Source organism: Hemiscyllium ocellatum, chromosome 29, assembly GCF_020745735.1.
Source record: "Hemiscyllium ocellatum isolate sHemOce1 chromosome 29, sHemOce1.pat.X.cur, whole genome shotgun sequence".
Taxonomy (NCBI): Eukaryota; Metazoa; Chordata; class Chondrichthyes; order Orectolobiformes; family Hemiscylliidae; genus Hemiscyllium; species Hemiscyllium ocellatum.
In genome coordinates, this window is record NC_083429.1 from 11708621 (window position 1) to 11780709 (window position 72089).

A 72089-nucleotide genomic window follows, 5' to 3' on the forward strand; every position below is an offset into this window, starting at 1 on the left:
GCTGGGTAAGGACGGCAGTTTGCTTCCTTCAAGGCCATCAGCGAACCTGATGTTTTTTTCCAAAAATCGAAAATGGATTCGTCATCGCCATTTGGTTCTTAATTCCAGATTTGAAGTGACTGTCGACAAGGTTCTAAAGCCAGTAGGAGTATACATAAGAGGGAAATCCGGAGGCCATAAAGGGGACATGAGATGGTTCTGGCAAATAGGGTTAAGGAGTATCCAAAGGGACTCTACACATACATTAAGGACAAAAGAGTAACTCGAGAGTTTTGGGCCTCTTAAAGATCAGCAAGGTTTCCGATTTGCAAAACCACAAGAGATGAAGGCGATACTAAACACGTATCGTGCGTCAGTATTCACTGTGCGGAAGGATATGGAATCTAAAGAACTTTGGAAATAAACCGTAACATCTTGAAAAGTGCCTGCATTACAGAGAAGGAGATGCTGGAGTTCGTAAAGCCCATAAAGGTCGGAAAATCTCCAGGACCTGATCAGATGCACCCTAGAACTCTGTGGGAAGCGATTGAACTGATTGCTGGGCCCATTGCTGAGATATTTGCATCGTCAATTATCACAGATGAGATGCTGGAAAATAGGAGGCTTGTGAACTTGGTGCGCTTTTTTGAGGGCGGCACGGTGGCACAGTGGTTAGCACTGCTGCCTCACAGCGCCTGAAGACCCGGGTTCAATTCCCGACTCAGGCGACTGACTGTGTGGAGTTTGCACGTTCTCCCCGTGTCTGCGTGGGTTTCCTCCGGGTGCTCCGGTTTCCTCCCACAGTCCAAAGATGTGCGGGTCAGGTGAATTGGCCATGCTAAATTGCCCGTAGTGTTAGGTAAGGGGTAATGTAGGGGTATGGGTGGGTTTCGCTTCGGCGGGTCGGTGTGGACTTGTTGGGCCGAAGGGCCTGTTTCCACACTGTAAGTCTAATCTAAAAAAAAAATATTTTAGAAGGATGGTAAGGAAAAGCTCGTCAGCCTGACTTCAGTGGAGGGCAAGCTATTGGAAAGGATTATGAAGCGCAAGGTTTGCATGGATTTTGAAAAGCAAGGACTGATAAGTGATAGGCAACATGGCTCGAAGCATGGAAAATTGTGTCTCACTAAATTGACTGAGTATGTTTGAAGAAGTGACTAAGAGGATTCATTGAGGCAGAGGTATATATTGTTGATATGGACTTCAGTAAGACATTTTACAACTTTCTGCATGGTAGGTTGGTTAACAATTTTAGTTCATATGGAACACAGGGGGAACTAGCCATAGGTATACAGAATTAGCCCGAAGGCAGAAGACAGAAGGTGGTGGTGAAGGATTGTTTTTCGAATAGGAGGGTTGTGACCATTGGTGTGCTACAAGGGTTGGTGCTGGATGCGCTACTTTTCCCTATTCACATAAATCATTTGGATGTGAAAATTGCAGCAATAGTTGCTAAGTTTGCAGCTGAAACCAAAATTGATGCTGTAGCGGACAGCAAAGAAGGTTTACCTCAGAGTACAATGGAATCTTGATCAGATGGGCAGATAGGCTGAGAATTGGCAGATGGTTTTTTAATCTAGATAAATGGGACGTGCTGCATTTTGGAAATGCAAATCAGGGCAGGACGTATACATTTAATGATAAGTCCTGGGAGAGTTGCTGAACAAAGAGACCTTGGAATGCGGGTTCATAGCTTCTTGAAAGTAAAGTCGCAGGTAGATAGGATAGTGAAGAAGGCATTTGGTATGCTTGCCTTCATTGGCTAGTGCTTTGACTAATGGAATTGGGTGGTTATTTTGCTGCTGTACAGCACATTACTTTGGCCACTTTTGGAGTACTGCATTCAATTCTGGTCTCCCTCCTTTTGGAAATATATTATGTAAATTTAAGAGACTCAGTAAAGACTTACTGTTGCCAGGATCGGAAGTATAGGGAGCGTGCGAAGAGGTTGGGTTCTTGCATTTCTGTAGCGTGAAGAGCATGTATTGGGTGTATAGCCAAGGTCGTTTTTCCCCAAGACTCGACGGAGAAGATTTCAAAATGACCTAAGGAGCAACTTTTTTCCCACAGAAGGTGGTGCATGTGTGGAATGAGCTGCCAGAGGAGGTGGTGGAGGCTTTTACAATTACAACGTCTGCATGGCATTTGGATGGGTACATTAAGAGGAAGGGTTTACATCGATATTGGCCAAATGCTGGCAAATGTGAATAGTTTACTTTGGGATATCCCATCAGCATGGACGAGTTAGTCTGAAGCTTCTTATTCCGTGCTGTACACCTCTGAGACTCTGATTCTATCTGACCTTGCACCAATATCGTATTAATTCATCATTCCCGGAAATACTAACCTATGTTGCTAGGTATGATCGAAATGTCTTCATTTCAGCATTCTGAAGCCTGCAAACACATCCTTCCATACCACTGACTCAGAGTTTCTCTCCCTCTGTCTATTTCCCAAATCCCTCCCATTTGTTGGTGTTTAAACTGCTTCCCCACCATCCAGTTTTAATTGTCCACTTTTAATGTGAATAACTATCCTATACCTTTTCCTGCCCTTGAATGTTGCTCATCCAAGAGCATCAGCTTCCAACACTACGAAGCTTAGAAATAATGTTCAAAAATCATTGCTTGCATTTTCTTTGACTTCCTAGTGACCTGCCCTGTGCGCCATGTTGGATAGTGGGGTTTAGCCGATTTGAGTCACACCTTTGTAACTTGTTCTCTGCCTAACCATTGAACGCTGCTCTGCTGCTCATGTACTCAGTAACATGTTAGTGATTTAGGCCAGGCTTCTCACTTGCATTTGACTGGCACTTGAATTAACTCTATTTTTATGTACATTCGTGGAAATACTGGGATTGGTTTCCTGGAGGTTATGTTTTAAGCAGCTGTGGAAATTCATGAAGAGCAGATGCTTTGGTGACCCAATTCTGAATGAAACATGGTGACTGTAGTTACAGCATCTGGATCTGCAACATGACCAACAATTGGAGCAAAGGCTGCAGAGAGGGGAATCTCTGTAAAATGGGATGAGGGAATCACGATCAGATCAACCATGATTTTGAAGAATGTTGGAGTAGGATTGAATGGCTCGCTCATGCAACTTATTCAGATATTTCTGTTAGTAACATGTTAATTTCCCTTTTTTCCCAGTGTCCCAGACTGGTGGGTAGTGAGTCGCCTCCTCCTGTTCCTGGGGAATAGAAATCTGTGGCCTCACTAGCCTCCAGATTTCCCTGAATCACAGTCTCGAACAATTGAGTGACTGCCTCCTGTTCCTGTGTTCCGGCATCGAGCAGTTGAAAGACTGTCTCCTATCTCTGTGTCCCAGTCTCGAACAGTTGAAAGACTGCCTCCGGTTCTAGTGTCCCAGTCTTGAGCAGTTAAGTGACTACCTCCTGTATCTCCCTGTTCCTGAACAGCAGTTTCTATGCTCTGAATGATGTCACAAGGTTAAGGAAGGACTTGATAACAGGGAATTTCAAACTTGGAGCAGCATTACACAAACGTATCTAGAAACTTCTCCACTAAACATTTTATGCAGCTCGTCTGTTATTTTATTCCTGTCTCCTTTTATAAACAGGGTGAAACGTATACATAAACGCAGTGTTCCCACAATACTCCCACATGCAAGGAAGACAGATTATAAAGATTGAAAAGTTTATGGTCTATCCCTCAGCATCCCTCATCCATTCCATCCAAACCAAGTAAATGTTCCCTTTCATTGTGATATGTAAATTGATGTAAGGAACTGGTTAACTGAAACTGTTTGTTTGGTGACTGCGGCTAACGTCAGTCTCCATGGATTCTAATTATCCCAGTGGAAGGTTTCCATTTTTTCATGATAAAAGGGCTCCATTCAATATGTTATCCCAATGGTATGGGCTAGAGCATCACCGATAGCACTAACAGGGATCAGCTGCTCCAGAGAGAGGGAGAGATCAGAAATTGAGAATATTAGACTGGAAAGTTCCAACAGTGGATCAGAATCTGAGAACGTTATACTGGAATGTTACAACAATGGATCAGAATCTGAGAACATTCGACAGGACAATTTCAACAGTGGATCATAATCTGAGAACAATAGACTGGAATGTTCCAACAATGGTCAGGAGGCTATCCTATTATGTTTGGATTCTTTCCACATATTCTTGGTGGCCGTTAATATCGCGGATCAAATATGCACTTTACATTATTCAATATTCTAATATTCCTATCCTGGCTATTGTTGGTGTCCCTGGTAAGTTTCACTGTCCATTTATTATTTGAATTAACCATGTGCGACTGTATTACTGTTCTTTTCATTGACTCTACTCTGTAAGTATTCACGCTCCAAACCAGAACATACAACAGTGAACTTGTTCATTCTTTCTCTCCTTCGTTATTTCTGGCACTGTGCCTTGTCGGTTGACCTACTCACTTTCAGATATGAACCAGGATTCATTGCATCACTGCCCTTGACATTTAAATATTGAAAGCCTCGAGGTCACTGTCTGCTGTTCTGGATGAAATCTCCATTTCCTTCCTCTGACTCCATTTCATCCCTGGCTAATAACTGAGGCTGAAACAGAGGAGTCACAACTACGGTGATCCCTTTGGCCACAAGCTGATTACTGACACTATATCCTGGCCATTCCAAATTTCAATTATTGACAACTGCAGAATATACTTCACTGGTTCATCACATCTGCTGTTTGAACCTTCAGCTATGAAACACAGTTTAATAAAGCGAATAATCTGCTGCTGCTGAACCAATTTTGCGTCGGTATTCCATGACTTGTATCTAAACGCAGACTAAAATCCCATCATGCCTGTACGAATTGCCTTATATTGTTGTTGGGTCTGGCGAAGCCTTTACTTTAATATTCACAAGCACGTCGTCACCTCTGTCTATAACACGGTCCTCAGTCTCCCTCTGTTAACGACACAAAGCCCTGTCAGTTGTTCACATTTAAGCTGATTTTCTCTATGTCTATTCTCTCTCAAATAGCAATTTACAAATCTATTGCCACCAACACACACACACACACACACACACACACACACAAACAGTCTCTTGCCTTATATTTCGGCAGTGGAGATACAGAGTATACATTTGTGGGAGCCGATTTACTGTCACTCACTGTATGGGTTACAAATCTTCCCGTGCAATACATTTCTGTAGTGCAAGTACAGTAGCAATATACTGGCAAAGGTTTGCAATGGTCCCCATGCTGGGCAGGTAGAACAGTTTATAGAGTAGCCCACGAGCATGGTGTGCATAGCTTTCCATTCAGGCTGGTCCCTTGTCCCAGTTTATGGTGTCTGGGATGGTTCTGTGAGGCAGATTCACAATTTGATGTAACTAACCATTTCAACTGATCTGGCAATAATTGTATTGAATGCTCTCATTCTTGTGATTGGACCTACCATTGTCTCACTTCTCCAGTTACTCCCACTCCCCTGTCTCCTTATCCATATTTTCACAACACGTTATGAGTTAATTAATTGTTCGTTTTTCTGTACCTTTCCCTGGTATTGTTTTTTTTGGCTCCAGAGTGTATCGAGTGCTGGCATTAAGAAGCTCAGAAACAATGAAATAGCACATGGGCGGCTGTTTCTCCAAGTTGGAAAGAGGGTCCCAGCAACATTGAGACACGTCTTTGAAACTTGGTCTGTGCATGATCAGTGAAAGCCTGTATTTGTCCCTCTTACATGATTATCCGGTTCATCACATGAGGAAACGCCTCGAGTACTATTGTCAAGGAACAGGTCTCTTACTTGGAGCAGAGGGGATTCTGACTGACTCCTGTTATGGAAAGGTTATTGGAGGGGCTGGGGATGGTTTTCTGGAGGTTATCCTGTGAGCTGCCTCAGACATTCAGGGAAACCTGAGGATTTTGTGACCCAACTCTGGGTGGAGCATGGGGAGTGTAGTTACAGCATCTGCGTCTGCAACATGAACAACAAATGGAGCAGAGACTGCAGAGACAGGAAGCTCTGAAACCACAGAGTATGTATGGGGGAAGGGATCTGCTAAATCTGCCTGTGTTTTAACGAGGATACACACATCCTTTCCCTCTCCCCTTTAAATACCCATGCAAATTCACCCTCTCCTCCCCGCACACAGCCACACTCTCCCCTCTCTCACACGCACGCACACCCTCTCTCTCCCTCCCAAAGACTCACATGCTCACCCTCACTCTCTCACAAACACACACACTCTCTCTCCATCCCTCAGACACTCCAACTTGTTTTCAAACACACACATGCACGTGCACGCAAACTCACAGACACATCGACACACACACACACACAAAAACATCTAATATGTGAGATGAATTTTCATTTGCTGGCTTTTATTTACAGATGCATTATATTTTCTCAAAAAATATACAATTTGTAGACAGTCAGTCAATGTGATATTTTATGAACTCCTAATTCGGAAATAAACCCAGTCTGATTCCAGGTGAAGGCACATACAGACCGCAAACAAGATCGCATGCCTAAAATACGTTGTCTTACTGGAAGGGTCACCTCCTTTACATTGATAATACCTGAAGGCATCTCCAGGCAGGAGTTGAAAGGAACTCTGGAATTTGCATATTCATCAATCAAAAGCTGCATCTCCATTCTAACCGAATTAAGATTGAGCAGCCATCATGGATGTGTTCAATTCATGTGCATGTGTTGTATAAGCCTTTCATCTTTTCCTTATAAATTTTGTGTCTAAGGTCTTCTCTCTCTAACACCTGACGAAGGAGCAGGACAATGAAAGCTTGTGTTTTCAAATACAACCGTCAGACTATAACCTGGTGCCATGTGGTTATTGACCTTACTCAACCCAGTCCAAAGTCAGCACCTCCATATCATGGTTTTTATTGGTTAGCCAATTTTCTCTCCAATCAAATAAGTTGTTCCAACCCAATGTGCTCTTGTCTTGCATATTAATCTTTCGTCAAGCATGTTATGCATTGCCTTCTTGAAGTCCAGATATAATAGATCTTTCAGATCCCCGTCGTTCAACTTGTTTCTCACACTTATTAATTAAAAATGTTAGCAAAAGCATTCAAGCATGATTTATCCCTAATAAAATCATATCGACTTTGATGGATTGTGGTTTGACTTTCAAAGTCTCCTGTTGTTAATTCCTTAATAACAGATTAGAACAATTTGTCTTCAGTCCCAATCATTTGCTCATACCTTTCCATTCCCGAGTGAAGTTGGTTATTCTAAGTTCTTCCCTTTCCATAACCTCGACAGTCCATTTCAATTCCTGTGAAATAGGCACGAGGCTATGAAAGATCGGCTCCAATTGCTGTGTAAGAGTCATGGGTGGCTGATTGGACTCATTCTGTTCTTGCTTTACACACACGATGGACTGAATGTCCTCTTGATGTTCCTGCACTATAGTTTCGATGGCATACACGTCCTGCGCCGTTCCTGACCAAGCCACTCAAGATATCATTGTCCTCATCCTGTTGCACAATGATAAGCTTGGAGACTTATGGAATCTCCCTGCTGTTTTGCCATATTTCGAGTGTTGAATTGTGCAGACAGGTTGCGTTGTTCACAGTGGGTAACTCAGTGGTTAGCACTGCTGCCTCCCAGCACCAAAGATCTGGGTTCAATTTCAGTCTCGGTTCACTATTTGTGTGGATTATGCACATTCTCACTGTGTCTGCAAAGGATACCTGTCGGGTACTGCAGTTTCCTCCCAAAGTCCCAAGATGTGCCAGTTAGGTGCATTAGTCATGGAAAATGTTAGGTTGCAGGGAATGGGTTGGGAAGGGGGTTAGGGAGTGCGGTTTGTATGGTATGGCCTTCGGAGGATCAGCATGGAGTCGATGAGTCAAATGGTCTGCTTCCACACTATAGGAATTCTATGATTAACACCTTCATTGCAGAAATCAGTTGAGGAAATAATATCTGAGTTAATACCTAAAACCTTTCTTAGTGAGGAAATTAAATCTGTGCACATTACTCCCATTGTGATCCCACTAAATCCCTGTACAGCAGCAGCCACACTTTACCAGCCTGCTGTAAGCTTTCCACTCAGGTTAGAGCAGGCTCAGCTCTCTGGGGAATACGCAATATTGTTGAAAATGAATGGTGTGCTGACCTTCATTTCAGGATGATTTGAGTCCAGGAGTACGGGTGCTTTACTGCAGCTGTACAGGGTCTTGGTGAGACCCCATCTTGAACATTGTGCAGTATTGTGTGCAGTTTTGGTCTCCTTACATAATAAAGGACACACCTGACATTGAGGGAGAGCAGCGAAGGATGACCAGACTGATCTCTGGGTGGACAGGCTTGTTGTGTAAACAGTGTTTAGGGCGACTGTGCCTGTATTCCATAAGGTTTAGGAAAATAGGTGAACTATATAAAACTCTGACATGGTGAGACAGATCGGAAGCAGGGATGAAAATTCCCCAGGGTTGGATGTCCAAAACACGGGCTCACAGTGTTGGGTGCAGACAGGCCAAAGTGTGTTGAGATGAGACTAAATGGCTGCACTCAGAGACTGGTGAACTTCGGGAATTATTTCCCTAATCAGGCTGTGAAAGCTAAGGTACTGAACATAAATAAGGATTTCAAGACAAAGAAAGGATGGGGAGAGTGCAGGAGTTTGGTGTGGAGATATGGAATCAGCAATCATTGCAAACAGTTATCCAATAATGTGGCAGATGTATTCCTGAAGAACACCGTATTATAGAAAACGGTGCAATATAAATAATGCGGCCAAAGGGAAAAAGAGGCTTTGGAGTGAACCCCCAAAATTACCGGTAACAATCAAAACAAAAATAATAGTCAGTAGAACGCAAACAATAGCACATGCTACATAAATCTTTAAACTGTATATTCTAATGAGTTAGTGCAGTAAATGTCTCACTTTAACAATACAGTCACTGAGTCCAGCTCTGAACCTTTCACCAAGATCTTCACCAGAAAGAAAGCGCGCGAACTGACTGACCACGTGATGCCGATGCGGAATTCCAGTTCTCACCAAGATATCCCCCCCCCCGGTTGAAATAAAGCTTCTTCTAAATGTAGACTACAAATCCCACATTCAGGCTCAGTTTCAACGCTTGCAGAGCGGATTACATTCCTGCTTTAGCTGAACACTCTGAGGGTGCATTTGGCAGAATAAGGGATCCTGGGGCTGGGATCTGCTGTTCAGCTGGTGCCAGAGACGGTCTCCCATAACAGTGAACGGGAGCTCGCTTTATAAAGAAAGGGGTGCAATTCACTCATTGTGTTGCAGGGAAATTGCGTTTAATAAACACTCCTTATTGGATAACTGCCTGTATATTGAATGGAGGATCATAATTGATGGACCAAAGCGAATACAGTAGTTCCTATTTTATATGTTCCGATGTTTAAACATACTAAAGGATATGAACACTGTGTGGGGAAAACTTAATTGAGGAGATTTTCACCATGAACTAGAATGGAGGATGCTCAGTGTGTTGAAAGACCTACTCCATTCCCGATGTTTCTGCGCAGTCTGTGGGAAAACTCTTTAAATGTTGTCACCAGCTCTCAGGCGTTAGGAAGGAGGTCACTGCAGGGTCAATAAGATAGTGTTTCCCATTCCAATACTGTGGCTGGTGCCGGGTGATCTGTACGGTTTTATTCTTTGAGACCTTGGAGCAGTTTGATACAATAGAGTGTCTTGCTTGGCCGTTTCCGAGACCATTGAAGATTTTTTCACATGCCTGTGTGTCTTGAGTCACGTTTAGGCCAGACCAGGAAAGCACCCGAGATTCAATTCCTGAAAGTACATTGAGAAGGAAATTGGTATTTACAATCGACATTGGCTTCAAGGTTTTACATCTCGATATTTTATTAATTATAACTTCCACCAGTTGCCAGAGCATTAGTCTGGTCTGGATTAATAATCCAGTGATATTTCCACAACAGAACCATCTCCAAATGGGGACCTATCGGAACCCACTCTGAGCCGGATATTTCTTTGCTACTTTACAGATCTGTCAAAAAGAACTCCCACCAAAGTGACTATCGTGATGTGACTCAGGGCGTGGTAAATGGTCAGACTGTAGTTATTCCCTTGTTATGTGACTAGACATAGATGAGTAAATTTCCACATTGCCAGGGAGATGTCAGAGTTGGATCTGAAATGAAACAGCGTCCCCAGGGACATGGTTTGTTGTGCAGCACATGTCTTCAGTCCTATTGCAGGAATGGGGTCAGCGCCCATTGCCTTTGCCGTATCTACTGTGTTCAGCTGTTTCTTCATGTCACGTGCAATGAATCAGATCGATTAAAGATTGGCATGTGTGATTCTGCGGGCAGCATGGCGAGGGTGAGGTGGATCATCAACTCAACACTTCTGGCTGAGGATGGTGCAGATAATACAGCCATGTATTTTATACTGATGTACAGGGCTGTCCCGTTATTTAGGACGATGGTATTTATGGAGTCCTCTCCTCCAGTGAGTTGTTTAATAGCCCATCGACATTTATGTCTGGATGTGGCAGCACTGCAGAACTTCGATCTGATCTGTTAGTCTTGGGATCATTTTGCCCTCTGTATCAGTTGTTAGCCCTGCTGTTTAGAATGTAATCACACAAGTGCAGTAGCTTTGATGGATTGTCATCAGGTTTAGGTACACATGGTTCCGACCCTATTATGTTCACTCACACTCGTCACTGAACCAAAAATGGACTTGATGGAAATGGTAGGCTGAGGGATTATCCTGGGGAAAATGTTACAGAGTGTAGTTGAATACAATTCTGGTTCTGATTTGATTGTACCTCACCAAATGAATGCCTACTTTGAGCTCCAATAGGTTCAATTCAATTCTACTCACTATCCCCCAGTTCACACCAAGACCCATTCACCCATCAGCCCTGTACTCAGTGTCTTAACCTGGTTTCTGATGTTGTAACACTTCCATTTTCCTATTTTCATTCTGATGACGGTCTCTCCCTGGTGTCACGCCTCCATTTTGTTACTTTACTCAAACCCCTTAACATTTGCATCTGAATCATTTCCATTCCACCAACGCCATCTTCTGTGTTTGATGTGAATGTGTTTCCCGCTGTTTCTCTCCATGACCATGATTAAGAGGTCTGTAATGTCAGTGATGTCAGCCTTATGCAGTTTGTATACCTTGCGTAATCATTCCCTTCCCGGTGTATGGCGCTCCCTGTTGGACAGGGGCGTGGGAGCAGCTGTGATACACATGTTTGAAACGTGTTCAAAAATAGAAATTGCTGTAGACACTGACAAGTCTAACAGCATCTGTGGAGTGAAGGCAGAGTTAATCTTTCGGGTTCGGTGACTGTTCCTCAAAGCACCCAGTAAGCTATATTGTAAATGTATTCTGTAACTTCTCATTTTTGAAGGAACTCAGTGAGTCCGTCAACATCTGCAAAGACAGAGAAGCAATGTTAATGTTTCAAGTCCAGTGCAAATATTCTTCAGACGTGTAAAGGATTGGCAAGTGAGAATTTTCATATCTTGGCAGGGGTGGGAAAGTATGGTTGGAGGCCCAGTGTGAAAGACAAATGGGTTTTAAATTGTGGTGAAAGAGACACATATATAAAATGGGTGTAAATTAATGTGTAAATATTAGAAATTGATTTTCTCTGTTGAATGGAACATAAACAAGACACGATCTTCGGGAGCCCAGGAGGGAGAGTGTACGGAAAATGGAGAACAGCCATAATGGGGTCAGGTTGTGAATTTATGGAATTGAATATTAACTCCTGCAGACTGTTATGTACTAAAGTGTAAAGTGAGGTGTTACTCGAGCTTGGGTTGTGCTTCATTGGAATATTGCAGCAGCCTGCATTTTCTTAGAATCCCTACAGTGTGAAAACAGGCCCTTCAGCCCAACAGGTTTATACTGACTCTCCAAAGAGTATGAGAAGCAATCCCATTCTCTACCCTAATACTCTATATAGACCCTTGACTATTGCACCTAACATCAACATCCCTGAACACAATCGGCAATTCAGCATGGGCAGTTCACCTAACCTGCACAACATTGAACTGTGACAGGAAACTGGAATACCCAGAGGAAATCGGAACTAGTTCACTGATGTTGTGAGGCAATAGTGTTAACCACTGAGACACCGTGCCTTCCAGGACTGAAATATTATAAGGCCACAAGTCTATACGAGCAGAACTGAAGCCATTCGGACCATCAAGTCTGCTCGACCATTCGATCACGACTGTCAGATTTTCAACCCCATTTTCCTGCTTCCTCTCAGTAATCTTTGATCTCCTTGTCTATCAAAGCTTATCTGTGGCTGTTTTAAATATACTAAATAGAACATAGAACAGTACAGCACAGAAAAGGCCATTTGGACCACGATGTTGTCCCGAGATTTAATCTTAATGTAAAATGTAGTAATTTAACCTACACACCCCTCAACTCACTGCTATTCATGTGCATGTCCAACAGTAGCTTAAATGTCCCCAATGACTTTGCTTCCACCATCAGAGCTGGCAATGCATTCCATTCACAACTCTTTGCATAAAGAACCTACCTCTGACGTCTCCCTTTTACCTTCCTCCTAATATATTCAAACTATGACTTCTCGTACTAGACAATCCTGCCCTGGGGAAAAGTCTCTGTATATTGACTCTATCTATTCCTCTCATTATTTTGTACACCTCGATCAGTTCTCCTCTCTCCTCCTTGTCTCCAGAGAGAAGGGTCCAAGCTTGTTCAAACTTTCTTCATAAAGCAAGGCCTCCACTCCAGGCAGCATCCTGTTAAACCTAATTTCCACCCTCTCCATAGCCTCTGGATCTTTCCTATAATAGGGCGTCCACAACTGGACACAATATTCCAATTGTGGTCTCACCAGGGACTTGTAGAACTGCAGCAAAACCTCACGGCTCTTACAATCGATCCCTTTATTAATGAAAGCCAAAACACTATATGCTTTCTTGATACCTCATCCACTTGGGTGCAAACTTTGAGGGATCTATGCACTTGCGCTCCCAGATCCCTCTGTTCCTCCACACTGCTTAAAATCCCGTATTCAATGCTATCTTCAGGATTCGAATCTGATCTTCCAAAATCCATCACATCGCATTTATCCAGGTTGAAGTCCATCTACCATTTCTCAGCCCAGCTCTGCATCATGACTATGTCGCGCTGCAGCCTACAGTAGCCCTCAATATTATCGACGTCACCTCCAACCTTTGTGTCATCAGAAAATCTACCAACCTCCCCATATCCTCCTCATCCAAGTCATTTATAAAAACTACAAAGAGCAGAGGCTCAAGAACACAGCCCTGTGGGATGCCTCTCAACATTGTCCTTTCCATGTTTCCATCTACAACCACTGTTTGCCTTCTGCCAGCCAGCCAATTCCGAATCAGATAACCAAATCTATCTGTATCCAATACTTTATGACTTTATGAATGAGCCTTCCATGGGGAACCCTATCAAATACCTTGCTGAAGTCCACATGCACCACATCCATTGCTCGACCGTCGTCGACCTCCTCAAAACAATCAATAAGATTTGTGAGGCATGGCCTGCCCCTCACAAAGCCATGCTGATTGCCTTTAATGACACTATACTTTGCCAAATCGTCATAAAACCTGTGCCTCAGAATTTTTGCCAAACTTTGGTGATCACAGATGTAAGACTGACTGGTCTCTAATTGCCAGGGATTTCCCTATGACCCTTCTTGAAATAAAGAACAACATTTGCCTCCTTCCAACCCTCCGGTACGACTCCTGTGAAGAATGAGGAGGCAAATATCCTCACCAGCGGCTTAGCAGCCTCCTTTCTTGCTTCCCGGAGCAGTCTAGGATAAATCTGGTCTCTCCCTGGGGACATATCCATCTTAATGTTTTCCAAAATTGCTAGCACATCAACTTCATTAATCTTGATCTGGTCAAGACTGATCTGGCCCAGCTCCTCTAAGTTTTCATTTACAACAAGTTTCTTTTGGTTGGTGAAAATCGAAGCAAAAAACTCATTTACGGCTTCCGCTAACTGCTCAGACGACAAGCACAAATTCCCTCCAATATCCCTGATCGGCACTACCTTCTCACTGATCATTCTCTTATTCCTCACGTATGAGTAAAATGCCTTTGGTTTCTCCCGAATCCTTCTTGCCAAGCCTTTTTCATGTCCCATCATGGATCGCCTCAGTCGATTTCTGAGCTCCTTTCTAGCAAGCCTGTAATCCTCTAGGAACAAATTTGTGTATCACTCGCAACAACTGCTCCTTAAACAGTCTCCACATGTTTGCTGTGCCCTTTCTGTGGAACAATTGCGCCCAGTCTGTACTTCCCAACTCCTGTCTGATAGCATCATAATTTCCTTTTCCACAATTAAATATCTTCCCTCGGAAACTGCTGCTTTCACTCTCGCAGACGATGCCACATGTGAGGCAGTTGTGATCACTTTCACCAAAGTGCTCTCCCACCGTGAGTTCTGACACCTGTCCGAGCTCGTTGGCAAGCACCAAATCCAAAATAGCCTCTCCCCTCATCGGTCTGTCTACATACTGAGCAAGGAAACCCTCTTGAGCACACCTGGCAAAAACGGATTCAACCACACCATCTGAACTTAGGAGGTTCCAGTCGATATTGGAAACGTTGAAATTATCCATAACCATAATCCTGTTACGTTTGCATTTGTCCAGAATCTGTCCATCTATGAGATCTTCAATCTCTCTACTGCTATTAAATGGTCTGTAAAAAAATCTCCAAATGCGGTGACTGTTCTCTTGCTGTTCCTAACTTCCACCCATACTGACTCAGTAGACAAACCTTCCTCAACAACCTTCATTTCTGTATCTCTGACGCACTCTCTGATTAGCAATTCTACACCCCTTCCTCATTTACCATCCAGCCTGTTCTTTTTTAGATTAGATTAGATTACTTACATTGTGGAAACAGGCCCTTCGGCCCAACAAGTCCACACCAACCCTCCATAGAGCAACCCATCCAAAACGGTCCCCCTACATTTACCCCTTCACCTTACACTACGGGCAATCTAGCATGGCCAATTCACCTAATCTGCACATATTTGGATTATGGGAGGAAACCGCAACACCCGGAGGAAAGTCATGGGGAAAATTTGCAAACTCCGCACAGACAGTTCCCTGAGGTGGAAATTGAACACAGGTCTCTGGGGCTGTGAGGCAGCAGTACTAACCATTGTGCCACCGTGCTGCCCCGAAGCATTTTTAAACGTTCTAAACCCTGTAACATCAAGCATCCACCCCTGCCCCTGTGAACCCTACGTCTCTGTTATGGCCACGACATCATCGCCCCAAGTACTGATCCTTGCTCGAAGTTTGTCACTCTTATATCGGACATTCCTTGTATTAAAGCAGACGCACTTTAACTGATCCCTTTGTTTCATCGCATGAGAAACCTTCCTGATAGATTCAATATATCCTGTCACTGTCCCGTCTGCAGCTAACCCCCTCTCAGATATGTGGTCTGATTCCTAACCCCCTGCCAAACTCGTTTAAACCCGCCAGAATCACACGAGCAAACCTCCTAAACAGGACATTTGTGTCCCTACAGTAAGGTGCAACTCGTCCTTCATGTACAGGTCACACCTTACCCAGAAAGTATCCCGATGGTCTAGGTATCTGAAGCCTTTCCTCCTGCACCAGCCATGCAGCCACATGTAAAGCTGCATTCGCTGACTGTTCCTCATCTAACTACCTCGTGCCACTGGTAGCAAACCTGAGATCACTACTCTACTTGTCCTGCTCTTCATCTTCCAAACTAACTCGCTGCAGTCACTTTTCAGATCCTCGGTCCCTTTCCTGGCTATATCGTTGGTGCCAAATGATTTGGTTTCCACAGCTTTCTGTGGGAAGGAATTCCACAATTTCACCACTCTCTGGCTCAAGACGTTTCATCTTATTTCCGTGCTATTGGGTTTTCCCTTTTCTCTAAGACTGTTTCCTCCTGCCAGTGCCGACATCCTCCCAATTTTGTATGTATCAAGGTCATTCACTATTGAGTAAGTTTCAATTGGATTCACACACCCCCCCACCACACCTCATCCTTCTAATCACCATCGAGTATAAACCCAGAGTTCTCCAACGTTCCTCACGTGTTAAGCTTTTCATTTCTGGTGAACCTTCTCTTGACACACACCAAGGCTAATACATCCTTCCTGAGGTATGAGGCACAAAATACTGGAAATGTAGTCTGACCAGAGCCTTAGGAAGCCTCAGAATCCCCACCATTATATCCTACTCCTCTCGAGATGAAAGACAACATTGTATCTACCTTCTTAACTACTGACTCAACCTGCAAGTTTATCTTCTGGAATCCTGGGATTGGAATCCCAAGTCCCTTTGTTCCTCAGATTTCTGATTGTTTTTTCCATTTAGTAAATAGTTCATGCCTGTATTCTTCATACCTAAGTGTATGACCTCACACTCTCCGACATTGCATTCCATCTGCTACTCCTTTTCCCACTCTCCTAAACTGTCGAAATATTTCTGCAGTCTCCTTGCCTCCTCAATACTACATGCCTCTCCACCTATCTTTGCATCATCTGCAAACGTAGCCAGAATGCCTTCAGTCCCGCCACTCAGATCATTAACCTATAAAGTGGGCCCAACATTGACTCTGGTGGAACACTGCTAGTCACCGACTGCCATCCTGAGAGGACAATTTTATCCTCACTCTGCATCCATCAGAGAGCTAACCTTTTATCGATGCTCGTACCTGGTCTCGGACACCATGGTTCCTTTTCAGTACTCTGCAGCCTCCTGTGCTGTACCATATCAGAGGCCGTGTGGAAGTTCAGATAGGTAACTCTCTCTGGTCCAACCCGTCATTGCCTCCTCAAAGAATTCTCATTATCTTGAGAGCAATGTAGGTTATTGAAATGGGGAGCAATCAGAAGGACAGGGTCATTCCTACAGACAGAGTGGAGATGTTCCTCAAAGCAGTGTCTGTTTGGTTCACTAATGTAAAGGAGACTGCATTGTGAGCAGCAATGACAGGAGACTGGATTGAAAGTGTACAAGTTAAATGCTGCTTTACCTGGAAGGTATGTTTAGAGCCTTGGAGAGTGAGGAGGGAATAGATGAATGGGCAAATGTTGCATATTCTGCATTTACTTGGGAAGGTGCCATGGGGATGTGGGGAAGTGCCCCGGGTGATGGAGGGTGCAACAAAAGGAAAGGTCCCTGTGAAATACAAACAGTGGACGGGAGGGGAAGATGTGCTTGATGGTGCTGTCCTGCTGGAGTTGGTGGACGTGGTTGAAGATGATTCTGTGAATGAAGATTCTACTGCAGTAGGAAGTGAGGACAAGGGGAGATCTATCATTTTTCTGGTGGCACTGTGTGAAATGTTCCATAACTCTCGGGATTGCAGGAGTGTTCCAGTGAAACTGACGAAACTCCATTGTGGCGCCTGTCTTCAAGAAGAAAGCGAATCTTCAAGTGTTTAGGTGCTCCCTTTGTGTTAATACTGGAGCATATTTGAGAGGATTAATGGCCTCATGATGCACTTTCATCCTGAGTGATTTTGAAAAATGTAAAACTCTGCTCCTTCCTCTGATGCGTTACATACTGGGGGAATGAACATTTTGCGAAAGTTGAGTTATTTTGAAAATTATCTGGAACATTGTACAAACGACATCATCCAGACAATTCTAGAAAAAGCACCCATAAGAACATTTATAACCATGTGGGGGTATTGCCTAGGTGAGAGAGAGAGAGAGAGAGAGAAAGAGAGAGAGACAGAGAGAAGGTGCTGCATTGCAGTGGTGAGAGTGATGGAGCCTTATTCTGGGGAAGGCGCGAACAGATGTACAGTGAGTGTGAGAGAGTAGAGAGAATACAGTGAACTTTATCCTGTCAGAGAGGGGAAGGTTATTGATGCTTTTCCTGAATTGCTGGACATTTTTTCTGACCGATACTGCACTGAGCTATATGGTGTGCTAAGACCATGCTCGGTGAGTCTGGTGGTGTGGCCCACTCTGGGAAGAGAATGGTCCTCCTCTATGCTAGCCCATCCACCAGGAACTCTATGCCCCTGTCTACAAACTGCGGTGGAATTGCCCCTTATCTGCCATGCTCGGGTAAACTATGCAGGGAAGCTCCAAGCTGAGAAAGCTCAACCGCGTGCCAATTGGCCTTTTAAAGATGGCAGCAGTTCCAGGGATCACTGAAAACCAAGGGGTTCCCGTGCGATGATGTGTACCTCCAGCCATGATGGGTGGGAAAATCGGGCTGGTATTGAATGAGAGGGACAACATGGTGTGGGGTGGATAGTTAATGAGGTGAGTTCGATAAGATAGCACCAGGAAACTAGCTCAGCCTCGTACGGACATTCCTTCTGTCAGATTCAATGAAAATGGCACTGAGACAAATTACTGTTCGATTCAGCCCAATGAGTCGAAGACTCTGCTGATCCTACTCCCAGTTACAAAGCTGCAGGACAAATGCTTATCCAAAACTCTCCATCATCTTACCTGACACCAAGATCCTGCTCACCCATCATTCCAGGAAACAGTGGCCTATACTGCAAGATGCTATTGAAATGTTTTCATTTCACAATTTTTAAACCTACCATCAGATCCTTTTGTGAAATTCACTCTCAATCGTCCCCTCGCTTTTAACCAAGGTCCTCCCATTTGTTGGTATTTAAACTGATTCCCTCGCCATCTCTCTCTGGCAGTGGGTTTCACACCCACAGCACTCCTGTGTCATGGCACAATGCAAGTATGGACCTGTAAATGGAGGGGAGCTGCACATCCTGTCACTTCCAGAATGAACTGCAAGTTTCCTCATGCTGGGCAGTGAACTAACACAGTGTTACTCAGCAATGTCTTGATGGGTGTACACAGCTGTGTAGACTGGGCAGGTAACTGCTCCAGGTTAATGGATCAATTCACTGCTATTCACTGCTCAGCTCCCCATGCTGCACAGATATCCAGTCCGTGTGTATAGAACAACGTCTTTGTGTTCTGCACAGCGCACTGTGCAAAACAGATGATATAGTACAAGTTTATAGATCAGTGAACTGTTGGACAGATATGTAGTGAACTGGTGAGCTCTAAACAGTGTTAGTTGCTGACCAGTACACTGGCGTGGTCTACGCAGTGCTTCATGCTGAGCAGGCATCTCATCTGGGCTTATATATATCCGGGCTGGATCTGAGAGGTGGATTCAGCATCTGATATAATTCCTGACATGATTATTCCTCCTCCAGCTTGGCCCATTCCGCAGGTAAATGTGAGGTGATGTGTTTCAGATAGAATTTACTTGGTCAAAATATTCGACATTAACCAAGACACTATTTATTCGAAGACTGTCGATAAAAACAACAAAAGTAAGAGAAACTTGCAATAACTTAATTATATTGGAAAACTTAGCAGAATAATAGTATACTTAACAGCTATGCAGTAACTGCTCCAATGTGATATCATCCAATAAGCACACAAATGTCAAAAAGCAGATGCAGGAAACAGATTGTCTCACATGCAGTTCTCCAAACCAGGAGGAAAGAACATCAAAAGACAGTTCCGAGAGAAATCACAGAGAGTGTGTGTAGAACCGGGGAGAGATTTCCGGCCTTCCAACTCTGCTGAGATCCCAGCAATAACTGGCGAAAGGTAAAACTAAGAATCTTTTTTCTGTGAGAGTTTGACCATCACTCCACAGGACCAAGCCGTGGCTGCAAGAACACAAGGAATAGACTGCATCTACATCGTCTATAGCTCTGTAGGTGTCTCTCAAAAATGTCTAAATCCACCTAAGCATTAAATGCTGGACAGACAAAAGTCAAATTTAAACATAAATAAAGAAAACGAAAAGATGCAGCAGGCCTGGTGATCAGACACAGACGGCCTCTGGAGCACAGCAATTCCTACACTGCCAAAACACAGCAGAATCATCGAGCTTGTGAAGAGAAATAATTGTCTCTCTCTCGCACCTCTATGTTTACAACTGGAGATGTGCTATTGGAACAACAATCAGTGATATCAGAATCCCACCCACACCAAGTGTTATTGTGATATATCAGAGTTGCCATAAAATGGGTAAACTGGAGCTGTTTCTTCTGTGACTGTGATTAATATCAATCTTCCTGGACCTAACTGGGTCCAGGCTTTCCCTCTTCCAAAATTAGCGCCTTCTTTCAACTTGTTATGCGATAGTATTCAGCGCAGAGTCAACCTTAACAAGATTACGATCTGCAGCTGCAGAGAAAGAGATAGACTTCAGAATCTGATAACATTAGAATGTTCCAACAATGGATTTGAATTTGAGAACATTAGACTGGAATGTTCCAATGATGGATCAGAATCTGAGAGCACTAGGCTGGAAAGTTCCAATAATGGACAGGGGTTTATCCTGAGGTCTTTACTGGCTTTAGGAGAAAGTGAGGACTGCAGACGTTGGAGATCAGAGCTGAAAATGTGTTGCTGCAAAGGGGCAGCAGATCAGGCAGCAATGAGCTGGAAAATCGAGGTTTCGGGCATGAGCCCTTGTTCAGGAAGAAGGACTCATGCCCGAAACGTCGATTCTCTTGCTCCTTGGATGCTGCCTGACCTGCTGCGCCTTTCCAGCAATTCATTCTCAGCTCTTTACCGCCTTTCTCCGGATTGGCCACGGTTAGATTTGCGGATACGAGCCATACTAATGATTAATCAAGCTGGGTACTATCCCATCCTCACTATTATTGGTGTTCCTGGTAAGTCTATCACAGTCAATTCTATAAATAAGGCTGCATGTTATTGCTATTCTGGTTGATTGTATTTCACAAATACATAAACTTTCAGTCACAAACGCCACTTCCTTCTCATGGATTTCCAAACTACTTTCTCATAAACATCTGAGAAGGAATACAATTGTTCGGAAACTTAACTCTCTTTACCGTGAACTGTTTTATGGATCCATATTCTCCCTGTGATCAAACCTGCTGACACCCACCTTCAAAATATTCCCAATCTCCAGCTCTGCCTGAGTTCTGTTGCTGACTTCATCATCATCGAGCCCTTCGTTAACGACAGATTTTATGGGTCCAGTTCTCTTCTGACTTCTCTTCCACTTACAAATAGTTTGACCACAAACTTGTTCTTGCCTCTACAGTTACTTCACAACAGGGACTCTTAAACAGAGTAATAATGTCACTGACTGTGTAATTCAGAGCACAAGTTATGACTCTAAAAGCATTGTCTGAAATCCTACCGCTGCTGATGACTAAATTTAACTTCCAATGGCAAAAATTGGAATGAAACCTAATTTCACGCATGGCAACCATAAATCACCAGGATTTCTTTTCTTATTTTATTAGTAACCTTTGGCAAAGAAGCCTAAATTTTTTGCCCTGTATGAACTAAGTGTCACCTCAGATCCACAACAATATGGTTGCCTCAATATTGCCTTGACAAATGGCCGCATGGTCAAGGGCAGTTATAATGCTGCTGGCAGTTATAATGTTGTGGTGCTGGCATCCAGCAAAACAACAACATTAAAGGTGAAATAACTAAGGAAATGTGGATGCTGGCGATTTGAAATAAAATTCTCCACCGTCTGAAAGAATGTTGGAGAATCTCAGCAGGTATGGCAGTCTGTCAGAAGAAATAGAAACAGAGTTTCGAGTTCAGTCAACCTATCAAAACTGAATACAACTGAGAAATATCAGGGATGGTTGGAAGGGTGAGCGGGCGATTTGTGTTGAGTGCATGATATCCAGCAAGAGAGAGAGAAAGAGAGAGAGAGAGAGAGAGAGAAAGGAAAAACAAGCAAAAGGATTGCTGATGATGGACTGGAAGGAAAACAGAATAGGAAGTTATTCTAACATTTCCCCTTTTCACATATTCCTGAATATCATATTTATTACGGAATGTCCCCGCTTATCGTGAGTTATGTTCCTCTATCTTTCGTCTCTGACTGTGGTGATGAACTCCATCAGCTATACTCAGAGTCACTGAGATATAGAGAAACGTAATGTTCCATTGTCAACTGCTTCTTTGGAGAGAGGAATATTTACTGTGCGACTGTGTGGAGATGTAACAGCTTTCTCATCTAGGAAGAGAAGCTGAGGAGACCGAGGCATTTTCAACACTGAATGGATCCACTACGGTTGTGGGGAATTAACTTGCTGCTACAAAGTCAGTGGAGGCTCTGTGAATGGCGTTCTCAGGATTGTGATGTCAGCGACTTTGTTCATTCAGGGAACCCCGAGGGTCTGGGGACCCAACTCTGAATACTGCATTTACAGTGTGTCTGAGTCCATGGGAAACAAATGGAACTGAGACTACAATGAAGAGAAGCTGTGTAAACTGGAAGGAGCGGGGCACTGTCCTATACTCCCTGGGATTTCCGGGAACATTTGTCTAAGCTGCACCCATTCAGGTGTAAAGTATAAAAAAAAGCTTGTCTCAAAATTGAGGTGATCACTGTGCTGTATCCCCTCCTTCAGTATAACCTGTCGTATCACACCAGGGACAGGACTGTGCTGACACTCACGATGAATTAAACTGGATTGATTCTGGAACTTTGCTGGCAGCTGTGGGTAATATAGCCACCATCTCTGCTGTGCAGTCCTCCAATGTATTCACAAGCGGTCAGAAACCACCTGCCTGCTGAGAGGAATACATTGGTTCCATCTCCACAGAGGAAGGTACAGAAACTAACTTGCAGGAATATTAAGGAACAGAGTGATTGGTAAAAATGGGAGACTGCAGGAAATCAGAAGTAATGAAAATCTAATTGAATTGCAGTTTCATAAATTGCTGCATATGATGAGCTACACCTCAGAGTGACTGAGATCAGAACATAACAAGTGAAAGAATTACTGATTATTTTTCAAAGCTAGTTAGATTCTGGAGAGGATGCCGCAGACTGGACAACAAATATTATAAACCTAAATATTTAAAACAGGATGGATAGGGAAAACAGAAAACTAAATAACTTGATGTCAGCTGTAAGAATAACATATTGGAACGTTTTATAAGCAACCTGACAACTAGATACTTGGAGAATAATGATATGATTTGGTATTTTCGGCCTAGATTCAGGAAAAGGAAATGATCTTTGATAAATCAGTTTGTGAAGATTATCCGCTGTGACATCGATAGTTGAGAACCAATTGCTAGTGGAGTATTTGTATTTTTAGAAGACGCTTGACATGTTTGAATGCAGGTGAATGGGGAATGTTAGAGCCCATGGGTAAGTATGGGTGGAATATATACCACATGGATTAAAATTTGAGTAATGTGGATACGAGAAGAATACTGTTTTTCTCTGGACTGAAGGATTGTTGGGTGGCAGCAGGATCAGTGTTTGGGCAATAGCTGTTCACTAGGTATAAAAATGATTCAGATGTAAACAACAAATACCATCATGTACATTTATATTTAATAAATGGTAGGGAGGTTGGCGAGTGCTTTTGTTGAAAAGGATCTAGATGTCCTTGGTCATCAGTCACTGACAGAATTCATCCAGGGACAGGAAGTAAATGATGTGTGTCTCTTCACTCAAAATTATTGAAGTACAAAAGTTAGAATATCATTCCTACTGATCGTGCTTTTTGAGAGTACATTTGGTGCATTTTGTAAAGATTTGGTCTGCTTTATAAACAATGATCCCTTTGTCACTGAGAGATTGGAAGATATTTAGACCTGACTAAACACTGGCATGATGTTATCATGAGGAGAGAGTGCACTAACGATGTGTTTACTCTGTAGCGCTGTGAGAGAATAAGACGTTGAAGCTTGATGGGCATGGACAGAAACTCATTATGTCCCAAACATATGAATAGGGTGAAAATGTCATGCTTTTCATTACATGTTTGATTCACGACAGTTTACATGCATCTGCTGAGCCCACATGTCGATTAACAGAGAGGTACAGGCTCTGAATTAACTCTGGACACGTTAATGCACAGTTACTGTGTGACAATGAATTGAATGTCACTTTGTACATAATCCCGTCAGCAGCCAAAATACCTTCATTCTGAAACAGTTAGTTATTCCCCAACGGCTTCCGACATCCACGGGGACCATGGGTCTGCCTTCTTGAAGATGGAAGATAACTTGGAAAATGGCTAAAAAATGTTGGCTTCATTCCGACTACCAGAAAATCATGTTAAAGTAATACATATGTATCATGAGTAATTAACCCACATGGATCAATTTGGAGCAGTCTGTCTGTGCAATCCTGCTGCATTTGTTTGTGATGTTGGACCATTTCTGACACTTTCCTGTTCCTGTGTTAGTGGCTTGATAAGCTGAATAACCTCTTCCTGTTCCTTTGTAAGAGACTCCAGGTGTGAAATGGTTCTTTCTGATCACATGTACGTGAAGTGTGGGGGACAGCCGACTCCCTGTCTTCCTGTGCAACAGACAGGAGGGACTGAATGGTCTATCCTCCTTGTTACTCAGTAGTTTTGATGGGATGAATGCCTTCCCCACATTCTTGTGAAACCAGATTGAGGTGCTGAATGAACTCCTCCTTTTACAGTGGAAATGTACTGTGCTGTTAGATAAATGTTCCCCAGACTTTAACAGCACGATCTTGAATGTTGTCCACGTCTTGCTGCACATGGTCACAGATTGATTCAAGAGCTGAAGAGGACCAACTTATCCTGAAAATTGTGTAAACTTCACTGAATGCCCCCTCTTCTGCTGGCACGGTGGCTCAGTAGCTTACACTGCTGCTTTACAGGGCCCGGGTCCCAGGTTCGATTCCAGCCTTCGGCAACTGTCTGTTTGGAATTTGCACATTCCCTACTTGTCTGCATGAGTTTCCTCCGGGTGCTCCGGTTTCCTCCCACAGTCTGAAGATGTTCAGGCCGAGTGAATTGGCCATGCTAAATTGTCCATTATGTTACGTGCATTAGTCAGAGGGAAATGTGTCTGGGTGGGTTACTCTTCGGAGCGTCGGTGTGGACTGGTTGGGCCAAAGTGTCTGTTTCCACATTGTAGGAAAACTAATCTGCTCATTTTGGATTCAATGGCTGAATACCCTTCTTCCACACTGTAGGGATTCTTTGATGACAAACTAGAGATGCCTGGGCTGAGGAAGCTACGCGGAGGATCTCCTGCAGATGTGTCCCACGGCTGAGATGATTGATGCCCTCCAATGATAATTATCTTCTCTTGTGCCATGAACGACTCCAAACAGTGTAGAGGTCACAATTAATTCTCATTCAGTGCGATTTACCAGGAGGAGATTTATCAGGATGCTGCCTGGACTGGAGGGTAGGTCTTATGAAGAAACCATGAGGGAGTGAGGGCTTTTCTCACTGGAGGTGTACAAGATGATGAGAGGCATAGAGAATGTGAATAGCCAGAAGCATTTTCCCAGGGCAGAAATGTCTATGACTAAGTGGCATAATTTTAAGGCAATTGGAAGAAAGTTTAGGGGAGATATCACCAATACAGATTTTACACAGAGTGTGGTGGGTGAGTCGAATGCACTGCCAGCAGTAGTAGTCGAGTCAAATACGTGAGGGAAACTTAAGAGACTCTTGGATAAGCACATGGGACAAAGTGTACGGAAGCATCTAAGTTTGTCTGATCTTAGAGTAGGAGAAACGGCACAACGTCGAGGGCTGAAGGTCCTAACTGCATGCAATCATGTAGAACTCTGAGCTCAAAAACTGCATGAAATCATGTAAAACTGCGTTATCTCACGTTTAAGATTAGATTTAAACTAAACGTCATGGCATAGACAGAAAACACATGGGGGCACCACCTTCACCATATTGTCTTGCTATCACCATTGGTAACAGCTAACCTGGGAATGTAACTTTAAAAAAAGGTTTTGTGATTTACATGTGAAGGAAGTGAAACTATCATGGTATTCTAACAGATGAAAGGCTTAACAATCAATTTTTCAATGTATAATTTCAGTTACATCTCACTGCAAATTTCTGCGATAAATTCTGTGTTAGGATTGAGCCCTCCACTATCACCTGATGAAGTAAAGCTAGTCTGCTTCCAATTTAACATGTTGGACTATAACCGGTGCTGTGTGATTTTTAACTTTGTACACCTCATTCCAACCCCGGCATCTCCAAATCAGTATTGTTCTTTGTTCTGTGTTCTATGGAAGTGCTCAAGAAGACTTGGACATTGAGGAAGATTTGAGACTTGGAGCATATCAGCCTTGATCTGAGTGAAGGGCAACGCAGGCTTAGGATATGAATGACCTGCCCCTGTTTCTGATGTTCTCCAATTCTGTTATTGGCATGTTAGTTGGTGTTATTTTCCTGGAAAGTCTTTTATGGAATGTTGCAATCAGGGAGATCAGCGGTTTCTGTGAACCATCTCTGCGTGAGATTTGGGGGCTATATTCAGAGTGAATCTGGGTCTACAACATTATCAACAAATGAAGCACAAGTTACAGAGATAGGAAGCTCTGTAAAAAAAAAAGATGAGCGACCTCTTTTATGTCTGGCCTTAGTCTTCCAATAAAATTTTCCAAATCTCCCAAACCACGCGGGACAGTCTTGAGGGACGAAATGGACTCCTCCGTTTCTGTGCACCATGCTATAACAGTCAGTGGACTCTAAAAGCTCCTGTCTAGCCGGCTTGAGGGGTTGAATGGAACGCAGAAACGTGGGACTGAGGAGCAGGAGTGGGTCATTCGACAATTTGAGCCTTCTCCACCAGGCATTAAGATTGTGGCTGATCAGATTGTGGTCTGAGCCTCATTTTCCTGCCTGTGTCCCATTATCCGTGACTCACTTCTCTGTCAAATCTTTAACTAACTCAGGTGGGAATACTTATAATCAGAGAGGCACCACAAACTTCTGAGGAAGAGAATTCCCATTCGAATAGCCCGTTTAGAATTTTCCCTCATCCCGTTGTGAGACTAAGAGAGTCATACAGCGTGGAAACAGATCCTTTTGTCCAAATTGTCCCTGCCAATCTGGCATCTTAATCAGATCTCGTCCCACTTGTCAGCATTTGGCCCACATCCCTCTGATCCAATCCTATTTATGTACGTATCCAGGTACGTTTTAAACGTGTAATTGTATCCGTTTTTACCACTTTCTCTGACAGTAACCCTCCAGCCTCTGAATGAAAAAGTTTTTCCTCAGGTCCCTTCTCAGTCTTTGCCCTGTCACCTTCACCCTATGCCGTCTAGTTCTGGACGCCCCTAGACTGGAAAAAAGATCTTGCCCATTCAGACAATCCATGCCCCTCAGGATTTTTTTAAACCTCTGTCATGTCACCATTCAGCCTCTGACAGTCCAGGGGGAAAAGCCTCAACCTGTTCATCATCTCCCTGTAGCTCAAACACTCAGGTTCCAGAAAATCCTTGTAAACCTTTTCTGCACCCTTCCAAGCTTAACAACATCCATACTTTAGCAGAGTAAATAGACAATAGACAATAGACAATAGGTGCAGGAGTAGGCAATTCAACCCTTTGAGCCTGCACCGCCATTCAATATGATCATGGCTGATCATTCCTAATTCGTATCCTCCTCCAGCCTTATCTCCATAACCATTGATTCCACTAACTTTGTGAGCTCTATCCCACACTTTCTTAAATGAATCCAGAGACTGGGCCTCCACTGCCCTCTGGGGCAGAAAATTCCACACAGCCACCACTCTCTGGGTGAAGAAGTTTCTCCTCATCTCTGTCCTAAATGGTCTACCCCGTATTTTAAGCTGTGTCCTCTTTTTCGGCACTCACTCATCAGTGGAAGCATATTTCCTGCTGCCAGAGTGTCCAATCCCTTCGTAATCTTATATGTCTCAATCAGATCTGCTCTCAGTCTTCTAAACTCAAGTGTATACAAGCCCTGTCGCTTCAGTCTTTCAGTGTATGGTAATCCCGCCATTCCAGGAATTGACATCGTGAACCTATGCTGCACTCCCTCAATAGCCAGAATGTCTTTCCTCCAATTTGGAGAACAGAACTGCACACAGTACTCCATGTGTGGTCTCACTAGTCAACTGACATGTACGCAGTATTCTTAAAGTGGCCTCACCTACGTCCTGTACAAGCACAACACGCTACCCCTACTCCCATACCTAATGTTCTGAACGATTAAGGCAAGCATGCCAACTACATTCCTCACCACTCCACCGACCTAAACTCCACTTTCAATGAATTATGAATCTTCACCCATTAGGTTTTTTTGTTCAGCAACATTCCTCAGGATACTACCCTGCTTTAACTTAACAAAATGCAAAACCGCACAAATATCTAAATTAAACTCCATCTTCCCGTTCTTGGCTCATTAATGGTCAAGAATCCCGTTATATTCTGAGATAATCTTCTTTACTGTCGACTGCACCACTTTGGTGTTGTTATCTATAAACTTACTAACCATGCCTCTGATAATCACATCAAAGTTGTATACATCCGTGATGAAAAGCAGTGAGCTCAGCACTGATTCTTTCAGCACACCGCTGGCCACAGGTCTCCAGTCTGGAAAACAATCTTCAATCCAATTTTGTATCCAATTGGTTAGTTTTTCCGTAATTACATGAAACCTAATCTTAGTATTCGGTCTACGATGAGGTACCTTATTAAATGCTTTGCTGAAGTCTGGGTAAACAATATATATCACTATGTCTTCTTCAATCTTCTTTGTCACCTCTTCATAATCCTCAATCACATGAATTAGACATGATTTGCATCACACAAATCCATATTGACTATCCCTAATCAGTCCTAGTCTTTCTAAATAGATGTAAATCCTATCCCTCAGAATCCTCTCCAACGAACGCCTCGGCACTAACATTGGCTGATTGAGTCGATAATTCCCTGTATTTTTTTGGCTTACTGCTCCCTTTTCTAGCCCCACTCCTCCACTGGCCACAAAAAAAAATTATAACTATTTTAGTGATATGGCCCAATGATATAGTTCTCAAAGTGTGTCAGGGTCAGTGTTAATCTTTAATCTGCTAAAACAACACGTTAATGACCAAAACAAAGTTACTCAAACTATGATGGAAAGAGGAATGACGAGAAGGTATTGCAAATATGTACATTGATATTTTCCTTTGAAAAATGCTGAGAAGCACACACAGACACGCACACACACAGAGACACACTCACGCACGCAAACACACACACGAATTGTGGCTAATAAACTGAAAAGCGAAATATCTGCAAAGTTAACTTGAAAGAATCTTGTCCAAATATGATTCGATCTCATGACCAAAGAAAAATGAGAGTTTGAACCAGATGTTGTTCTATTTGTAGAGTCATCAAGTCCTACAGCATGGAGAGAGGCAGAGAGGCCCTTTTTCCCAAACTCGTCCATGCTGACCAAAATATCCAACCACACTAACCTCATTTCCCAGCACTTGGCCCATAGCATTCTTGTCCTTTCCTGCCCATGTACTTACCCAAATGCCTTTTCAACATCGTTAATATAAATGCTTCAATCACTTCCGCTAGCAGCTCATTCTCTTTGTGTACCACTCTCTGAGTAAAACATTTTCCATCAGTTTCCCTTTTATTCATTCCCCTCTCACCTTAAATTGAAGCCCTCTCCTCCTCAATTCCCCAATTCTCGGGAAAAAAGGCTGGATCTATCCTATCCATGTAAACGTCTATAAGATCCCTCTCAGTCTCCTATTCTCTCAAGAAAAAGTCCTCGCTTGTCCAACCTCTCCCTATAATTCATTCTGTTGAGACCTGGCAATATTTTTGTAAATTCCGTCTGCACACATTCCAAATTAAAAACATCGTCCTGATCGCAATATGACTAAAACTGAACCCAGCACTACAAATACAGCCTCACCAAAATCCTGAGTAACTGCAACATAACTTCCCAACTGCTCCCCTCCACTTCCTGACCGATGCATGCTAGTGTGGCAAAAGCCTTCTTCACTGCCATGTCTAACTATAATCCCACTTTCAGAGAACGGTGAACCTGAATTCCATGGTCCCTCTGCTCAACTACACTCCTTAAGGCACGACCATTTACCATGAAACTCCTACTTCGATCCAAAGTTGCCAAAATTTTCCTCGGCCCACTTCTCCAGTTTGATCAAGGTCCTGCTGCAATTTCTGATATACTTCCTCACTATCCGTGATACCATCTAGTTAAGTGACATCTTCACGTTTCCTAATCATGCCTTGTACATTCGCAAGAATATCATTGATACAGATAACAAACAGTAATGGGCCCAGCAGCAACCCCTGAGGCACTTCATGTGTCACAGGCTTCCAGTCCAAGCATCCTTCCACTATTTACCTCTGCTTACAACCAGGAAGCCAATTGTGTGTACAATTTGTCAGCTCCCTCTGGGGTCCATGCGATTCTAACCTTCCAGAACAGCCTATCAATGGTTACCTTGTCAAAGGCCTGACTGAAAACCATGCAGATCATGTCTACCGCCTTGCCCTCATCAACATTCCTGGTCACTTCATCAATGAACGCAAACAAATTTGGGAGGCATCATCTCCCACTCACAAAGCCATTCAATCTTTCCAGTCTAAAAACATCTATTAATAATAATTATTAAAATTAATAATAACATGTGAATTAGTAAATAATAATAAGATGATATTTTCAGTGGAGAATAAATTAACTATGGTATGTGATATTGGTACGTGCATCATGGGTGAAGGGCAGAATAGATTTTGTACCTGTGTCATTGAACTGTATTGAAAAAGGCAAGCGTTGCATGGTGATTCAGTGGTTAGTACTACTGCCTCATAGTGTTATGGATTCGAGTTTGGTTCCAGCTTCGGGTGACTCTCTGATTGGAGTTTGCGCTTTCTCACTGTGTTTGTGTGTGTTTTCTCTGGGTGCTCCATTTTCCTTCTACAATCCAAAGATGCATAGATCAGGTGAATTGGCCATGCTAAGTTGCCCATAGTGTTACGTGCATTCGACAGGGGTAAATGTAGTGTAGGGGAATGGGACTGGGTGGGTTACTGTTTGGAGAGTCGGTGGGATCTTGTTGGGCCAAATGGCCTGTTCCCATACTGTAGCGAATCTGTCAAAAAACTATTTCTAAACAAACCTTATCTTTCCAAATGCATGTATATCTCATCTCTCAGAGTCTTCTCAAGTAACGTTCCTACCACAATTGTTAGGTTTCCTGGTCTATAGATTCCAGAGTTTTATTTGCTTTCCTTCTTCATTAACGGCACATTTGCTAATCTCCAATATTCTGCAACCGAAACTGTAGCTAACGATGATGCAACAGTATCAACCAGGGTCCCCGGAGTTTCTTGTGTAGCCTCTTGCCGTGTTCTTGGATGCATCTGTTTAGGACCAGGAGATTTATCCACCTTCATTCATTATAATGCATTCAACACGTCTTCTCCTGTGATATTGCCTCACCCCAAGATAACACTACTACCTTTGTTAACCTCCCAAGTCTTCAAGTTTTTCTCCACGGCAAAGACAGAGGATTCATTGAGAATCTCGCAAATCTACATTTCGAGACGTGCATGTCCACTTTGGAACTTGAGGGGTCATATTCTCATTTAGTTATTATTTTTACTTTAATATACTTAAATAACCTCTCTGCGTTCATCCTGATCTTCTCAGCTAAAGCTATCTTGTGTCCCCTTTTCGCACTCCCGATTTCCTTCTTCAGTAAACTACTGTATCCACTGTACACCTCCAGGTTTTCCCTCGATACCAGCTGCCTGGACCTGAGCCACGCATTCATTTTTCTGGTCAAAGCCTCAATATCTCCTGACATCCGAGATTCCCTCTTCCTACGAACCTTGCATTTTACCCTCACAGGAACATATAGACCTTGAACTGTAGACATTTCACTTTAAAAAGCCTCCCACTTGCAGGAGGTCCCTTCGCCTGCAAACAAATCCGTCCAACCAAACCCTACAATCTCCTGTCTAATTCCATCAAAATTCGCCTTGCCCCAAGTTTGAACTTGAACTTGTAGACCAATTTTGTCCTTCTCCATAATTATTTAAAATTGATTGAACGATGGTCACTGATCCTAGAGTGCTCCCCGACTGTCACCTCAGTCACCTGCCCTGCCCTAGATCTTAGAATAGGTCAAGTTTCGTCCCTTCGCGAGTTGCACCCTCGACGTACTGCTTGAGGAAACTATTCTGAACATACTTAATAAATACACCCCATCTCAGTTCTTAATTCCACGTCATTCCCAGTCTATGTTAGGAAAATTATAATCTCCTACTAATGCAATCCTATCGGCCCTGCAAATCTCCCCAGTCTGTCTACATATTTTTGTTCCCCTAATTCCTCGTTTATTATTTGGGGGCCTATAGTACAATCCAAATATTATCACCATTCCCTTCTTATTTTTTAACTCCCCAGACAAATCCTCACAGGATGATCCATCAGTTATTTTATCTCTGATTACTGCTGTGATACTTGCCTTAATCAAAATGAAACTCCCCGTCCCCTCCTTGCACCATCTCTGTCCCGCAGAAAGCACCTGTACCCTGGTGCATTAAGCTGCCAGTGCTGTCCCTCCCTTAACCATGTAAATGTAATGGCTATGATATCCCAGTCCTAAGCACCGATCTATTCCCTGAGTTCATCGGCCTTACCTGTCAGGCATCTTGCCTTGAAACAGTTGCAATTTAATCTAACAGGCATTCCTTGCTGCCTGTCGTTGTCTAGCCTGACCTTTACTGTCTCTTCACTTTACTGTTTCTGATAACTGTATCTCCTTCCAGCCTCGCACTTGCCTTCCTGCTGTTGAGGATCCCACCCCTTCCCAACCCCAGCCAATCTAGTTGAAACCCTCCCTTGCAGCAGTTGCAAACCTGCCTGCCAGGATATTGGTCCCCTTCCTGTTCAGTTACAACCCGTCCTTCCTGAACACGTGACCCTGCCCCACAAAAGATCCCAGTAATCCAAAAATCTCTGACCACTGCACCAATTCTTTAGCCACCTCTTCATCTGCCATATCCTCCTGTTCTTACTTTCACTAGCACAGAACACTGGAAGTAACCTGGGTATTACCACTGTTATGGTCCTCTCTTTTATCCTTTTCCCTAGCTCTCTGCAATCACTCTGCAGGATGTCATCACTATTTCTACCTGTGTCACTCTGGCCGTTGTACCAATGTGAACAATGACTTCGGGCTGCTTTCCCCTCACCTCCACACACCCACGCGCCCCCCCCCCCCCCCCCCCCCCGCTGTATTGTCTTTTCCCCAAAACAGAAAATTACCATTATATATATATATATATAAATATATATATACATACACACACATATATATTGTGCTGCATTTTTTCTGCTGAAACTTTGCTCACAGCCAACCTCTGTCTGTATGTCATTGCTTGTTGCTGTGCCCTCCCTCAGTCTGTGTCCCATTGCAGACCGTCTGCACTCCCATTGTCTGTATTCCCTTGCAGACGCTGTGTCTCCCCTTTCTGTATCCCATTGCAGAATCACTGCCTCCTCCATCTGTATCCCATTGCCGATGCTCTGCCTCTCCGTCTGTATCCAATAGCAGATGCTCTGCCCTCACCCATCAGTATCCCATTGCTGACGCTCTACCCTTCCCCTGTCTGTATCCCATTGTAGATGCACTGCCCTCGCTCTCTCCTCTGCTGTCTGTATCCCATTGCAGACTCTCTGCCCTCCCCCAATCTGTAGAACATTGCAGATGCTCTGACCGCCTCCTGTCCATATCACATTGCAGACGCTCTGACCTCCCCCTGTTTGTATCCCATTGCAGACGCTCTGCCCTCCAAGTCTGTATCGCATTGGAAACCCTCTGCTCTCCCGTTTGTATCCCATTGCAGACGCTTTTCCTTCCCCTAGCTGTATCCCAATGCAGACACTCTGCTCTTCCCCTGTCTGGATACCATTGCAGATGCTCTCTCCTCCCCTGATTGTATCCCACTGCAGACGCTCTGCCCTCACCCTGTCTGTCTCACATTGCAGGTGTGCATCCCTTCCCCAGTCTGTCTCCCTGTCAGAGGCTCTGCTCTTCCCCTGTCTGTATCCCATTGTAGACGCACTGCCCGCGCTCTGCCCTCCGCTGTCTGAATGCCATTGCAGGCGCTTTTCCCTCTCCCATCTGTATCCCACTGCAGAAAGTCTTCCCTCTACTATTTAGTTAATTTATTTTATTTAATAGTTAAAAGTTTAAAGTTTTCCTTTAAAAAAGCGGTAGCAGACCCGGAAGGCGCGCTAGGTTACCTGGGTAAGGTTTTTTTTCTCCCCTTATTTAAACGCGGGCTCCGAGTTTTAGGCCTCAGTCTCTCGGAAGACTTCGCGACGGCTGGTGGGTAAGTTTGGTCGTTTATTTAATAGATAAAAGTTTAAAGTTTTCCTTTAAAAAAGCGGTAGCAGACCCGGAAGGCGCGCTAGGTTACCTGGGTAAGGTTTTTTTCTCCCCTTATTTAAACGCGGGCTCCGAGTTTTAGGCCTCAGTCTCTCGGAAGACTTCGCGACGGCTGGTGGGTAAGTTTGGTCGTTTATTTAATAGATAAAAGTTTAAAGTTTTCCTTTAAAAAAGCGGTAGCAGACCCGGAAGGCGCGCTAGGTTACCTGGGTAAGGTTTTTTTCTCCCCTTATTTAAACGCGGGCTCCGAGTTTTAGGCCTCAGTCTCTCGGAAGACTTCGCGACGGCTGGTGGGTAAGTTTGGTCGTTTATTTAATAGATAAAAGTTTAAAGTTTTCCTTTAAAAAAGCGGTAGCAGACCCGGAAGGCGCGCTAGGTTACCTGGGTAAGGTTTTTTTCTCCCCTTATTTAAACGCGGGCTCCGAGTTTTAGGCCTCAGTCTCTCGGAAGACTTCGCGACGGCTGGTGGGTAAGTTTGGTCGTTTATTTAATAGATAAAAGTTTAAAGTTTTCCTTTAAAAAAGCGGTAGCAGACCCGGAAGGCGCGCTAGGTTACCTGGGTAAGGTTTTTTTCTCCCCTTATTTAAACGCGGGCTCCGAGTTTTAGGCCTCAGTCTCTCGGAAGACTTCGCGACGGCTGGTGGGTAAGTTTGGTCGTTTATTTAATAGATAAAAGTTTAAAGTTTTCCTTTAAAAAAGCGGTAGCAGACCCGGAAGGCGCGCTAGGTTACCTGGGTAAGGTTTTTTTCTCCCCTTATTTAAACGCGGGCTCCGAGTTTTAGGCCTCAGTCTCTCGGAAGACTTCGCGACGGCTGGTGGGTAAGTTTGGTCGTTTATTTAATAGATAAAAGTTTAAAGTTTTCCTTTAAAAAAGCGGTAGCAGACCCGGAAGGCGCGCTAGGTTACCTGGGTAAGGTTTTTTTCTCCCCTTATTTAAACGCGGGCTCCGAGTTTTAGGCCTCAGTCTCTCGGAAGACTTCGCGACGGCTGGTGGGTAAGTTTGGTCGTTTATTTAATAGATAAAAGTTTAAAGTTTTCCTTTAAAAAAGCGGTAGCAGACCCGGAAGGCGCGCTAGGTTACCTGGGTAAGGTTTTTTTCTCCCCTTATTTAAACGCGGGCTCCGAGTTTTAGGCCTCAGTCTCTCGGAAGACTTCGCGACGGCTGGTGGGTAAGTTTGGTCGTTTATTTAATAGATAAAAGTTTAAAGTTTTCCTTTAAAAAAGCGGTAGCAGACCCGGAAGGCGCGCTAGGTTACCTGGGTAAGGTTTTTTTCTCCCCTTATTTAAACGCGGGCTCCGAGTTTTAGGCCTCAGTCTCTCGGAAGACTTCGCGACGGCTGGTGGGTAAGTTTGGTCGTTTATTTAATAGATAAAAGTTTAAAGTTTTCCTTTAAAAAAGCGGTAGCAGACCCGGAAGGCGCGCTAGGTTACCTGGGTAAGGTTTTTTTCTCCCCTTATTTAAACGCGGGCTCCGAGTTTTAGGCCTCAGTCTCTCGGAAGACTTCGCGACGGCTGGTGGGTAAGTTTGGTCGTTTATTTAATAGATAAAAGTTTAAAGTTTTCCTTTAAAAAAGCGGTAGCAGACCCGGAAGGCGCGCTAGGTTACCTGGGTAAGGTTTTTTTCTCCCCTTATTTAAACGCGGGCTCCGAGTTTTAGGCCTCAGTCTCTCGGAAGACTTCGCGACGGCTGGTGGGTAAGTTTGGTCGTTTATTTAATAGATAAAAGTTTAAAGTTTTCCTTTAAAAAAGCGGTAGCAGACCCGGAAGGCGCGCTAGGTTACCTGGGTAAGGTTTTTTTCTCCCCTTATTTAAACGCGTAGGCGAGTCACCCGAGGCACTACGCGAGTAGTACCTCCCACCCTTCCACCTCCTCTAACCTAATAATAAGACCAATTGTGACTAGCGGGTAAGTGCTGCATTTTCCTTGTTTGTTTCTTTAGGTTTAGTTGGTTTTTGTTGTTTTTTTAAGGAAAGCTTACTTTTTGAGGGATGGCAGTGCAGGCAGTGCAATGTTCCTCTTGCAACATGTATGAGGTGAGGGAAGCCATTAGCGTCCCTGCTGAGTACACTTGCAAGAAGTGCACCCATCTCCAGCTCCTCCAAACCCGTGTTAGGGAACTGGAGCTGGAGTTGGATGAACTGCGGATCATTCGGGAGGCAGAGGAGGTCATTGATCGGAGCTTTAGGCAAGTAGTTACTCCGAAAGTTCAAGATAGATGGGTGACAGTGAGGGGGAGTGGGTGGAGGAAGCCAGTGCAGGGACCCCCTGCGGTCATTCCCCTCAAGAACAAGTATACCGTTTTGGATACTTGTGGGGGGGATGACTTACCAGGGGCAAGCAACGAGGTTCAGGCCTCTGGCACGGAGCCTGGCCCCGTTGCTCAGAAGGGTAGGGTGGAGAAAGGTAGAGCAATTGTTCTTGAGGACTCGATAGTGAGGGGTACAGACAGACGGTTTTGTGGGGGCGACAGGGACTCACGTTTGGTATGTTGCCTCCCAGGTGCAAGGGTACGTGATGTCGCTGATCGTGTTTTCCGGGTCCTTAAGGGGGAGGGAGAGCAGCCCCAGATCGTGGTCCACGTTGGCACCAACGATATAGGTAGGAAGAAGGGTGAGGATGTCAGACAGGCTTTCAGGGAGCTAGGTTGGAAGCTCCGAGTTACTACAAACAGAGTTGTAGTCTCTGGTTTGTTACCCATGCCACGTGATAGAGAGTCGAGGAATAGGGAGAGAGAGCAGTTAAATGCGTGGTTACAGGGATGGTGCAGGAGGGAGGGATTCCGGTTTCTGGACAACTGGGGTCCTTTCTGGGGAAGGTGGGACCTCTATAAAAAGGATGGGCTACACCTGAACCTGAGGGGCACCAGTATCCTTGCGGGGAGGTTTGCTAGTGCTCTTTGGGAGGGTTTAAACTAACTCCACGGGGGCATGGGAACCAGGACTGTAGCTTTAGGGTACAGGACCTTGAGTGTAGGGAGGTTAGGAATAATGCAGCGATCTCTAAGGAGGGTGTCTGTAACCAGAAAGGTGGATTGAAGTGTGTATACTTCAATGCCAGAAGTATAAGGAATAAGGTAGGTGAACTTGCAGCGTGGGTTGGTACCTGGGACTTCGATGTTGTGGCCATTACAGAGACGTGGGTAGAACAGGGACAAGAATGGCTGTTGCACGTTCCAGGGTTCAAATGTTTTAGTAGGATCAGACATGGGGGTAAAAAAGGGGGAGGCGTGGCATTACTTGTCAAAGACAGTATCACAGCAGTGGAATGGACAATGGAAGAGGACTTGCCATCTGAGGTAGTTTGGGCTGAGGTTAGAAATAGGAAAGGTGAGGTCATCCTGTTAGGTGTTTTCTACAGGCCTCCTAATAGTCCTAGAGAAGTAGAGGATAATATTGCGAGGATGATTCAGGAAAAGAGTGAAGGTAGCAGGGTGGTTGTTATGGGGGACTTTAACTTCCCAGATATTGACTGGGAGAGCTATAGCTCGAGTTCATTAGATGGGTCGGTGTTTGTACAATGTGTGCAGGAGGGTTTCCTGACACAATATGTCGACAGGCCAACAAGAGGGGAGGCTATATTGGATTTGGTTCTAGGTAATGAACCAGGCCAGGTGTTAGACTTGGAGGTAGGTGAGCACTTCGGGGACAGTGACCACAACTCGGTGACTTTTACTTTAGTGATGGAGAGGGATAATCGTGCGCCGCAGGGCAAGAGCTATAGCTGGGGGCAGGGAAATTATGATGCAGTGAGGCATGACTTAGGATGTGTGGATTGGAAAAACAGGCTTCAAGAGAAGAACACTAATGAGATGGGATTGTTCAAGGAGCTGCTACTGCGTGTCCTCGATAGGTATGTACCAGTCAGGCATGGTGTAAAGAGCCTTGAGGCAGCCGTGGTTTAGTAAGGAATTGGAGTCCCTTGTGAAAGGGAAGAAGGCGGCATATGTAAAGATGAGGCGTGAAGGTTCAGTTGGGGCGATTGAGAGTGATAAGGTAGCCAGGAAGGAGCTAAAGAGGGAGCTAAGAGAAGCGAGAAGGGGACATGAAAAGTCTTTAGCTGGTAGGATTAGGGAAAACCCAAATGCTTTCTATAGGTATGTCAAGAATAAAAGGATGACTAGGGTAGGTATCGGTCCAGTCAAGGATAGTAGTGGGAAGTTGTGGGTGGAGGCGGAGGAGATTGGAGAGACATTAAATCAGTACTTTTCATCAGTATTCACTCAGGAACAGGACACTGTTGCTGATGTGAATATGGAATCACAAATAATTAGAATGGATGCCCTGGAAATATGCAGGGAGGAGGTTTTGGGAATATTGGAAAGGATGAATATAGATAAGTCTCCTGGGCCTGATGGCATTTACCCCAGGATCCTATGGGAAGCTAGGGAGGAGATAGCAGAGCCATTGGCCTGGATTTTTATGTCATCATTGTCTACGGGAATAGTACCAGAGGACTGGAGGATAGCGAATGTGGTCCCATTGTTCAAGAAAGGGAGTAGGGATAGCCCTAGTAACTATAGGCCAGTGAGTCTGACTTCAGTGGTGGGCAAAGTCTTAGAGAATGGTAAGGGATAAGATTTATGAACATCTGGGTAGGAATAACGTGATCAGGGATAGCCAGCATGGTTTTGTGAAGGGCAGGTCGTGCCTCACAAACCTTATTGAGTTCTTTGAGAAGGTGACTAAGGAAGTGGATGAGGGTAAAGCAGTAGATGTTGTGTATATGGATTTTAGTAAGGCGTTCGATAAGGTTCCCCATGGTAGGCTAATGCTAAAACTTCGGAGGTATGGCATTGAGGATACATTAGAGGTTTGGATTAGGAATTGGCTGGCTGGAAGGAGACAGAGGGTAGTAGTTGATGGATTATGTTCATCTTGGAGCGCAGTTACTAGCGGTGTACCACAAGGATCTGTTTTGGGACCATTGCTTTTTGTTATATTTATAAATGATCTAGAGGAAGGACTTGAAAGCTGGGTAAGCAAGTTTGCGGATGACACAAGTCGGTGGAGTTGTGGATAGTGAGGAAGGAAGTGGCACGTTACAGCGGGATATAGATAAGTTGCAGAGCTGGGCGGAAATGTGGCAAATGGAATTCAATGTAGCTAAGTGCGAAGTCGTTCACTTTGGTAGGAATAACAAGATGATGGATTACTGGGCTAATGGTAGGCTACTTGGTAGTGTGGATGAGCAGAGGGATCTTGGTGTCTATGTACACAGATCTCTGAAAGTTGCCACCCAGGTAAATAGTGCTGTGAGGAAGGCATATGGTGTACTGGGCTTTATTGGCAGAGGAATTGAGTTCCGGAGTCCTGAGGTCATGTTGCAGTTGTATAAGACTCTGGTGAGGCCTCATCTGGAGTATTGTGTGCAGCTTTGGTCGCCATACTATAGGAAGGATGTGGAAGCTAATAGAACGAGTGCAGAGGAGGTTTACCAGGATGTTGCCTGGAATGGTAGGAAAATCTTATGAGGAAAGGCTGAGGCACTTGGGGCTGTTCTCATTGGAGAAGAGAAGGTTTAGGGGAGATCTGATAGAAGTGTATAAGATGATTAGGGGTTTAGATAGGGTAGATACTAAGAACCTTTTACCGCTAATGGAGTCAGGTGTTACTAGGGGACATAGCTTTAAATTAAGGGGTGGTAGGTATAGGACAGATGTTAGGGGTAGATTCTTCACACAGCGGGTTGTGAGTTCATGGAATGCCCTGCCCGTATCAGTGGTGAACTCTCCTTCTTTATGGTCATTTAAGCGGGCATTGGATAGGCATTTGGAAGTTATTGGGCTAGTATAGGTTAGGTAGGATTCGGTCGGCGCAACATCGAGGGCCGAAGGGCCTGTACTGCGCTGTATCCTTCTATGTTCTATGTACTCTCTATATCACATTACAGCCGCTCTGCCATCCCCCTTGTCTGTATCCCATTGCAGATGATCTGTCCTCTCCCAGTTTGTGTCCCATTGCAAAACCTCTGATCGCCCCCTGTTTGTCTCCATTGCAAATGCTCTGCCTTTCCCCCTGCCTGTATCCCATTGCAGACGCTCTCCCCTCCCCCGTCTGTATCCCATTGGAGACGCTCTGCCCTCTTCCTGTTTGTATCACATTGTAGATGCTCTCCCCTCCCCTGTCTGTATCCCATTGCAGAAGCACTGCTCTCCCCCGTCTGTATCACATTGCAGAAGCTTTGCCTCCCCGTCAGTATCCAATAGTAGATGCTCTGCACTCACCCATCAGTATCCCATTGCAGACGCTCTTCCCTCCCCCTGTCTGCAGCACATTGCAGAGGTGCATCCCTCCCCCAGTCTGTCTCCCATTGCAGACGCTCTGCCCTCCCCCGTTTGTATCCCATTGCAGACGTTCTTCCCTCCTCCTGTCCCTTTCCCATTGCAGACGATATGCCCTCCCCCTCTCTGTATCCCATTGCATATGCTCTGCCATCCCCTTGTCTATATCCCATTGTGGACGCTCTGCCCTCTCCCGTCTGTATCCCATTGTGGACGCTCTGCCCTTCTCTTGTCTGTATCCCATTGCAGACGCTCTGCCATACCCGTGTGTATACCATTGCAGACGCTCTGACCTCCCCCATCTGTATCCCATTGCAGACAGTCTTCCCTCCACTGTCTGTATCCCATTGCAGATGCTCTGCCCTACCCCGTCTGTATCGCATTGCAGCCGCTCTGCCCTACCCCATATGTAACCCATTGCAGATGTTCTGTTCTCTCGGTCTGTGTCCCATTGCAGAATCTCTGTCCCGCCCCAACCCCACCCGCCTGTCTCCTATTGCAGATGTTGTGCCCTTCCCACTGTATGTATTCCATTGTAGACGCTCTGCCCTCCCCCTGTCTGTATCCCATTGCAGATGCTCTGTCTCCATTTGACATCTTATTGAATCACTATCCTGGTGCTTGAGCAAACTGAGCTCCTTCTCCTTCATCCGGTCCATTAGTGTATATTGTCAGCTGTTGATGATCTCAGACAGATCCCTGAAGAATTCCACTCGTTACAGCTTTACAAACACAAAATGACTAATGATCTCTACTCTGTATTTCCGGACAGCGACCCAGGGCGCCCCCGCTTCTGCATAACAGCCTGGGATGGTTATATGGCGTCCCCCTGTGCTGTGTTATTTACTGAATACTTCATTCTGTTTGGTGCGGCCTGTGTGGTGCAGCCCAGTTTGCAGCAGTCCCATTTAGGTGCAGAAATGTTTCAGCGCAGCTCATATTTATTCCTTTTCAGGCTTAAATAAAAGCATTAATCAAAGCAATAAAAATAAAAATAATGCTTATTCACTTTAGTAAAAATGTTAAAAAGACACTTGAGTAAGTATAACATTGACTCAGAGTTTTATTTCAGAGCTAAAATGAGAATTGGTTTTGCATTTATTCACATTGAAAACATTCATGAAGCTATTGAACATTGGACTGATGCGCTTCCAGATGAACTGAAACCGCTGTTGGACTGCTTCGGGGATAACTATGGAGGTAAAAGATTTCACAGAGGAAATGGTTGGCGTTCACCGCTTTTTTCCAGTTGGAATGTGGAATTTATATGAAAGAACTTTAAACAATGAGGACAGAACAAACAATCAGGCAGCAGCTGCCCACAGGAAATGATAATGCGAACTTGATGTGGAACATAGTTATTTGGAAAGATATTGACAGTTTACAAGAAGTTCAGAGAGGAAAGGACATTTACTATAAGCATTTGATAGCAGGGCGCGATATTCCCTTGAAATTAAAGAAGCAGATGCTAGAAAACAAACACTCGTAAGAAGATTTAGTGAGAGAAATGATGTCGAGTATTCACGAGGATTGCCCATAATTTTTTAATGAACGTCATGTTTTAGATTTTTTGTAATGAACTTAAATCGCTTATTTTTTGTCCTTTTAACATTTTTACTGAAGAGAATAAATATTATTTTTATTTTTAGTCTTTAATTAATGCTTTTAACTAAGCCTGAAAAGTGAGAGAGATGAGATTGGAACTGCCAGTGAGTTTAAATTGAGAAATGCTCCTTACTGAACATTGCTGCTTACTTGTTTGGTGGGACGTGGATGTTTCAAAATCTCCACACAAGGTGTCCTGGTCCTCTCTGGCTCTTTCCAGGATCCTTCCGTCAGTTCGAGGTAGAGGGTGAGGGAACGGATATCGGGCACTCTAAATCCCGGCTTGGCTCTTTATGTCAAATTCCAGGATGTTTCTCCTGGAATGGGAGAAGAGGAGGGACGGAGTGAGGGTGGGAGTGGGTGTCCATGCTGTTAATGCTGGTATAGGGGAAGGGGCAAGTGTGAGGTGACTGGAGGGAGCCTGACCACAGTATTGTATTGATGCAGTGATATTAGTGTGCGGGGCTATTGCGTTAGTCACAGAAAAAGTGGGGGAGGGAATTTGCTGAATTCAACAGTGAGTGTGGTCGTGCTTGAGCCTTATTTGGAGATAGAATGTGAGCCTTGTTCGGAGGTAGGTGTTATAACAGATATACAGTGCGTGTCAGGGAGCAGAAGAATACGCTGACACCTATCCTGGCAAAGTGGGGGGAATGAATATTGACGTTTGTCCTGTTTTGCTGATCAATTCTTCAGATCATCTCAGTGTTGAGGTGAGTCTCCTTGAAGGTGAGTGTCCAAGTCTATCGCTAATAATGCCACAGACCCTTTCCCTCGCTTCCCACAGAATCAGTTTGGGTGAACCTTACAAATAGCAAGGTGAAGCAAACATTAGTGTGTCATATATATCAAAACCAAATCTGTCACTCAAATACTTTACATCATATGCTCTGGAAAGTAGGTATGCAAGTATATGCGAGGGGAAGCAATGACATAGTGATATTATCGCTGGGCTCTTAACCCAGAGACCCAGGTAACATTCTGGGGACATGAATTCAAATCCTGCCAAGGCAGATGGTTGAATTGGAATTCAGTATGTATCTGGATTCAAGGGTTTATGATGACCAGGAATCCATTGTCGATTGTTGGAAAAACTCATCTGGTTCACTGATGTCCTTGAGGGAAGGATACTGCTGTGCTTACCTTATCTGGCCTTCATGTGACTCCAGACTCAAGATAACGCTGCTGACTCTTAACTACCCTCTGGCATAGGCAATAAATGCTGGTTATCCAGCGACATCCTCATCCTGTGAATGAGTAACAAATAATCGTGGATGCTGCAGTAATAATGAATGGTCTCAAGTTGCACCGAAACTGCATTCACCTTTTGACTACTAATGCTGTGAAGAATAACTTCTGTAAGTGTATGTTAGGTAGGTTGAACAGTATCTTGTGAACCAAACTCGAGAGCAGGTTAGTTTAGACTTGGTGCTGTGTTGTCAGGAGGACTAATTAATAAACTTGCTTTGGAGGAATCGTGTCGTCAATATGTTCCATTTTTACACGGCGTCTGAATACAATATCGAATGTTTGAACATTCTCGTCAAACATCATGGAAGCCCGGAGGCTAGAGGGTCAAGTATGCTCCAATGAACTGGGGAAGTATAATATAACATTCAATGGGAGAAACAATGATTGTGAGAGTCATAGAGTCCGACAGCACGGAGAAAGGCCTTTCAGCCCAAAGTCGTCCATTCCAAACAAAATGTCCATTCACATTAACCCCATTTCCCTGCCCTTGCCCCATATCCTTCTTATTCTTTCCTATCCGTGTATTTGTGCAAATGCATTTTAAATTTTGTGAATTTACCTCCCTCAACCACTTCTGCTGGCAGCTCATTCCATGTGCATACCACTCTGTGTGTAAAAGAAATTGCTCCTCAGGTTCCCTTTTACTCTTTCCTCTCGGATCTTAAATTTATGCCCTCTGGTCCGTGGGTTGCTCCATCCTTTGGAAAAAAAGACTGAGTGCATTCACTCTATCCATGCTTCCTATGATCATATGCACTTCTATCAGAACCCCCTCAGTCTCATACACTCTGAAGTAAAATCTCCTAGCTTGCACAACCTCTCACTATAACTCAGACCATTGAGTGCGGGCAATATCCTTGTAAAATTCTTCTGCACTATTTCCTGTTTAATTACATCCTTCCTATAGCAAAGTGAACAACACTGAACATAACACAACGAATATTGCCTCACCAGCATCCTGCACAACTGCAACATAACTCCCTAATTTCGATACTCATTACTCTGATGAAGGCCAGTTTGCCAAATGCCTTTTTTCACTGCCCTATCTACCTGTGACTCCACTTTCAGAGAACCTTGAACCTGAATTCCAAGGTCTCTTTGTCTCAATACACTCCTTAAGACCCTTCCATTCACCATGAAACCCCTACCTTGATTTGACTTTCTAAAATGCAAGAACTGACACTTATCTGTATTAAACTCCATTTGCCATTTCTCGACCCACTTCCTGACCTGATCAAGACCCTGCTGTAATTTCTGAAATTTCTGATAATCTTCCTCATTGTCCACGATACAGCCTATTTTACTGTCACCTTGAAACTTATAATTCATTCCGACACACTCTCATCTAAATCATATATGTGTGTAATATGTAAATGTATTTACAATATGCATGCATAAAACAAGCAGTAATAGTCCCAGAACCGACCCCTGAGGCGTTCCACTCATCACAGGCTTTCAGTCCGACAAGAATCCTTCCACTGTAACTCTATGTTTCGTACCATTAAGCATTTTTTGGATCTGATTTGCAATCTCCCCCTCAATTCCATATGATCTAAGCTTCCAGATCAGCCTACCATGTGGAACCTTACTGAAGGCCTTACTGAAATCCATATGCACTACGTTTACCACCATGCCCTTGTCAAAGTTACTGGTCAATTCACCATACCACTCTCACAAATGTTTGAGCCATGATCCCCCATGCACAAGGACGTGCTGACTGCTCATAATCACACCCTGCCTTTCCAAATGCATGTATATCGTCACTCTCAGGATCTTCTCAAGAAACTTACTTACTAGAGATGTCAGTCTACAGGTCCCAGATTTTTCTTTGTAGCACTTCTTGTAAAGGGCACAGCATTTGCTACACTCCACTACTCTGGGACCTCACGTGTTGGCTACCCGATGATACAAAAGTACCAACACAGCCCCCGCTATTACTTCTCTGTCATCCTGCAGCGTTCCTGAATATATCTGGTCAGGACCAGGAGATTTATAGAAGTACTGCATAGTCTGAAAGATATAGGTAAAAACAATGACTGCAGATGCTGGAAACCAGATTCTGGATCAGTGGTGCTGGAAGAGCACAGCAGTTCAGGCAGCATCCAACGAGCAGCGAAATCGACGTTTCGGGCAAAAGCCATTCATCAGGAATAAAGGCAGTGAGCTGGAAGAATGGAGAGATAAGCTAGAGGAGGGTGGGGTGGGGAGAGAGTAGCGTACAGTACAATGGGTGATTGGGGGAGGAGATGAAGGTGATAGGTCAGGGAGGAGAGGGTGGAATGGATAGGTGGAAAAGAAGATAGGCAGGTTGGACAAGTCCGGACAAGTCATGGTGATAGTGCTGAGCTGGAAGTTTGAAACTAGGATGAGGTGGGATAAGGGGAAATGAGGAAGCTATTGAAGTCCACATTGATGCCCTGGGGTTGAAATGTTCCAAGGCGGAAGATGAGGGGTTCTTCCTCCAGACATCTGGTGGTGAGGGAGCGGCGGTGAAGGAGGCCCAGGACCTCCATGTCCTCAGCAGAGTGGGAGGGGGAGTTGAAATGTTGGGCCACGGGGCGGTGTGGCTGATTGGTGCGGATATCTCAGAGATGTTGCCTAAAACGCTCTGCTAGGAGGCGCCCAGTCTCCCAATGTAGAGGAGACCGCATCGGGAGCAACGGATACAATAAATGATATTAGTGGATGTGCAGGTAAAACTTTGATGGATCTGGAAGGCTCCTTTAGGGCCTTGGATAGAGGTGAGGGAGGAGGTATGGGCACAGGTTTTATAATTCCTGCGGTGGCCGGGGAAAGTGTCAGGATGGGAGGATGGGTCGTAGGGGGGCGTGGACCTGACCAGGTAGTCATGGAGGGAACGGTCTTTGCGGAAGGCGGAAAGGGGTGGGGAGGGAAATATATCCCTGGTGGTGGGGTCTTTTTGGAGGTGGCGGAAATGTCGTCTGATGTTTTGGTTTATGCGAAGGTTGGTAGAGTGGAAGGTGAGCACCAGGGGCGTTCTGTCCTTGTTATGGTTAGATGGGTGTGGTGCGGGATGTGGACGAGATGCGTTGGATGGCTTCTTTAACCACGTGGGAAGGGAAATTGCGGTCTCTAAAGAAGGAGGCCATCTGGTGTGTTCTATGGTGGAACTGGTCCTCTTGGGAGCAGATACGGGCTGAGGCAGAGGAATTGGGAATACGGGATGGCATTTTTGCAAGAGATGGGTGGGAAGAGGTGCAATCCAGTTAGCTGTGGGAGTCGGTGGGTTTGTAAAAAATGTCAGTGTCAAGTCGGTTATCATTAATGGAGATGGAGAGATCCAGGAAGTGGAGGGAAGTGTCAGAGATGATCCAGTTAAATTTAAGGTCAGGGTGGAATGTGATGGTGAAGTTGATGAATTGCTCAACCTCCTCACGGAAGCACGAGGTAGTGCCAATGCAGTCATCAATGTAGCGGAGGAAGAGGTGGGGAATGGTGCAGGTGTATTTACGGAAGATTAACTGTTCTACGTAGCCAACAAAGAGACAGGCATAGCTGGGGCCCATACGTGTGCCCATGGCTACCCCTTTGGTCTGGGGGAAGTGGGAGGATTCAAAGGAGAAATTGTTAAGGGTGAGGACCAGTTCGGCCAAACGAATGAGAGTGTCGGTGGAAGGGTACTGTTGGGGACGTCTGCAGAGGAAAAATCGGAGGGCTTGGAGACCCTGGTCATGGCGGATAGAGGTGTAGCGGGATTGGATATCCATGGTGAAGATGAGGCGTTGTGGGCTGGGGAAACGGAAGTCTTGGAGGAGGTGGAGGGCGTGTGTGGGGTCTTGAATGTATGTTGGGAGTTCCTGGCCTAGGGAGGATAGGTCAGTGTTGAGGTAGGTAGAGATGAGTTCAGTGGGGCAGGAGCATGCTGAGACAATGGGTCGGCCAGGGTGGTCAGGCTTGTGGATCTTGGGAAGGAGGTAGAACCGGGCAGTTCGGGGTTCCCGGGTTATGAGGTTGGAAGCTGTGGGTGGGAGATCTCCAGAGGTGATGCGGTTCTGTATGCTCTGGGAGATGATGGTTTGGTGCTGGGGGGTGGGGTCATGGTCTAGGAGGCAGTAGGAAGTGATGGCCTTGAGTTGGCGTTTAGCTTCAGCGTTCTAGAGGTCAGTGCGCCAGACTACCACTGCACCCCCTTTATCCGCTGGCATAATGGTGAGTTTGGGATTGGAGCAGAGGGACTGGAGGGCTGTTCATTGTGAGGGTAAGTGGTTCGTGTGGGGGAGGGGGGTAGACAAGTTGAGGTGGTTAATGTCCCGGCAGCAGTTGGAAATAAAGAGGTCGAGGGCAGGTAATAGGCCAGCGCGGGGTGTCCAGGTGTATGCAGTGTGTTGGAGGTGGGCGAAGGTGTCCTCGGAAGGTGAGAGGAAATCCTGATTTTGAAAGTAAGCTCAGAGGCGGAGGCGACGGAAGAATTGTTTGACGTCACGGCCTGTATAAAATTCATTGATGCGTGGACGGAGGGAGATGAAGGTGAGTCCTTTGCTGAGGACTGATCATTCGTCCTCAGTGAGGGGCAGGTCTGGAGGGATGGTGAAAACTCGGCAGGGCTGGGAGCTGGGATCTGGTGTGTGTGTGGAGCTGGGAATGGGGTCGGAGCCAGTACCTGGAATGGGTGTGATGGTGGGGGGGAATGGGGGTCGAGTCATGAGCAGGGGTAATGTGCCACTCAGGGTTCTGGGGGGTGGGGATAGTGACAGTGGGGTCTGAGGGGGGCGTGTCAGCAGACTGCAGGTGAGTGGCGCTGGTGGGGGCAGAAGTGGTGGCAGACACGGCAATTGGGGTGGCGGTAGTCACTGAGCATGTGGCATCAGTGATGATGTGATGGCCGGAAGTGGCTTTGGGAGTGGATATGTCTACTAGAGATATGTCTACTTATTTCAGGTGAAAACACCAAAGAGTGAGTAAGTGACCTAATGATGATTAACATAACAAATTAAAGAATATATTAATCACAGGAAATTACTTCAGAAGAATTACAGACATTGTGCAATCCCAAGAATTCTGCAAAAATTGCAATCCAGGAAAGGAAGGCTATGAAACTGATCGGGAAATCAAAAAGCGAACATGCATGCAAACAAACAGGAACACAAAGACTGCAAAAAAATGATCTATATTTCAAAAGAAAAGAATAATAAAATGTGGACATTTGCAATCGGGAGAAACGAGCATCTGGTGAATAACAGGGGAATGGCAAAGTAAATGACCAGTTACTTTACATCTCTCTTAATGGAGTAAGATCCAGAAAATCACCCAGAAATACAATGTGATCGTATAGGACTTGTGGAAGTCAAGACATAAAGTCAATTCATATCAGTAACAAGGCAATATTGAACATGCAGCTGGATTGAGCATTGCTAAGCTTGACAAACCAAATGTACTTCATACCAAAACCTTCAGAAAAACATCACCAATAGAAGTATTGATTGCGCTATTGATGACTGCGTTCTTATTTTCCTGTACATTCTGCAGAGTCTGAAAGCTGTTGCAGATAAATGTACATTAGTAAACGTGATCCAAGCACTATAGATGATTGGTAGGGATCCAAGCATTTACAAAGGAAAAAAGAGATAGTGTGGAGAACTGCTGACAAATTAACTTGACATTTGTCTGGAAACGGTTGGAATATATTATATAGGACGTGATATTGGATATTCGGGTATTAACAGCAAACTTTCAGAGACTTATTATGCATTTCTGAAAGCGAAATCATACTTGACAAACTTTGGAATTGTTTGAAGTTGATTCTTACAGCAGAGACAATGGGGATCCAGTAGAATTGACATACTTTAGATTATCAGAAGGCTTTCTATATGAACTCACACAGTGAGTTCGAAAATGCAGTGATGTGAAGGGTATTTGGAGGAATATATGCAAGTTGTAACTTAAAGTTTGGTTTGCCTTCCTTTAAGGGAGTCAGAATATAGATGTAAAGGCATGTTAAAGCAGTTTCACAGAGTGTTGATGGGACTGTACCTGGAGTATTGAGAACCGTTTTGGTGACCAAATCTAAGAAATAATATACTGACCACAGAGGAAGTGTAATGGATATTATCCAGATAGATCACTCAGATGGCGAGATTGCGTGATGAGAAAACTCGACCTATGTTCTCGAATGTTTCATAGAATCAGCGGTGGGTCACTGTGAATTTTATAAAACTCACAAAACATACGACAAGTTGGAAATTAACAGGAAATTTATCAGGCTGTCGAATCCACATTCAAGGCAAATAATGGCAGGATAAGGGACAGACCATTTAAGACTGCAATAAGGAGGAAATTCTCCGTGTGGAGGAGACTGACTAACACAGGGGCAAGATTGTGGAGAATCCCCAGATAACCTACAAGTGTGTCAAGCGGAACAGAATAAGCAGTGAATACGTAGGACTCATTAGTGACTTGCCAAGTTGCATCTAAATCAACTTTAGTAGTAGGAGAAAGAGGGGAGTGGTAGAAGGCTGTTTGTGTGATTGGAGGCTAGTCTCCAATGGTGCACCACGGGCATCAGTGCTGGGTCCCTTATTATTTGTGATTCGGAGGTGCTAGTGTTGGGAATGGGGTGGACAAATCTAAAAATAGCAAAACACCAGACTATAGTCTAACAGGTTTATTCAACAGCACTAGCTTTCCAAACGCAGCTTTTTCATCAAAGTGCTCAACCACGTGATGTAACTGATGTTGAGAGATTTTTAACCTTATTATTTGTGGTATTCATAAATGATACAGCTGTGAATATGGACGAAGGGTGGGGTGTGCAATAAATTTGTATTTGATACAAAGATTGGCCTGGTGTTTGGCAGTGAGGGGAAAGGCCTTATGTTACAGGTAGATACTGATGGAATGGCCAGATGGGTGGATCAATGGCAGATGGAATGTAACCATGATAAATATGAGGTGAAGCACTTTGGAAGAAGGAACCCGACAGGGGAGTACTCAATGAATAGCAGCACACTAGAGAGCTCAGAGGGAGATTCTCCACACATCGCTGAATGTGACTGCACAGGTTAATACACAATCTGGGAAAGGCTAGGGGAATGAAAACATAGCCTTCATTCATCGAGGCATAGATTACAAGAACTATGCGGAACTTTGGTGAGGGCAAGATGGAATTCTGTGTGTAGGTCTGGAAACAACATTACAGAAAGTATGTGATTGTAGTGGAGGAGGTGCAGAGCAGATTCACCAGGATGTTCCCTGAGATGGAGCATATCAGCTGGCGAGAGAGGTTGGATAACCTCAGGTTGTTTAGTTTGGAGGAGAGAAGGCTGAAAGGGCTGTGATTCAAATGGATAGAATTACGAGGTACATGGACAGGGTGGATAGACAGCAGCTGTTTTTTTTTCTCAAAGGGCCACACTTTTAAAGTGAAGGGTTTGCGGTTTAGTGAGGATTTGATAATTGTTTTTCAATCACAGGGTGTTGGGTTCTGGAATGCACTTCGTGAGAGTGGAGTTGTCATGGTAACCTCAAACCATTAGAAACGACACTGTTATGCACTTCAAATGCTTTGAGATTCAGGACTAAGGTCTTGTGTCGGAAAGTGGGCCTAATATAGACCGTCCTGTATTTCTGTTAGTACAGTGTCTGTGCTTCTGTGATTGTATGGCTGTGGAAGGTCAATCATTGAGTAGCTTAAGGTAGGAATTGATGTGTTTGTGAAGAATATCTTAACAAAGTTGGTAAGAGAGAACGTGTAATATTTCCTGGAAATATGCCAATGGCAAAATTAAGAGGAAAAAGTTGCAGATTTCTTACAGTCTGATACCAGATAATTGAGAACCGGGAAATAGCAGAACTATGGAGCAAATGCTGTAGTTATGCCTTCACAGAAGTAAACAAAACAAAAAAGGAAATTTCCTAGCAATACGAGGGAACTTTAGTCTTGTGAGAAAAAGGGAAGAGAATGAAAATAGCAACTAAACAGTTTAGAGAAAGTATTGGACTGAAATTAATGGGCATAGACAAAGTCAACAGAGATTTATGAAATGGGAATCATATTTGAGAAAGTGGCTTTTAGCAAAATTATGTAGAAGGTATCAATGCCTTATGAGTGGAATCTCAGAAAGATTTTGATAAAGCCCCAAGCCTATTGTGCAAATTCGAATCCTATGGGTCTCGGTCTAATATCCGGTCATGGTTCTAGAATGGGAGAGCTGGCAGGAAACAGTGAGTAGGAATAAAACATTTTTTTTTAATGGAAGGCGAGAAGGATATAGAAAGGATTATGGCTTGGGCTCCAGCTATTCCCAATACACATCATATCTTTGGGCGAGGGGTACAAATGCAATATTCCCAAGTCTACTGACAGCACTAAACGATGTCAGCTTGTGGGTGGATGACGAGGATGTAAAAAATCTCCAAGGTGATTGAGAAAAGTGGCGTGACTGGGCGAATACGTGGCAGATGGAGACCACTGGGAGAGATGGGATGTTGTGTACTTTAATGGGAACAATAGAATGGCAGCCTCTCATGTGAAAAGGGAGTGGTTGAAAAATGTTGCTCCATAAATTAACTTAAGCTGCATTTTTGTTTATTTCTGCGTAGCCCTCCGAGTCCATGTAGGGCAATGAGTTCTAAAGCCAGAAGTTAATACTGAGGATGTCATTGGCACGCTAACCAGTGAATATAGACGCAGTAAGTGGGGAACTGTAACATTGAAAGGAACCTGGATCTCCCTGCACATCAGTCACTGAAAGCAATATTGCAGGAGCAGAAAGCAGGTAGGAAGATAAATGTTGTATTCACCTTCATTTCAGGGGGGATTTGAGTACAGGAGTAAGTATCTTACTGCAGCTGTACAGAGCCTTGGTGAGACACCATATCGAACATTGTGCAGTATTGTGTGCAGTTGTCGTCTCTTTTCGTAACAGAGGACAAACCTGACATTGAGGGAGAGCAGCAAAGGATGACCAGACTGATCTCTGGGATGACAGACTTGTTGTGGGAGCAGAGTTTGGGGCGACTGGACCTGTATTCCATGGGGTTTAGGAAAACGAATGGAGATCTCAATGAAACATATAACACTATGACAGGGCGAGATAAGAAGCAGGGATGGTAACTCCCTAAAACAAGGGGCCACAGTATTAGGTACAGACAGGCCACTTTGCATTGAGATGAGAAGAAATACCTGCACTTAGAGACTGGCGAACCTGGGGTACTCTCTGCCAGATCAGGCTTGGAAGTCAAGGCGCTGAATGTAAATGAGGATCTCTGGAAACTGAAGGGATATGGAGAGAGGAGGAGTATGTTGTGAAGTTAGAAAATCAGCTATCATTCAAGGTTGTTCTCCAATAACGCGGTAGCTGTGTTCCTGTGCAACATTGTGTTATAGAAAATCGTGCAGTATTAATAATGGAGTCTATGGGAAAAGGAGGGTAAGGGGTGAACCCTCCAAAATATCAGTACAAACTAAAAAATAAATTTAGTCTTACAAACAATGGGACAGTCTAAATAAATCTTTAAAGCACATGTTGTAATGGAACAGTGCTTCAAATGTAACGCTTTCACACTACAGTCACTCACTGGTGCACTGTACATTTCACCACAATCTTCACCAGAAAGCGCGCGGGGGCTGACTGACCATGTGATGCCGATGCCGAATTCCAGTTCTCCCCAAGATTCCCCCCACAGTTTGAAATAAAGTTCTTTCTAAATATAAACTACAATTCCCAGTTTCAGGCTCGGTTTCAAGGCTTGCAGAGCGGATTGCATTCCTGGTTTAGCTGAACACATTCATTGTAACTTTTGTAAACAGATGGATCCTGAGGCAGGGTTTGCTGTTCAGCTGGTGCCCAGCAAGGGATTGCGTCACAGTTAATGCGACATCACTTTATACAAAAAGGTTCACGAATCACATTGCAGCCGAATTGTATTTAATTAATCAACACGTGTTATCGGTGAACTGCCTGTACATAGAAGGGAGGCGCAAAACAAATGGGCTGAATGGACTACATCAGTCCTCAGTTTATATTTCATGATGTTTAAACATATTAAGGGATATGAATATTGTGTGGGGAAAACTGCGTTGAGGAGATGTTCGGCCATTAACTAGAAATGGGAAAGCTCAATAAGTTGTATGACATACTCCTTTCCCGATTTTTCTGTGCAGTCCGTGGGAAAGTCTGCAAATGTTGTTACAAGCTCTCAGCTGTTAGGAGGGAGGTCTCTGCAGGGTCAACAGGATTGTGTTTCCCGTTCCCTTTTGTAATAACGAGGATGGTGCCAGGTGTTCTTTCCGGGTTTATACTTTCAGACCTCGGAGCAGTTTGATACAATCGAATGTCTTGCTTGGCCTATTCTGAGACCATTGAAGAGTTGATCCCATGTCTGTGTGTCTGGAGTCACTTTTAGGCCAGACCAGGAAAGCACGGGAGATTCAATTCCTGAAAATACATTGGGTAGGAGCTCTACATTTACAATCGACATTGAACACAAGATCACTGTTACTGACACCAGATATTAGATTTCGATATTTTATTATTTTTTTTAACTTGCACCAGTTGCCAGAGCATTAGCCTGGTCTAGATCAGTTATCCAGTGCCATTTCCACAACAGCACCGTCTCCACATAGGGCCAAATCAGAAACCAAACTGAGCTGGTTATTCCTGTGCTGCTTGACAGCTCTGTCGAAAAGAATTCACACCAATTTGACTATCGTGATGGGTCTGAGGGCGTGGTAATTGGTCTGATTTTAATTATTCCCCTCTGAGGGGATGGGACATAGCTTAGTAATTTTCCACATTGCCACGGAGATGTCAGAGCTGGAGCTGGAATGAAACAGCTTCCCCAGGGACACGGCTTGTTGTGCAGCACAAGTCTTCAGGCCTATTGCAGGAATGGGGTCAGGGCCCATTGCCTTTGTCATATCTACTGTGTTCAGCAGTTTCTTCATGTCACGTGCAGTGAATTAAATTGGTTGAAGACGGGCATCTGTGATTCAGAGTGCATCATGGCGAGGGTAACTCAACTCTTCTGGCTGAGGATGGTGCCGGCACTGTATTTTTTACATGGATGTACAGGGCTGTTCCATTAGTCGACTTTTATGCATGGATTTGACAGGACGACAGAGCTTAGATCTGATTTGTTAGTCTTGGGATCATCTCTCTGTCTGTATCAGATTTTAGTCCTGCTGTTCGTAGTGTAACCAGTCAAGTGCAGTAGCTTTAATGAGTTGTCATCAGGTTTAGGTGCACGTGATTCCGACCCTGTCATGTTCACCCACACTCGTCACTGACCCATGGATCGGCTCGATGAAAATGGACTATCCTTGGGGAATAACGACAGATTGTCATTGAAATCTATAGCACCAGATGATTACCCAGTTTTAGCTGCAATATCTACAAATCAATTCTCCTGACAGCCCCTCAGTCCACATCGACACCCGTTCACCCATCAGTCCTGTATTCAGTGACATATTCTGGTGCGTAAATACTTCCATTTTCATATCCTCATTTTGCTGGAAATCTTTCATTGGTGTCACGCCTCCAATTTGTTACATGAACAATATCCGTTTAAGGTACTAATCTGAATATTTTCCTTTCAGTAATGCCATCTTCTGTATTTGAAGTGAATGTGTTTTCTTCTGTTTTTCACCCTGACCATGATTCTGAGCTCTGCAGGATCAGTGATGCCAGCCTTGTGCAGTTTCAGAGTCAAAGAACTTGTCACCATGCCTTACTGTTCAGTTCCCAGTGTATGGCGCTCCATGTTGGACAGCATGTTTGGGCATCTTTGACATACGTCTTTGGAAATTGTTAAACAACAGAAATTGCTGAAGAAGTTGCTGAAGATGTTGCCGCATTTTCTGCAGTGACTGCAGAGTTTAACTTTCCGGTCCAGTGAACCTTCTTCAAAGGCTTTTGTACTTTTATTTCCCGTATCCATAGTTATTTGTTTAATTGAAAAATTGTTCTTTGCCCATTCATTTCTGGAGATACTCAGCAAGTCTGTCAGCATCTGCAGAGAAAGAGAAACAGAGTTAGCATTCCCAGTCCAGTGTGACAATTCTTCAAAACTGAATACAATTGCAAAATGGTCTTTTATTCCCTTGGAGGATGGGTGTCAGGGAAAAGAGGGAGTAGCAAAAGCTAAACGGGCTTTAGCAGTGGTTAATGAGAAGATTCTGTACGACGGGTTTAAATAAAGTTGCGAATGGGGAAAAGGGGTTCTCTCTATTGAACGCAAGTCAAAGAAGACACAACCACACAACGTCATAGGTCGGCAAGGAGGGAGAATGTTGACCATGTGGTATTATATAGATCTGGCCACAGAAATGTTTTCACTGTAGTGATCATCACCCCCTTTAGACAAAGGATTCAAGTGTTTGACTTCTTATTGGCACTAGTAAGCGTTTCATGCTGCCTTAGCTTTGTAATAGGGAGAAAAACAAATCACAGTATGACGTTTGGGCTGAGTGCTGGTTACCTGTCATTTTTAATATTGTTTCAATTTTTCAGTGCTTATCTTTTAACGCTTGTTCTTGAAGTTAGTATCAGATGAAGTGTAGGAAGTTGAGGAGTGTCATTCCAGAAGCTTATAAGGTCATGAGAGGTATGGATAGGGTGAATAGTCAAGGTCATTTCCACAGGATAGGCGAGTCCAAACATAAAGAGAATAGTTTTAAGGTGAAAGAGGGTAGATTTAAAAGGGAAGAAAGGGCAACGTTTTTACACAGAGGATGGTTTGGGTATGGAATGAGCTGCCAGATGAAGAGTGGGAGATGCAAGGACAGCTACAACGTTTAAAACCCATTTGGACAAACATGTGAATGGGAATCATTTAGAGTCATATTGGCCAAAGGAAAGCAGATGGGACTAGTATAGTTTGGAAAACCTGCCCAGCATGGACATTTAGGAAAGCTTCAAGCAGAATCAGTGTGGGTTTGTGAAAGGGAAATTATATTTTACCCCGTAAAATCATGCGACGTTTTCTGGAGATGTCTGAGAATGTAACAAGTGGACTTGATAAAGGGGATCTAGAACACACGAGGCTTTCCAGAGATGTTCCACAAGGTATTACAAAATAAAAGATCTTACACAAAACAGAAGCTCCAGGACGTCAATTACTGTATTAACATGGGATGATGACTGGTTAACAAGGAAATCAGATAGTCAGGATTAATGGATCTTTATGATAAAGGTGCATCTGCTGGAGTAAAACAAACATCAGTCTGATGGCATCAGTTATTTGCAATCTATACTGATAGCCTGAAGGAGGGAGCTGAATTCAATATTCACCCGAGTTTGTGGATGACACTGAGAATCAAAAGGCAGGTTGTTATTTAATGGAGAGGATTTCGCGTAAAGGAGCAGTACAAAGGGATTGGAGTCTTCCTGTGTATGAAACTTAAAGTCAGCATGCTGATGCAGCAAGTAACTAGGTTGGTACATTAGCTGGCTTCCTGGGATGAAAGGGTTGAGTAATTGAGAATCTCTAAAATGGTGCTGCGATTATTCCTTGGGATTTAAATGAACGAGGGGTGATACTGTTGAAACATACAAGACGCAGAAGGGGTTGGAGAAGGTAGATATTTAGAAGTTGTTTCCATTCTTGGGCAATGTGTCGAACTCGAGGATATAGATACCGAAAAAGGAACATCGCTTTCAAACTGAGATGCAGAGTAATGTATTCTCTCCGAAGGTAGTGAATGTCTGGAATTTCTTGATCCAGAAAGGTGTGGAAGGATACAAGGAGTCAGCAAGAAAGTGGAGTTGAGCCATGAAGTAGATCAGCCATGTTCCTATTAAATGACAGGGTTAGCTTGAGGGGCCGAATAGCCGACTCCTGTTTCCATTTATTAATTTCACATGTTATGCTTTTGGAAAGCAACGGGTGATTGTCCTGTAAATCGTGCTGTACAATGTTGCATTCAGGGAGAGCAGAGGATTTGTTTGAGTTAACCCTGGGTGGGTTATGGGGGCCGTATTCACAGCATATCTGGGTCTGCAACATGACCCACATCTGGAACGGAAGTTACAGAAAGGGGAAGCCTGGAAACAGGGATTGAGGGGTGGAGAGGATAACTTCCTGACCCAGCCTGCATTTTCCAAGTACATTTCCGAAACTGCACCGACATCAGAGTGGCCTCGATCTGCCCCTGTGTACCAGGTCCAAAGGACTAAATATAACATCATAACACAGGGCTGAGGGAAACGAGTGGTCCATTCGTCCCTTTGACACTACTCCACCAGTAAATATGGCCGTGGCTTATCTCATTGTGGTCCCAGCTACACTTTTCACTCCATGCACCATTATCCCTGATTCACCTGTCTATGGCAAATCAGACGATTTAACCAGCTTTGATATAGTATAAAGATCGAGCCATCCCAATCTTATGGGAAGGAGAATTGCCACTAGAATGTAATCCCACTTTGTAAATTTCTCCTAATTCCTGCTTTGACTGAGGTTGGAAGGTGCCACTGTTTCCTTTTCTCTTCCCACTCCACTGCTGGCAACAAAGTTTAAATGTTAGCAGGTTGGTGCTATGGCAAAAGATAAAGCTCTCCCACTGGGTCAGGTTCAGTGACAGGAACAAGTCAGGCAGATTTCTTTAGTCAGCCACAAGTTACTAATAAAATTAACGGGTGTGCATAGGGGATCTGTGGTTAGCACTGCTACCTCACATCACCAAGGAGCTGGGTTCAATTCCAAGCTCGGGCGACGCTCTGTGTGGAGTTTGAGCATTCACTATGCCAGTATCTATGTGCGTTTCCTCACAATGCTTCAATTTCCTCCCACAGTGCAAATATATCCAGCTTAATGTGGATTGGCCATGCTAAATTGCCCATAGTGCCCAGCGATGTGTAGGTTAGTCATGGGAAATGCAGGGTTACATGGATAGAGTGTGTGTGTGGGGGGGGGGGGGGGGAGTGGAGCAGGGAGATGCTTTTCGGAGGGTCACTATCGACTTGATGCTTCCACACTGTAGAGATTCTATAAAAAATGACAAGAAATTTGGACTATACCTAGTGGATCCATTCTCTTCTAGGTCTTGTATGTTTCAATAAGATCACCTCTCATTCCACGAGTAACCTGTTAAAACTTCCATAATATCAGGCCCTCATCCCTGGAGGACATGAAGTGAAACATCTCCGAACTGCTTCCAATGATCTCGTTTCTCGATAAGGAGACAAATAAAAAACTAATCTCAAACTCAGATCTTGTAGTTTATTTTTGTTTTCTCAGCATTTTAGGTCTTTGGAACTCTTCCTCGTAGAGCAGTGGAGGCAGAATTATTGAGCGGGGTCGAGGATTATCGGGGATTGGCAGGAATGTGCGGCCTGGGGGAAATGTAGACAGTGGTATCAAATGACACGGCTTCAGAACCTCCAGGAATGTAATGCAAAATTAAATGATAATATCGATACAATATTAAGGGGGAATGCAAGATGGTGGCGATCCAGAAGGTCTGCTTTACTGGGGTCTGCATCACAGCACGGGTAAAGTGGTGTTCTAACCCACTCCATCCCATCCATTTACTTAAAATACAACAATAAAAGAGCTATACAGTCATTGCTAATCCCAGTTTGTCAAGTGGAAATGACAAAACGTGGGAAGGAATCGAGTAAGTCCCCACACTAGGTGCATCCAAGGAAGAGGAAATTCGACGTTCCCGGCCAGAGCCCTTCATCAGGAATGAGGAGAATGTGCCAGGCTGGCTAAGATAAAAGGAAGGGAGGAGGGACTTGGGGCAGGGGCGATGGAGATATGATAGGTGGAAGGAGGTCAAGGTGAGGGTGACAGGCTGGAGTGTGGTGGGGGCGGAGAGGTCAGGAAGAAGATTGCAAGTTAGGAGGGTGGTGCTGAGTTGAGGGAACCGACTGAGACAAGGTAGGGGGAGGGGAAATGAGGAAACTGGAGAAATCTGAGTTCATTCCTTGTGGTTGGAGGGTTCCCAGGCGGAAGATGAGGCGCACCTCCTCCAGCCGTCGTGTTGTTATGTTCTGCCGATGGAGGAGTCCAAGGACCTGCATGTCCTCGGTGGAGTGGGAGGGAGAGTTAAAGTGTTGAGCCACGGGGTGGTGGTACCTCTGGGATGCCCGGACCAACCAACCCAATCACCCCGTGGCTCAACACTTTAACTCTCCCTCCCACTCCACCGAGGACATGCAGGTCCTTGGACTCCTCAATCGGCAGAACATAACAACACGACGGCTGGAGGAGGAGCGCCTCATCTTCCGCCTGGGAACCCTCCAACCACAAGGAATGAACTCAGATTTCTCCAGTTTCCTCATTTCCCCTCCCCCCACCTTGTCTCAGTCGGTTCCCTCAACTCAACTCAGCACCGCCCTCCTGACCGGCAATCTTCTTCCTGACCTCTCCTCCCCCACACCACTCCAGCCTATCACCCTCACCTGGACCTCCTTCCACCTATCACATCTCCATCGCCCCTCCCCCAAGTCCCTCCTCCCTACCTTTTATCTTAGCCAGCCTGGCACATTCTCCTCATTCCTGATGAAGGGCTCTGGCCCGGAACGTCGAATTTCCTCTTCCTTGGATGCTGCCTAACCAGCTGTGCTTTAACCAGCAACACATTTTCAGCTCTGATCTCCAGCATCTGCAGACCTCACTTTTTACCCACACTAGGTGCACCCGTCAGAAGCATAGAGCATGCCTGGGGCCGCCGCTGCAACCCACTCTGCTCATTCGATAGACCCAGTTACTCACCAGGCCTTGGTCACTGAGTTCACCAAGTTATGCGAAATGATTGAAGCCACGATTAAAGAAAAGTTCAGCAGTAGGCGAGAGCCGTTCTCAGCCATGCTCCAAAAAATGACTTGAAAGCCTTGGAAACAGAACGGATGAGTTTGAGCACCAAACTGCAGAGGCAGAGACCCAATTGATTCCTCTAAGGAGCAGATGTTAACCCTTGAAAAACAGGTCTGCACCGTAACTGTACAAGATCACGACCTTGAGAAGAGGGGTAAGATGAAGAATGTTCACATCATCAGTCGGCCAGACCAGACTGCAGGTGCTCAGCCAGTGAGTATTTTTGAGAACTGGCTGCAGTGATTCGTTCACATCGAAGCTGAAGAAGGAAGGTGAAGACTGAGAGAGTTCATCGCGTTCCAGCGCGGAGGTCAGACTCAGACCAACACCTTCATCCTGCCCTTGTGCGATTACGTAGTTATGGGGACAAACAAAGACTGATGGAATCTTTCAGAACCCAGGGGAAAGATCTGATGGGTTTAATTCACGAGAGCTCCAGGATTATGATCTTTCAGGACATTTCAGCGGTGGTGATTCAGGATAGAAAATCCTTTGATGATAGCACAAGTAGAGGAAGAGAACTCGGGATTCAGTATTCCTTATGGTTCCCAGCGGTGCTCCGTATTGCTTTGAATGTCTCCGTGAACCCATCTGACTCTCCAGAGAAAGGGAAAACTCTGTGGATATTTTAAAGTACGCTGGATGTTTAGATGATCATGTTTCTCTCTTAAAGAAATTTTGTTGGATTTTTCAGGTAATAACCAGTATTTAATTATAGTCGGGGATGGGTAGAGTACTCAATTTTAACTTCTTCATTCATATTGCTAATCATTTTCTATTTCTTTGTTTGTGTCTGGGGTGTGGCTCAAGTTGCAGGGAGCTACAAATGTGGCTGTGATGACTAAGTGCCCACCTAAGTGCAATTCAAACCCGATTTTTGTTGTTACTTGCCCGGGATGCCATATTGGTTGCGGGCAGAAGATAAAGTTTTGTGATATGTGAGTGTCCCCAGTGGGCGGGGGTGGTGTGGGACTAAATTACCCTAGCAAGTGTTACTGGCACATTGGACTTTGTTTCGGTCTTTAGTTTTTAAAGTGTTTAGCTTTGGAAAGTTTTGAGTTATGTGTAACAGTTTTAGTTTGTACAGTTTTTAGGTTCGATGCGTATTTTTTCATTAATGATCAGCGATGTGCAATTTGATGTGAAACTCTAGAGTTGAAATGATGTGCTTAAATGGTGTACCGGGAATATTAAGGGGAGCCATCTGCCAGTCAAGAGGAAAATATATATTTTCTAGGCTTAAAAAGGAGAGGGTAAATGTTTTCCTATTGCAGGAGATGCACCTTGATGACAAGGAACATTTGATGTTTCAGCAGGGATGCTTTGATCGGGTTTATTTCAATACTAGGAGTAGGGGAGAAGCCATACTGGGCAGGAAGAATCTTCCATTTAAATTGCTAGATTGTATTAGACACACACGGGAGAACCATAATCACCAAAGCCTTGAACTATGGGAAAAAATTGAGTATTTTGAATGTATTTTGCCCTCCGGCCCACCCTCTTAAAATCCTGGCAATTGCATTTTCCAAATTCAGTTATCTTGCATCATGGCACATTATTGTAGAAGGAGATTTCAACTGTCTTATAGACCCCATGGTGGGCAGAATGTCCAAAGCTCCCCCAGTACCCTCGTTATGATGTAAAAATTAGTGGATTTGTGTGCAGAACTAGATGTCTGGAGGCAGATCTGCATCACAAGTAGGGATTTTATTTTCTTCTTTAACCCGCAGAAATGCCATATGAGGGTTGATCTCTTCCCCATCCCTGCACAAATTTAAGATTCGGTGGCATCCTGCACAATTGGGAATATTACCACAACATACCTGGCCCAGAAGTGGGATAGATGTCACATAAGATTATGTTGGTTACAGATGAGTGTCCTATATTTTTGTTAAATCCCATAATTTCGGCAGCTCACGTGATGTAATGCATTAACTTGCTTGTCGCCTTTTCGGGCTATAAGATTAATTTTACAACGTTGGAGGCTATGCCTATGGGAGGCCTTAGGGAAATATCTGATGTTGAGGGCAAATCCTGGTTTCCTTTTAAATGGTCACGGGGTTGGGGGTGGTTTCTCTATTTTGGTATATTCATTATATCCGTCTTTGAGAATTTATTTAATGTGAACTATGTTCATGTGCTTGACAAAATTAAACAAATCCTCCAAGGATGAGAGGCACTTCCAATATCCTGGCTAGGTCGGATAGCTCTTATTAAATGAATATCTTTCCTCGTTTGCTATACCCCGTGTGAATGCTTCCTTTGACGTTTCCCAGGCAGGAATTTAGACGCAAAGGCTGGTTTAGCTCTTTCATTCGGCAGCATAAGCAACTCTTTTACAAACTAATCAAATTACAACATCCCCACAGATTGTGGGGAGTAGATCTCCCAGATTAAAAGTTATCAATTAAGCTCTTTTATCCTGCTTTGGCCGCTGAGGACTCAGTATCAATGAGGTTAGATATTGAACTCTCTCAGACAAAGAGAACGCTTGTTGTTCTGAGGCAAAATGACAACATTTATGGAGTATTGACATAACCTAATAATTATCAATGCTGCTAAAGCATGAATGACAATGCGTCAGATCGAGGACAATACAGCCAAAACCATATTTCTTACCCCTATAATGACTGGGTTGTCATCCGGGGATAATAGATTCCAGGTTTAAACTGTGGGCATCCAGGGGTGTACCTTGCTTAAGTAATTTAGAATTAATAGAATCCCTACAATGTGGATACAAGCCCGTGGGCCCAGCAAGTCCACTTTGACCCTTTAAAGAGTAACCAACCCAGACCCATTCCCCTACCATCCTAAATTTACCCTGAACAATGCCCAAACTTACACATCCCTGAACACTATGGGTGATTTATCAATGGCCAATTCATCTAACCTGCATATCTTTGGACTGTGGGAGGAAACCCACACAGACCCGGCGAGAATATGTTAACTCCACACAGCCAGTCACCCAAGGCCGGAACCAAACCCAGGACGCTGGTGCTGTGAGGCAGCAATGCTCACCACTGAGCCACCACGTGTTCTTGAGGGAGAAACAATGATATCATTTGATCAAATAACTCATACGTATGGGCTAACTCGGAAAGACATCTTCTGATTTTTTTCCAGATCAGAGATTTGATTTAAAAACACACTTTTAACAAACTCTTACAAATCCGATGGAGAGAAGAGGCTGGCTATTGTTTGGAATACGCTCCTTGTCAGTATCATTAGTTGGAGAGTGTCTCCCTAGACGAGACTGTATTGCTTTGTTATGTCTGCGAGAAAGAGTTGGGGGTTCAGAACACTTCAGAGACATGGGAGGATATTTGTGAAAATTTTCAAAGGATTTACAGTTGAAAATTCTTCAAAAGGTCTATCTGACCTCAGATTATCTCTCAAAATTCAAAGTGGGATTATCTCCAGCATGTATTAAATGCAGAATGACTAGAGGCACTCTTACTCATTGTTTGTGGTCTTGTAGCAGGCTTCATATATATTGGAGCACTGTGTCAGGTGTGATAGATTAGATTACCTACAGTGTGAAAACAGGCCCTTCGGCCCAACAAGTCCACACTGACCCGCAAAGCACAACCCACCCATACACCTACACCTAACACTACGGGCAATTTAGCATGGTCAATTCATCTAACCTGCACATCTTTGGACTGTGGAAGGAAACCAGAGCACCCAGAGGAAATCCACGCAGACACGGGGAGAATGTGCAAACTCCACACAGTCAGTTGCCTAAGGCAGGAATTGAACCCACGTCTCTGGCGCTGTGAAGCAGCAGTGCTAACTGCTGTGCTGCCCCCATGATAGAGTGGGTCTAGGGGACGGTATTGGAGATGGACCTGGTTTCTCTTTTCCTTGGCCTGCCCAGTGTACTTTACACAGATGACAATGGGAAAAAACATCCTTATTTTCTGTGCTCGGAAAAACATTCTGTTTTGTTGGATGTCTGAAAAACCCCCGGGTCTGTTGGGTCGTCCTAAGCTCTTCTGTAGAATATCCCTTTGGACTTTCTCACTAGCATGGTGCACCAAAAACAGAGATTTATATAAGACATGGCAAACCTTTTTCGATTACCGCGATACAGCCTTATCTGCCACTCTCAGAAGGGATTTTATATAACCATGACGATATTATCTAAAGAATGTTATCCAGAGAAGAAGAATAATGACCATAAAAAATGTTTATCAGTTCATGCTCTTGAAGAACGAGTGCTATCATTTTGTTTAGCTGAGCTGTATTATTTATTCATTATGTATTGTTTATTTTTGTTTTGCTTATGTCCGTTTAGTGTTTTTTAAACTAGTTTTGTATGTACATGCACATGGGTATAATTTTGATCAGTTATTTGAGTTGTGTTGTTATAGATTTATTATAATGTTAAAAATGTATTTTTCAATAAAAATATTTTTTAAATTAAAATTAAAAATTGATAGAATAGAGTCCAAAGAACTCTCATTCGAGAGACCACTTGTGGTGGTTTACCCTGAGGATCACAGCACCTCGGGTGATGGGGTGAGGTTGAGAGAGCGTTCCCTGCATGGTAACCTCTGTCAGTGTGAGGAACTGAACCTGCGCTGGTGGCCTCCCTCTGCATCACAAACCAGCCATCCAGCCAACTGAGTGAGAGACTGTGTAACTGTGTCAGACAGAAACAGTCACAGACAAAAGGCAAAAGAAACATTAATAACAAAGAAAGATAACGGCTGAGGGTAAAAAAGCGTTCTCTGCTCGAAATTGTATTTTATAACAAGACGTGTTTAGAAGCTGTCTTTGGTTTAATATGATTAAGGTGAGTCAGGTGAAATAACCAGAATTACTAAGTGTGTTTGTATATCTATAACCATAAAGTAAGTGTAGATTTTTGCTTGGTCTGTGAAAGGCATGCTAACCATCGCATGAGTGTATATAGCTGATGGAATATATTGTTAGGAGTGTCCGTCTCCATGGGAAATGCCCTCAAACAGGCGCTTGAAAAAACCGGGGTAAAAGTGCCTGAGTGCTGTCTGGTCAGTGCCAGGAACCCAGGGGGTTGAATGATTGAAAGTTCCCGTAACATGGAGCTGAGAAAACTATCAGATCAGCAGGGACCTTATTAAATACTACAGCACATTTGAAGGGCTGAATGGCTTCAGCATGGTTTGAATTGTGTGTGATTTGAAAAACGTGCATCTCTACTTCTTCCTCTTATGTGTTCCACACTGGGACACTGCCATTTTCCTGAAACTGGGAATTATTTGGAACATTATCTGGAACATTCCATAATCGACATTCTCCAGAATATTCTATAAATGTGTGGGAGGTATTGCAAAGGCGACACATAGAGAGAGAAAGAAAGAGAGAGAGAGAAGCTGCTGCTTGCAGTAGTGAGAGTGGGGGACTATGAGCATTGTGCATAACAGATATGCAGTGAGTGTGAGGGAGCAGACAAAATACAGTGACAAATACCCTGACAGAGTGGGAAAGGTTATTGATGCTTGTCCAGCGTTGTGGGAAATTTCATTAGACCTCAGATGCTGCACTAAGTTGGGTGGTGAACTCAGACCATGCTCGGTGGGTCTGGTGGTGTGGCTCCCTCTGGGAAGGGAATGGTCCACCACTGCACTTGCCCATCCACTACGCCTACCGTGCTTCATCAACAAACCAGGTGTAATTGCCCCTTATCTGCCAATATGCCGTATCCCTGCCTTTGCTCTGTATCTATCTAAACCTTTCCTATCTGTGTATTTGTCCAAATGCCTTTTCAATGTTGTTATTGTACTCACTTTAACCACTTCCAGTGGTAGCTCAATCCATATGCATATTACACTCTGTGTAAAACAGTTGACCCTCTGGTTCTTTTTAATTTTTTCCTCTCCAAACATTAAGGATGCCCTCTAGACTTCGATTCCTCAACCTAGGGAAAAGAAATTGAAGTATTCACCCATGTTCCCGCCTCTCATGCTTTGATAAGATTGAACCTTCCAGAAGAACCCCCTCAGTTTCATACTCTGTAAAGAAATAAGTTCTAACCTGTCCAACTTCTCCCTATAACTCAGACCCTTTAGCCCAGAAGAAGACATCTTTGTAAATTTCTTCTGCATTCTTTCTAGTTCAATAATGACCTTTCTAGATCAAGGTGAACAAAACCGAGCACAATACTCCAATTGCAGCCTTACCAACATCCTGTACAACTGCAACATAACATCCCAACTCTATATTCAATGCCCTGATGAAGCCCAGTGTGCCACCAGCCTTCTTCACTGTCCTGTCTATCTGTGGCTCAAATTTCAGACAACCGTTCATCTGATCTCCAACATCCTTTTTTTCCACTACACTCCTTAAGGCCCTCTCATTCATCATTAAAATCCGACCTGGATTTGACTTTTCAAAATGCAAGACGTCACTCTTATCTATATTAAACTCCATTTTCTAATTCTCAGCCCACTTCCTCAGCTGGTCAAGGTACTGCTGCAATTTCTGATAATGTTCCTCACTGTAAATGATGCCTCCTATATTTGTGTCATCTGCAAACTTACTAAACTTGCGTTGTGCACTCTCATCCAAATCATTGATATAGATAACAAACAGGAATGGGCCCCACACCGAACCCTGAAGCACTCGAGTTGTCACAGGCTTCCAGTCCGACAAGCATACCTCCACCATAGCCATTTGCTTCCTAATGTCAGGCCAATTATGTCGCCAATTTGCCAGTTCACCTTGGATTCCATGCAATTAACCTTCTAGAGCGGCCTACTATGTGGAACCTTATTAAAGGCCTTAATGAAATCCATATAGACTATGTCCACCAACCTGCTCTCGGCAACCTTCCTGGTCACTTCCTCAAAAATCTCTAACAAACTTTGTAAGGCATGATCCGCAGCGCAAAGCCATGCTGACTGCTCCAAGTCAAACTCTGTCTTTCCAAATGCGTGCACATCTTATGTGTTGCAAGGTTTGTGAAGGTTTGTAGCTCAGGTTGAGATTTAGGTGTAGGTTTGCTCGCTGAGCTGTAGGTTTGATATCCAGATGTTTCATTACCTGGCTAGGTAACATCATCAGTGGCGATCTCCAAGTGAAGCGAAGCTGTTGTGTCTTGCTTTCTATTTATATCTTTCTCCTGGATGGTGCTCCTGGGGTTTGTGGTGATGTCATTTCCCGTTGGTTAGAAAGCAGGAGACTACAGCTTCGCTTCACTTGGAGGTCGCCACTGATGATGTTACAGAGCCAGGTAATGAAATGTCTGGATATGAAACCTACAGCTCAGCGAGCAAACCTACACACTAGATCTTATCTCTCAGAACGTTTTCAAGTCTTTTACTGACAACAAGTGTGAGCATACATGTCTATATTTCTCAGGTTTTTCTTTGCAGCCCTTCTTGAAAACGGGCACAACATTTGCTTCCGCCCAATCTTCTGGGACCTTGGCCCCCAAACTTTTTCTTTTGCCCTTTGTGGTGCTTTTCAATATATCTGGTCAGGACCAAGAAATTTGTCTGACTTTGTGCGTTCTAATATTTCCAACAGCACCTCTACTGTGATATGGACAGTACCAAGATATGACAATTAACCTCCCAAAGTTTGCAGGTCTTCATATCTTTTTTCATAGTAAACACAGAGGGCAAATGAGGACCTTACCCATCTCTTCAGATTTTACACATGCATGCCTATTTTGGATTTTCACGCATCCTATTCTCTCTCTAGCTGTTCTTTTTCTTTACTTTACTGAATTTGGATTCACCCTAATCTTCGCAGCCAAGGCTATCTCATACCCCCCTTTCGCCTTGCTGATTTCCTTCTTCAGGAAACTCCTCTATCCCCTGTGTACCTCCAGGGATTCCCTTGATACGGGCTGCCTGAACCTGAACTACGCCTCCTTTTTTTCTGGTCAGAGCCTCAATATCTCTTGACATCCCGGGTTCTCTCTTCCAGTCTCACTTTACCTTCACTTTCACAGGAAATTTGAAACATTGAACTCGAGCTTTTTCACTTTTACAGCGCTTCCACTTGCCCGAATCCTTTTACCTAGAAACAAACTACTCCAATCATCTCCTGCAATCCCCTGTCTAATTCCCATTACACATTGCCCCAATTTCGAACTTGAATCCGTGGACCATATGTGACCCTCCCATAACTATTTTAAAATTAAAACAACTGTAATTACTTTTCCGAAAATGCTCCCCCACTTTATCTCCTTCACCTACTCTGCCCTATTTGCCAACAGTAGGTCGAGTTTGTCCCTTCCAGAGTAGGATACTCTACATATTGCTTGTGAAAACTTATCCGATCTCACTTAGAAATTACTTTCCATCTAAGTTCTTAACCATCTGCAAGTCCCAGTCTATGTTAGGAAAATTGAAAACACATATCATAACAACCCTATTGTTCCCGCAAGTCTCCACTGCCTACCTGCATATTTCTTCCTCTAATTCCCATTGATGGGTTGGAGGTTTATAGTACAACCACTATAACATTACCACCCCCTCCCAACTACTTCGCTCCATTCACGAAACCTCATTGGATACTATCTCAGTTATTTCATCTTTAAATACTGGAGTGATACTCGCCTTAATTAAAACTAATGATATTTAAACTGTTTCCATTTCCATCTCTCCCTCGCAGTGATTTTCACACCCACAGCTCCCCTTGTCAAGACGCAATGGAGATACAGAGCTGTAAATGGATGGGAGCTGCATATCCTGTCATTTCTAGCATTGGCTGCAAGTTTCCCCACGCTGGGCAGGGATCTAATACAGTGTTACCGAACAATGCAACAGCCTGGATTTATATATGAATGGACGAGTACGGTCTGCACAGCTCCCCACGCTGGACATTTAGCCCACGATTATAGACCAAGCATTGGTGTGGGCTGCACAGAGTTCCACTCTGGACATTGCTGGGTTGCATTCAGCAGTACACTAGCTGGATTTACACACTGTTCCATCCTTAATGTATAATGGATGGGCTGGTTATGTGAGTTGGATTGCAAATGTGAGAGAACTAAACATCAGGCAATGCCTTTATTTTGTGTTTTCATTCTTGTGATTGACCCTTCAAATCGTGATTCATCCGGTTAGACCCGACCCTCTGGATGAGTCATGGTGACTGTTGTTACAGCATCTGGGTGTGCAACATGACCAACAAAAGGAGCAGAGGCTGCAGAGAGGGGAGTCTCCGTAAAATGGAATGTGGGAATCACAATCAGATCAGCCGTGGTCTTAGTGAATGGTGGGCCAGGATTGTGTGGATCACGAATGCAACTTATTCATATATTTCTGCTTGTAACATGCAAACTCCCCGTCTCTCCCAGTGCCCAAAGCTGGTGGGGAGGTAGTCACCTCCTGTTGTCCCTGCGTAACAGGAGCCCGGGGCCTTACAAGCCTCCAGATTTCGCAGTGCCAGTCTGGAGCAGTTGAATGGTTGCCTTCTTCCTTGTATCCCAGTCTTGAGCAGTTGAGTACTGCCTCCTGTTCCTGTGTCCCAGTCTCGAGCAGTTGAACGACACCCTCTTTTTCCTGTGTCCCAGTCTCGAGCAGTTGAGTGACTGACTCCAGTTCCTGTGTCCCAGTCTTGAGCAACTGAGTGATGCCTCCTGATACCAAGTTTGTGAAAATCGATGTCCTCCTCTTGCTACTGACTAACAGGCTACAATCGCTCTCTGCTCACTTGCTGCTCCTGTGGAATGGAGTTAAGGGACTGAGTGGCCTCTTCACATTCCTTACTGCTTCTCTTGACTAAAAGCCTTTCCCCTATTTCTGTAAAACACCATCAAAATCTGAATGATGTATTTTTGTATTTGACTGTCAGTAATTGAGCAAACAAGCCGATTGGCAGAATTCAGAAGCTGAAGAGCCTCCTCCTGTTCCTGTGTTAAAATACTCAAAAGTCAATAGACTCTTAGAGATGTACAGCACAGAAAAAGGATTCTTCAGTCTAATCATCCATACCAACCAAATATCCTAAATTAATCTCACCCCCTTGCCAGCAGTTGGCCCATCTCCCTCTACACACTTCCCATGCATGTATCCATCCAAATGCCTTTTAAGTGGTGTAACTGTACCTGTCTCTTGTCTGTTCAATCCATACACACAGCAGTCTCTTTGTGAAAATGTTCTCCCTCATGTACCTATTTAAATCTTTCTCCTCCCTCCTTAAACCTTTGTCTTCTAATTTTGGCTCGTCTATCCTGGGAATAGACGTTGCCTGTTTACCTTATCTATGCTCCTCATGGTGTTATAAACCTCTTTAAGGTTCCGCCTCAGTCTCACACTTGAAAATAGCCCCAAATCTATTCAATCTCTCCCTGTAACTCTAACCCTCCAACACCTGCAATATTATTTTAAATCTCTTCTGCACCCTTCAAGTTTGATAACACCCTTCCGAAAGCAGGGAGACTAGAATTAAAGGCAATATTATAAAAGTGGCCAAACCAATGTCTTGTACAGATTTAGCATGTTATGCAAATGCTTCGATTCAAAGTACACACCAATAAAGGGAAGATCACCAAATGCCTTTGAGAAAGTGAGGACTGCAAATTCTAGAGATCAGAGCTGAAAGATGTGTTGCTGCAAAAGCGCAGCTGGTCAGGCGACATCCAAGGAGCAGGAGAATCGATGTTTCGGGCATAAACCCTTCTTCAGGAAATCCAGAGCACATTTTCTCTGGACTCTCTGAAACCAAGTTTTGATGGCCTTGCATTTTCCAACCAACCCTTTACCTGTGAATAGTGTCTTTCAAACAGCCTTTCACAGGGCTCGCCTAACATTTTCAAAATCAGCGTTATTCAAAGTTAGAACTTTAATGTTTACATCAGGTCTTTCCTGTTCCACAACTAGTGTAAAAATAATATTTATGCGTAACAGAATTGAAATGTTAAATAGACACTCCCTGATCCTCTGTAACAGGCTTGAGAGGCTAAATGGCCTCCTCCTGTCCCTCTGCAATGGACAGGAGAGGCTGAATGACCTCCTCCTGTCCCTCTGTCATAGACTCAAGCGGCTGAATGGCTAAATGGCCTCTTCCTTTTCTTCTATAGCACACTCGAGAGGCTTCATGGCCTCCTCCTGTCCCTGTTTAAAAGAACCGTGACATTAAATGACACAGCAACCGTGGATTATCTAATGGAGGACCATGCATTCTATGTTACAGAAACACAAACAACACAATGTACTCCAGGTGCGCTCTCAGTAACACCTCATACAGCTGCAGCGACACATCCCTTTGTTCTGAATGATTCTATTGACAAAATATCCCAATACTCCAGCTTTCCATCGTTTCAAGTAGCAGCAGGCTAATATGGGCTGAATGGTCTTCTATTATCCCTCTTTAAGAGGTCCATAGGGACAGAATTGCTTCGGCCTGTTCCTGAGCAACAGTATCAATGCTCTGTCTCAAGGTTATGACAGGATTTGATAACAGGGCATTAAACCAGGAGTAGCCTCACACTGGTCAATATGTACCGTACTTTGTGTTCAGGTATCTAGAAACTTGCCCACCCTAGTTTTTTTTTTATGCAAACGATCTGTTATTTTATAACTGCCTCCTTTCATAAACAGAGTGGAACATATAGAGACTGCTGCAGTGTTCTGTTAATACTCTCATATACAAGGCAAACAAGATTAAAAAGATTGAAAGATTTATGGTCCATCCCTCAGCAACCCTCAACCATTCCATCCAAACCCAATATCATGTTATAAAAAGTGATGTATGGAACTGGTTAACTGAGCCTATTTGTTCAGTGACTGTGAGTAATGCCAAGCACCATGGATTCTAAGTATCCCAGTGGAGGGTTTCCATCTTTTAATGATAAATGGGCGCTATTCAATGTTTTATGTGGAGATTATGCACCGGGAGACTATTGGGTTCAAAGGTCACGGATTGTAGTTGTTAGTGTCTTTTGTTCCGGTTGTTGAATTCAGTTGGTTTAAAAAGTGTTTTGTGTTTCAAGATTCTTTCAATCACGAAGAGTTATCTGGGTGTGGAAGAAGTGAAGTTGGGCGTTTTACA